General features: G+C 36.4%; 12 protein-coding genes, 1 long non-coding RNA gene, 1 other non-coding gene and 1 pseudogene across 14 annotated transcripts; 11 read left to right on the top strand and 4 right to left on the bottom strand.

Moving 5' to 3' along the window:
* On the top strand, positions 15,661 to 16,372 carry LOC104792789. The gene is made up of 2 exons (XR_769110.1): positions 15,661 to 15,878; positions 16,081 to 16,372. It is a non-coding gene; the product is annotated as an uncharacterized LOC104792789 (long non-coding RNA).
* Positions 19,287 to 21,306, top strand: LOC104792788. The gene is made up of 3 exons (XM_010519013.2): positions 19,287 to 19,751; positions 20,213 to 20,429; positions 20,526 to 21,306. The coding sequence occupies exons 1-3, from the start codon at positions 19,551 to 19,553 to the stop codon at positions 21,017 to 21,019; spliced, it is 912 nt and encodes a 303-aa protein (XP_010517315.1). The 5' UTR covers positions 19,287 to 19,550; the 3' UTR covers positions 21,020 to 21,306.
* Positions 21,947 to 24,055, top strand: LOC104699328 (glucan endo-1,3-beta-glucosidase-like). The gene is made up of 2 exons (XM_019246415.1): positions 21,947 to 22,411; positions 22,550 to 24,055. Exons 1-2 carry the CDS (start codon positions 21,947 to 21,949, stop codon positions 24,053 to 24,055), a joined length of 1,971 nt encoding a protein of 656 aa, XP_019101960.1.
* On the top strand, positions 24,449 to 27,419 carry LOC104792787 (dolichyl-phosphate beta-glucosyltransferase). Its single transcript, XM_010519012.1, has 10 exons — positions 24,449 to 24,699; positions 24,810 to 24,858; positions 25,382 to 25,488; positions 25,647 to 25,692; positions 25,981 to 26,115; positions 26,245 to 26,334; positions 26,416 to 26,547; positions 26,671 to 26,754; positions 26,851 to 26,915; positions 26,997 to 27,419. Exons 1-10 carry the CDS (start codon positions 24,587 to 24,589, stop codon positions 27,205 to 27,207), a joined length of 1,032 nt encoding a protein of 343 aa, XP_010517314.1. The 5' UTR covers positions 24,449 to 24,586; the 3' UTR covers positions 27,208 to 27,419.
* Positions 27,522 to 30,077, top strand: LOC104699327 (pentatricopeptide repeat-containing protein At2g39620-like). Its single transcript, XM_019246997.1, is given in 2 exon segments — positions 27,522 to 27,727; positions 27,729 to 30,077. Coding segments are annotated over 2 exon segments (2,508 nt in total). The 5' UTR covers positions 27,522 to 27,565; the 3' UTR covers positions 30,075 to 30,077.
* On the top strand, positions 30,207 to 30,278 carry TRNAC-GCA. The gene has a single exon. It is a non-coding gene; the product is annotated as a tRNA-Cys (tRNA).
* On the top strand, positions 30,392 to 31,503 carry LOC104792786 (40S ribosomal protein S15a-like). Its single transcript, XM_010519011.2, has 4 exons — positions 30,392 to 30,470; positions 30,636 to 30,780; positions 30,954 to 31,114; positions 31,272 to 31,503. Exons 2-4 carry the CDS (start codon positions 30,648 to 30,650, stop codon positions 31,368 to 31,370), a joined length of 393 nt encoding a protein of 130 aa, XP_010517313.1. The 5' UTR covers positions 30,392 to 30,470; positions 30,636 to 30,647; the 3' UTR covers positions 31,371 to 31,503.
* Positions 31,680 to 38,523, bottom strand: LOC104792785. The gene is made up of 11 exons (XM_019246996.1): positions 38,264 to 38,523; positions 37,912 to 38,002; positions 36,951 to 37,658; positions 36,728 to 36,849; positions 36,493 to 36,600; positions 35,522 to 36,395; positions 34,771 to 35,229; positions 34,397 to 34,704; positions 34,166 to 34,264; positions 33,964 to 34,086; positions 31,680 to 33,670 (listed from the first exon to the last, which is right to left on the bottom strand). Exons 1-11 carry the CDS (start codon positions 38,339 to 38,341, stop codon positions 31,895 to 31,897), a joined length of 4,746 nt encoding a protein of 1,581 aa, XP_019102541.1. The 5' UTR covers positions 38,342 to 38,523; the 3' UTR covers positions 31,680 to 31,894.
* LOC104792784 (ACT domain-containing protein ACR9) lies at positions 38,984 to 41,166 on the bottom strand. Its single transcript, XM_010519010.2, has 6 exons — positions 40,851 to 41,166; positions 40,488 to 40,718; positions 40,283 to 40,388; positions 39,840 to 40,164; positions 39,471 to 39,755; positions 38,984 to 39,373 (listed from the first exon to the last, which is right to left on the bottom strand). Exons 1-6 carry the CDS (start codon positions 41,002 to 41,004, stop codon positions 39,227 to 39,229), a joined length of 1,248 nt encoding a protein of 415 aa, XP_010517312.1. The 5' UTR covers positions 41,005 to 41,166; the 3' UTR covers positions 38,984 to 39,226.
* On the top strand, positions 44,551 to 45,831 carry LOC104792783. The gene has a single exon (XM_010519009.2). It carries the CDS (start codon positions 44,841 to 44,843, stop codon positions 45,561 to 45,563), a length of 723 nt encoding a protein of 240 aa, XP_010517311.1. The 5' UTR covers positions 44,551 to 44,840; the 3' UTR covers positions 45,564 to 45,831.
* LOC104792782 (geranylgeranyl transferase type-1 subunit beta-like) lies at positions 46,489 to 49,282 on the bottom strand. The gene is made up of 11 exons (XM_010519007.2): positions 48,866 to 49,282; positions 48,689 to 48,764; positions 48,536 to 48,594; positions 48,309 to 48,451; positions 48,029 to 48,084; positions 47,864 to 47,940; positions 47,715 to 47,760; positions 47,314 to 47,438; positions 47,147 to 47,214; positions 46,989 to 47,076; positions 46,489 to 46,784 (listed from the first exon to the last, which is right to left on the bottom strand). The coding sequence occupies exons 1-11, from the start codon at positions 49,139 to 49,141 to the stop codon at positions 46,635 to 46,637; spliced, it is 1,164 nt and encodes a 387-aa protein (XP_010517309.1). The 5' UTR covers positions 49,142 to 49,282; the 3' UTR covers positions 46,489 to 46,634.
* LOC104792781 lies at positions 51,172 to 53,753 on the bottom strand (annotated as a pseudogene).
* On the top strand, positions 57,883 to 58,935 carry LOC104792780 (CASP-like protein 4D1). The gene is made up of 3 exons (XM_010519005.1): positions 57,883 to 58,120; positions 58,281 to 58,407; positions 58,588 to 58,935. The coding sequence occupies exons 1-3, from the start codon at positions 57,942 to 57,944 to the stop codon at positions 58,816 to 58,818; spliced, it is 537 nt and encodes a 178-aa protein (XP_010517307.1). The 5' UTR covers positions 57,883 to 57,941; the 3' UTR covers positions 58,819 to 58,935.
* Positions 60,058 to 61,428, top strand: LOC109124843 (CASP-like protein 4D2). The gene is made up of 3 exons (XM_010519004.2): positions 60,058 to 60,596; positions 60,834 to 60,960; positions 61,058 to 61,428. The coding sequence occupies exons 1-3, from the start codon at positions 60,418 to 60,420 to the stop codon at positions 61,277 to 61,279; spliced, it is 528 nt and encodes a 175-aa protein (XP_010517306.1). The 5' UTR covers positions 60,058 to 60,417; the 3' UTR covers positions 61,280 to 61,428.
* Positions 64,829 to 66,849, top strand: LOC104792777 (WAT1-related protein At2g39510). Its single transcript, XM_010519003.2, has 7 exons — positions 64,829 to 65,078; positions 65,268 to 65,330; positions 65,454 to 65,570; positions 65,653 to 65,893; positions 65,982 to 66,143; positions 66,237 to 66,388; positions 66,471 to 66,849. Exons 1-7 carry the CDS (start codon positions 64,900 to 64,902, stop codon positions 66,682 to 66,684), a joined length of 1,128 nt encoding a protein of 375 aa, XP_010517305.1. The 5' UTR covers positions 64,829 to 64,899; the 3' UTR covers positions 66,685 to 66,849.

Raw genomic sequence — 67,671 nt, 5'->3', positions numbered from 1 at the left:
TTTTATACGTCGTTGTCTTGTTTGGTATGGCTTGGACTTTTGAATCCAAAAACTTTTCTTAAGAAAGATTATTTTCGAGATAATACGGGTTGGACAACTTTGACGTACGGAGGCACCCACTTGGACTTTGCCTTGTCTTCCAGACACAGCTACAAATTAAAACTCACCTTTTGTTCCGGTTATAAGAGTCACCTTTCTCTATACACTAAATTCAGAAAGTCTTTAGCTTTTCTTGTTCTCTCTTACATATAGTTTACATTAGATTTGATTTCTCTAGCTGAGATGTCGATATTTGTTTGTTTAACCGTTACAAAATTAAAATTTACATCTCGGTTGTTGAGTTGCAACATATGATTTCAAATAAAATTCTGATATCCATACATGTCTTTGTATCCATATACAGTATGTGGATGTATATGTAAATGCCTCCAGTTGAATCGTCAAGGCGATGTTATAGATAACTTTTTACACAATTTATGGAAAAGTAATAAATCCTAAAAGTAAATTATGAGCCCACAGGTTTAAAAATATTTAGTAAAAAAAAAAAAACGGTTTAATTATTTTGGCCTTGTCCCAAAATTGGGTTGTGGGTATATTGACAACTCAGTTTGGATATTAGTAAGTAAGAGCAAGTCCACTAGAGATTCTTTGTGGAATTTTCAGGCCCAAAAATAAAGAAAAAACCCAAAAAGAAATTAGAAATTAGGAGAATCGGTTCCACGAGAGGGATTTTGAGAATCGTATGAGAACCGATGCGTGATCAGTTCTGATTGGCTGGGGGGAAATATAAAGGAGGATAAACAATTTTTTTTTCTTTTTCTTCGCGACATATCTTTCTCTGTAAAAGAAACGGTGAAACCATCGGCGATTTGTCGTTTCACCCTGAAAATTCTCCGATTCACCTTGAATCGTTGGATTTTCTGGCTGAAACACGAAAGATCTTCATATATGAGAGAGATATGTCGAGGTTTCGGGTTCCAATCGAGATTCCACTCGATGTGACGATTCGTTGCTCAAGACCTTCTATCTCCCACAGCGATAACGATGGCGGAAGGTTCCTATGATGGGATTAAGGGAACAGCGAGGTCAACCGGCTGGCGGATCGCACACACAAAAGGTTCGTCATCTCATCTTTGATTAGGTTTTGTTACGAGAATTTGAATCTAGTGTGAGTGTGAGTCTGGGTTTACAATTCTGATCGATTGTTTACTGTTAGAATCAAATAAGATTTGAACAGGTAGTGGTTTAGGTGATGTATATATGTTTAGAGTCTTGCAGGTGTAATTTTGTGGTTCTGATTTATCCTATTGTCCATGAAGGTTCCTACTCTCCATTGGTTTTGCTTGTAGCTTCATGACTCCTTTAATGTATTTTAGAATTCAGGTGTTTGATAGTTTATTCTTTAAGTCTGTTTTGTTTCTTTAGAGTTGCATCTTATACGGTCCTATGATATGGGGAATTTGGGTGAAAAGGTCTTGTGATGCGGACATCGATCCTACAAACCAAACCGTTGAACCAGATCTTGTACTACATCCTGTACCAGAAGTACGAAAAGGCCCTATGACACGATCAAAGGCTAAACAGCTAAGGACAAGGTTTAACCTAGCCGTTCAAGACATTGTAAGCTCCCTAGAGCTGAAGGACGTCAACTGGTCTGTACCACCATCATGCCACCATAATGGACATGATCACATTACCGAGGAAGAGCTTGCTGAAGCCTTCACCCAAATGAGCCTTGATCAGACCAGTTCCCCAGGTATGAAACCTCTTTTGGCAGGTCAAGGAACCTCAAGAATCCAAGAGAAGACATTGGATCTGCATGAGACGTGTGATACAAGCTACACCTCCGATCAATATAGTGAAGATCAAGACCAAGACATAGAGGACATGAACGAGCATCAAGAGGCTGATCAAGATACTCTAGAGGAACTCCAGGAAGACCCCTACTTCAGTAAACAAACCAACAAGCCAATACAAGACAAGAACCGTGAAGTAGTTCATCGAGTAGTACAAGAAGTGGTTCAAGGAACGTCTATTGGACCTAGATCGCATCCAGGTAAGTCTTATTCAATATTTTCGATCCTTGCAGGTCCCACCAACCCCAACAACGGCTAGAAGACTTGCTCATCAAGAGAGATCAAGTCTACTTTAGCATTTTCTTTTATTAGTTTATTTACTTTCCAAAAACAATGGTTTTGTGTTTGATTTTATTTGCTTTCCTTTGTTGCATTATTTTGCATTTATTTTCGGCCTTAGGGCTAGCTGAAGGACTCTTATAAAGTCCCCCTGCAGCAGTTGTTAGATTTTTCACCTTTGATTATCAATGAAATACTGAATTTTCTTACTTTTTCTCTTTAAGTGTTCTTGAGAGAATAAGCTTGTTCTTTATCCTGTGTGTGAGATTCCACAAGGCTAAGTTCGTGTACTGTATCAGAGACCAATCACATCTCTATGGTGTACTTCAATCCGCTAGCACTTCCCCCTTACCGATCCCACACGAGAGAAGCGACCGCCAACGTGTTAGATCTACATCATTGACCATCTTTCCTTCACAAGAGAGAAGCGACCGCCAGCTTGTGAAGCCATCATCTCTATCCCGGTATAAGACTCACCACCGAGTCTTGTATCATCTGGTATCAGAGCACAGTTCACGCTGTTCCCTTGCCAGGTTTATCTTTTCCATTTACTTTCATTTGATTTGTAGCTTTTGTTTTATTTTATTAAAAAACAAAAAAAAAATCCTAGTTTCTTTTATTTAACAGCCTTATCTCTAGTTTGTTTAACCTTTTATTTACAAACTTTTAAAAAAAAATTATATTTTTAATTTGTTTCCTTAAGTCGTCTGTTTCACTCTCTGTATTAGTTGTCGTACTAGTTCATCTCGCATTTAAAAAAAAAAAAAAATTTTTTTCAGCTTTTGTTTCATTGCTTTTATTGTCTAATATTGCTTGTCATTCTTAAAATTTCAAAAAAAAAAAAAAGTTTCCTTTATTTTCTTTGACATTTCCCTTTTCAACTTCTGTGGTACGTTGATCCTTTGTTGTTTTTCTCTAAGCGCAGATCCGTTCTAGACACTCACTATGGGAGAAAACGCAGATATACCCCAAGACGCCATGATGCAAATGATGAGAACCCTCACAGAGCAGTTGAGAGGACTCGGCGATAGGATAGGCCGTTTGGAGCAACCTCAAGCGAGGGTTGACGTTGGACCAGATCCAGAACAAAGGAATGTCCGCGACGAGGAAGACGAATCCATTGACATGGATGATGATGATGATCCACCACCAGATCCATTAAGGCGTCAACATCAGCGGAGAGAAGATCCTTTGATGCGGAACCGTGCTAGAGAGGTAGAACCACGAGAACAAAATCGAGATGTTAAACTAATACCTCCTACTTTTGTAGGAAAGTCTAATCCGGAGGTTTACATGGACTGGGAGAGACGTATGGGATACATATTCCAATGTTATGGCTATGGAGAAGCCCGAAAGGTAGCCCTTGCATTGGCGTAGCTCACTAACAATGCCTTGTCATGGTGGGATAGGACGGTAGCCGATAGAAGGAGGCAGCGGTTTGCTACCATCAGCAGTTGGCTCGACATGAATTACCTCTTGAGGTTGAGGTATGTACCTGATCATTATCAACGAGACTTACAAAAACGTTTTAGAAAATTATCTCAGGGAACAAGGACTGTGGATGAGTATTTTGAGGAGTTTGAGAAGCTCATGAACTCATTGGAGCTGGAAGAATCGAGTGAGTCCCTAATGGCTCAATTCATTGACGGCTTGCAAGAGCGTATAACCCGAAAGGTGGAGACATCGAACTACAGCAGCCTACATGAACTATTTCACAAGGCTGTACAAGTAGAGCAGCAAATCCAGCGTAAGATGTCTTTAAGGAACCGTACTAGAAACAACACGCCTTGGAATTCAAGCAACAGCCGGAGCATGGACAAAAGCAAAACCGTGGGAAATGACTCTAGGTTTAAGAACAAGTCTAATGAGGCACCTAAAACCTCTAAACCCGAACCAGGTAAGTTCCCTAACACTAGTCAATCTTGTACCCGTGACATTACTTGTTTTAAATGTCAAGGCAGGGGACACATGGCGAGAGAATGTCCGAACCAAAGGTTGATGATTGTCACACCTAGTGGAGACTATGAGTCTCAAGACGAGCAAGATGAGTACCGTACTGATCCGGAGAATGACGTGGAGTATCCCGACACAGGAGAACTTCTTGTGATCCGACGTATGCTGAGTGTACTTGTCAACCCCGAGGAGAAAGTTCAAAGGGAAAATATTTTCCACACTCGATGCACAATCAAGAACAAGGTATGTAACTTGATTATTGATGGAGGTTCTTGTACTAATGTTGCTAGCAAGTATATGGTGGACAGGTTAGGTCTTCAGAAAACAAAGCACCCGAGGCCATACAAACTTAGGTGGCTGAACGATGACACCGAGCTGAAAATTGCTGAACAAGTTACTGTATCATTCAGCGTTGGGAAATACCAAGATCAAGTCATTTGCGATGTAGTTCCAATGAGAGCCGGACATCTTCTTCTTGGAAGACCATGGCAGTTTGACCGAGCTACAACTCACGACGGTCGAACAAACCATTACACTTTCACGCACAATGACCGTAAGTTCAACCTTGCCCCTTTAAGTCCTTCTGAAGTTCATGAGTTGCAAAAACACATGAACAAAGAGGTCGAGGTAAGGACTTCTAACCTTTATTTGAGATCCAATGAGGTTTGTAAAACCATGAGTGCCAAGGGCACCGTGCTACTAATGTTGTTCAAAGAATGTTTAAGTACAGGTACAAGTGAGCTTGAACTACCCGCTGAAGTACAAGCTGTACTAGATCAATACAAAGACGTGTTTCCGGAGGAGATACCACCAGGATTACCCCCTATTCGTGGCATTGAACATCAGATCGATCTTGTACCAGGTTCTGCTCTACCTAACAAACCAACTTACCGAATGAATCCAGAGGAGTCTAAGGAGTTAGAGAAGCAAGTGCGTGATCTCATGGATAAAGGGTACATCAGAGAGAGCCTCAGCCCGTGTGCAGTACCAGTTCTGTTAGTTCCAAAGAAGGATGGAACATGGAGGATGTGTGTAGACTGTCGAGCAATCAACAACATAACTATCAAGTATCGACATCCCATTCCAAGACTAGATGACATGTTGGACGAGTTAAGTGGTGCAATCGTCTTCTCCAAAATTGACTTGAGGAGCGGCTATCACCAGGTCCGAATGAGGGAAGGAGATGAGTGGAAGACCGCGTTCAAAACCAAGCAAGGTCTCTATGAGTGGCTTGTCATGCCATTTGGGTTAACCAACGCCCCAAGCACTTTCATGCGACTAATGAACCAGGTTCTAAGGTCATTTATTGGTAAATTTGTTGTTGTTTATTTTGATGACATACTTATTTACAGTAAGTGCCATTCTGATCACATTAAACATCTAGGGTTAATTTTGAAAACACTTCGGAAGGAAGGCCTTTATGCTAACCTAAAGAAGTGCTCCTTTTCTACTAATAAGTGTGTATTTTAGGTTTTGTAGTGAGTAAACACGGCCTACAGGTGGATGAGGAGAAGATTAAGGCAATAAGAGAATGGCCTACTCCAACTTCGATTGGACACGTTCGCAGCTTTCATGGTCTCGAAAGCTTTTACATGAGGTTTCTCAGGGATTTTAGTACAGTGGCTGCACCAATGACTGCCGTGATCAAGAAAAACGTGCCTTTCTCATGGGGAGAAGCTCAAGAAAAGTCCTTCAACACATTTAAAGAGAGGCTCACACAAGCACCGGTCTTAGCCCTCCCAGATTTTGAAGTTATGTCTGAAGTAGAGTGTGATGCATCAAGCTTGGGAATTGGAGCTGTACTACATCAGAGAAAAAGACCCGTGGCTTTCTTCAGTGAGAAGTTGAGTGGAGCTACGTTGAACTATCCGACCTATGACAAGGAGCTTTATGCCTTAGTTCGAGCACTAGAAACGTGGCAACATTACTTGTTATCCAAGGAATTCATCATTCACACCGATCATGAAACCCTCAAGCATCTCAAGGGTCAGACTTCACTTAAGAGGAGACATGAAAAGTGGTTGGAGTTCACTGAGACGTTCCCATATGTGATAAAGTATAAGAAGGGCAAAGAGAATGTGGTTGTTGATGCTTTGTCAAGAAGATATGCTCTCATAGCTACTAAGGAGGCTAAAGTAATGGGATTTGAGCATATCAAAGAGTTTTACAAAGATGACCCAGAATTTGGAGAGTGCTACAAGGAGTATGGCAAAGGAGCATACCAAGCATTCTACTTGCAGGATGGGTTTCTATTTAGAGACAAGCGGTTGTGTATTCCTCAAGGTTCCATGCGAGACTTGATACTCACTGAAGCACATGGTGGAGGTTTGATGGGTCACTTTGGTGTCGACAAAACCTTGGCCGTGGTAATGGAACACTTCTTTTGGCCCCATCTCAAGAAAGACGTTGAGAGATTTTGTGCTCGATGCATTGTTTGTCACAAAGCAAAATCCAGGTTACATCCTCATGGTCTTTACTTACCATTACCTATTCCTAACGCCCCTTGGGTAGATATTTCTATGGACTTTGTCTTAGGATTGCCAAAGATTAAACACAAGGATTCAATCTTTGTTGTTGTGGACCGGTTCTCCAAGATGGCACACTTCATCCCGTGTGACAAGACCAATGATGCGACTCAAACCGCAAATTTGTTCTTCAAGGAAGTGGTGCGCCTCCATGGAATTCCAAGGACAATAGTCTCTGATCGTGACACCAAGTTCTTGAGTCACTTTTGGAAGACACTTTGGAGAAAGTTAGGTACCAAGCTTCTATTCTCTACAACTTGTCATCCCCAAACGGATGGACAAACTGAAGTGGTAAACCGAACTCTCTCTACTTTACTTAGAGCCACTCTTGGTAAAAATATGGCAACATGGGTTGATTGCATTCCTTTTATTGAGTTTGCTTATAATCGTGCTGTCCATTCGGCTACAAAACTATCTCCTTTTGAGATAGTCTATGGAATTAACCCTTTGTCTCCATTAGATTTAGCACCCTTGCCTCAGATAGAACAGGTTTGCCAAGATGGGCTAAGAAGAGGAGAAATCATCAAGAAGTTGCATGACAAAGCCAAAGCAAATTTGGAAAAGAAGAATGCCGACAACAAACGCAAGGCTGATCGGGGAAGAAAGGAGATGTTGTTCAAACCAGGAGATTGGGTCTGGTTGCATATGAGGCCTGAGAGATTTCCAACACAACGAGCCTTTAAGTTATCACCAAGAGGCGATGGTCCATTTAAAGTTCTTGAAAAGATCAATGAAAACGCCTACCGTTTGGAGCTACCAAAGGAGGTAAAAATTTCTCACACTTTTAATGTAGCTGACTTGTCTGCTTATGACCCAGGAGATTCAGTTTTGAGGAAAAAACCTTCTGAAGAGGGAGGGAATGATGCGGACATCGATCCTACCAACCATACCATTGAACCAGATCCTGTACCACATCCTGTACCAGAAGTACGAGAAGGCCCTATGACACGATCAAAGGCTAAACAAAGGATGACGTTTAACCTAGCCGTTCAAGACATCGTAAGCTCCCTAGAGCTGAAGGACGTCCACTGGTCTGTACCACCATCATGCCGCCACAACATATATGATCATATTGTTGAGGAAGAGCTTGCTGAAGACTTCACCCAAATGAGCCTTGATCAAACCAGTTCCCCAGGTATGAAACCTCTTTTGGCAGGTCAAGGAACTTCAAGAAGCCAAGAGAAGACATTGGAGCTGCAAGAGACGTCTGATACAAGCTACACCTCCTAAAGCGATCAAGATAGTGAAGATCAAGACCAAGACATAGAGGACATGGATGAGCATCAAGAAACTGATCAAGATAATTTAGAGGAACTCCAGGAAGACCCCTACTTCAAGAAACAAGCCAACAAACAAATACAAGACAAGACTCCTGAAGTAGTTCATCGAGTAGTACAAGAAGTGGTTCAAGGAACATCTATTGGACCTAGATCGCATCCAGGTAAGTATTATTCAATATTTTCGATCCTTGCAGGTCCCACCAACCCCAACAACGGCTAGAAGACTTGCTCATCAAGAGAGATCAAGTCTACTTTAGCATTTTCTTTTATTAGTTTATTTACTTTCCAAAAACAATGGTTTTGTGTTTGATTTTATTTGATTTCCTTTGTTGCATTATTTTGCATTTATTTTCGGCCTTAGGGCTAGCTGAAGGACTCTTATAAAGTCCCCCTGCAGCAGTTGTTAGATTTTTCACCTTTGATTATCAATGAAATACTGAATTTTCTTACTTTTTCTCTTTAAGTGTTCTTGAGAGAATAAGCTTGTTCTTTATCCTGTGTGTGAGATTCCACAAGGCTAAGTTCGTGTACTGTATCAGAGACCAATCACATCTCTATGGTGTACTTCAATCCGCTAGCACTTCCCCCTTACCGATCCCACACGAGAGAAGCGACCGCCAACGTGTTAGATCTACATCATTGACCATCTTTCCTTCACAAGAGAGAAGCGACCGCCAGCTTGTGAAGCCATCATCTCTATCCCGGTATAAGACTCACCACCGAGTCTTGTATCATCTGGTATCAGAGCACAGTTCACGCTGTTCCCTTGCCAGGTTTATCTTTTCCATTTACTTTCATTTGATTTGTAGCTTTTGTTTTATTTTATTAAAAAACAAAAAAAAATCCTAGTTTCTTTTATTTAACAGCCTTATCTCTAGTTTGTTTAAGCTTTTATTTACAAACTTTTAAAAAAAAATTATATTTTTAATTTGTTTCCTTAAGTCGTCTGTTTCACTCTCTGTATTAGTTGTCGTACTAGTTCATCTCGCATTTAAAAAAAAAAAAATCTTTTCAGCTTTTGTTTCATTGCTTTTATTGTCTAATATTGCTTGTCATTCTTAAAATTTCAAAAAAAAAAAAAAGTTTCCTTTATTTTCTTTGACATTTCCCTTTTCAACTTCTGTGGTACGTTGATCCTTTGTTGTTTTTCTCTAAGCGCAGATCCGTTCTAGACACTCACTATGGGAGAAAACGCAGATATACCCCAAGACGCCATGATGCAAATGATGAGAACCCTCACAGAGCAGTTGAGAGGACTCGGCGATAGGATAGGCCGTTTGGAGCAACCTCAGGCGAGGGTTGACGTTGGACCAGATCCAGAACAAAGGAATGTCCGCGACGAGGAAGACGAATCCATTGACATGGATGATGATGATGATCCACCACCAGATCCATTAAGGCGTCAACATCAGCGGAGAGAAGATCCTTTGATGCGGAACCGTGCTAGAGAGGTAGAACCACGAGAACAAAATCGAGATGTTAAACTAATACCTCCTACTTTTGCAGGAAAGTCTAATCCGGAGGTTTACATGGACTGGGAGAGACGTATGGAATACATATTCCAATGTTATGGCTATGGAGAAGCCCGAAAGGTAGCCCTTGCATCGGCGCAGCTCACTGACAATGCCTTGTCATGGTGGGATAGGACGGTAGCCGATAGAAGGAGGCAGCGGTTTGCTACCATCAGCAGTTGGGGCGACATGAAGTACCTTTTGAGGTTGAGGTATGTACCTGATCATTATCAACGAGACTTACAAAAACGTTTTAGAAAATTATCTCAGGGAACAAGGACTGTGGATGAGTATTTTGAGGAGTTTGAGAAGCTCATGAACTCATTGGAGCTGGAAGAATCGAGTGAGTCCCTAATGGCTCAATTCATTGACGGCTTGCAAGAGCGTATAGCCCGAAAGGTGGAGACATCGAACTACAGCAGCCTACATGAACTACTTCACAAGGTTGTACAAGTAGAGCAGCAAATCCAGCGTAAGATGTATTTAAGGAACCGTACTAGAAACAACACGCCTTTGAATGCAAGCAACAGCCGGAGCATGGACAAAAGCAAAAGCGTGGAAAATGACTCTAGGTTTAAGAACAAGTCTAATGAGGCACCTAAAACCTCTAAACCCGAACCAGGTAAGTTCCCTAACACTAGTCAATCTCGTACCCGTGACATTACTTGTTTTAAATGTCAAGGCAGGGGACACATGGCGAGAGAATGTCCGAACCAAAGGGTGATGATTGTCACACCTAGTGGAGACTATGAGTCTCAAGACGAGCAAGATGAGTACCGTACTGATCCGGAGAATGACGTGGAGTATCCCGACACAGGAGAACTTCTTGTGATCCGACGTATGTTGACTGTACTTGTCAACCCCGAGGAGAAAGTTCAAAGGGAAAATATTTTCCACACTCGATGCACAATCAAGAACAAGGTATGTTACTTGATTATTGATGGAGGTTCTTGTACTAATGTTTCTAGCAAGTATACGGTGGACAGGTTAGGTCTTCAGAAAACAAAGCACCCGAGGCCATACAAACTTAGGTGGCTGAACGATGACACCGAGCTGAAAATTGCTGAACAAGTTACTGTATCATTCAGCGTTGGGAAATACCAAGATCAAGTCATTTGCGATGTAGTTCCAATGAGAGTCGGACATCTTCTTCTTGGAAGACCATGGCAGTTTGACCGAGCTACAACTCACGACGGTCAAACAAACCATTACACTTTCATGCACAATGACCGTAAGTTCAACCTTGCCCCTTTAAGTCCTTCTAAATTTCATGAGTTGCAAAAACACATGAACAAAGAGGTCGAGGTAAGGACTTCTAACCTTTATTTGAGATCCAATGAGGTTTGTAAAACCATGAGTGCCAAGGGCACCGTGCTACTAATGTTGTTCAAAGAATGTTTAAGTACAGGTACAAGTGAGCTTGAACTACCCGCTGAAGTACAAGTTGTACTAGATCAATACAAAGACGTGTTTCCAGAGGAGATACCACCAGGATTACCCCCTATTCGTGGCATTGAACATCAGATTAATCTTGTACCCGGTTCTCCTCTACCAAACAAACCAGCTTACCGAATGAATCCGGAGGAGTCTAAGGAGTTAGAGAAGCAAGTGCGTGACCTAATGGATAAAGGGTACATCAGAGAGAGCCTCAGCCCGTGTGCGGTACCAGTTCTCTTAGTTCCAAATTAGGATTGTACATGGAGGATGTGTGTAGACTGTCGAGCAATCAACAATATCACCATCAAGTATCGACACCCCATTCCAAGACTAGACGACATGTTGGACGAGTTAAGTGGTGCAACCGTCTTCTCAAGATTGACTTGAGGAGCGGCTATCACCAGGTCCGAATGAGGGAAGGAGACGAGTGGAAAACCGCGTTTAAAACCAAGCAAGGTCTCTATGAGTGGCTTGTCATGCCATTTGGGTTAACCAACGCCCCAAGCACCTTCATGCGACTAATGAACCAGGTTCTAAGGTCATTTATTGGTAAATTTGTTGTTGTTTATTTTGATGACATACTTATTTACAGTAAGTGCCATTCTGATCACATTAAACATCTAGGGTTAATTTTGAAAACACTTCGGAAGGAAGGCCTTTATGCTAACCTAAAGAAGTGCTCCTTTTCTACTAATAAGTGTGTATTTTAGGTTTTGTAGTGAGTAAACACGGCCTACAGGTGGATGAGGAGAAGATTAAGGCAATAAGAGAATGGCCTACTCCAACTTCGATTGGACACGTTCGCAGCTTTCATGGTCTCGAAAGCTTTTACATGAGGTTTCTCAGGGATTTTAGTACAGTGGCTGCACCAATGACTGCCGTGATCAAGAAAAACGTGCCTTTCTCATGGGGAGAAGCTCAAGAAAAGTCCTTCAACACATTTAAAGAGAGGCTCACACAAGCACCGGTCTTAGCCCTCCCAGATTTTGAAGTTATGTCTGAAGTAGAGTGTGATGCATCAAGCTTGGGAATTGGAGCTGTACTACATCAGAGAAAAAGACCCGTGGCTTTCTTCAGTGAGAAGTTGAGTGGAGCTACGTTGAACTATCCGACCTATGACAAGGAGCTTTATGCCTTAGTTCGAGCACTAGAAACGTGGCAACATTACTTGTTATCCAAGGAATTCATCATTCACACCGATCATGAAACCCTCAAGCATCTCAAGGGTCAGACTTCACTTAAGAGGAGACATGAAAAGTGGTTGGAGTTCACTGAGACGTTCCCATATGTGATAAAGTATAAGAAGGGCAAAGAGAATGTGGTTGTTGATGCTTTGTCAAGAAGATATGCTCTCATAGCTACTAAGGAGGCTAAAGTAATGGGATTTGAGCATATCAAAGAGTTTTACAAAGATGACCCAGAATTTGGAGAGTGCTACAAGGAGTATGGCAAAGGAGCATACCAAGCATTCTACTTGCAGGATGGGTTTCTATTTAGAGACAAGCGGTTGTGTATTCCTCAAGGTTCCATGCGAGAATTGATACTCACTGAAGCACATGGTGGAGGTTTGATGGGTCACTTTGGTGTCGACAAAACCTTGGCCGTGGTAATGGAATACTTCTTTTGGCCCCATCTCAAGAAAGACGTTGAGAGATTTTGTGCTCGATGCATTGTTTGTCACAAAGTAAAATCCAGGTTACATCCTCATGGTCTTTACTTACCATTACCTATTCCTAACGCTCCTTGGGTAGATATTTCTATGGACTTTGTCTTAGGATTGCCAAAGATTAAACACAAGGATTCAATCTTTGTTGTTGTGGACCGGTTCTCCAAGATGGCACACTTCATCCCGTGTGACAAGACCAATGATGCGACTCAAACCGCAAATTTGTTCTTCAAGGAAGTGGTGCGCCTCCATGGAATTCCAAGGACAATAGTCTCTGATCGTGACACCAAGTTCTTGAGTCACTTTTGGAAGACACTTTGGAGAAAGTTAGGTACCAAGCTTCTATTCTCTACAACTTGTCATCCCCAAACGGATGGACAAACTGAAGTGGTAAACCGAACTCTCTCTACTTTACTTAAAGCCACTCTTGGTAAAAATATGGCAACATGGGTTGATTGCATTCCTTTTATTGAGTTTGCTTATAATCGTGTTGTCCATTCGACTACAAAACTATCTCCTTTTGAGATAGTCTATGGAATTAACCCTTTGTCTCCATTAGATTTAACACCCTTGCCTCAGATAGTTCAGGTTTGCCAAGATGGGCTAAGAAGAGGAGAAATCATCAAGAAGTTGCATGACAAAGCCAAAACAAATTTGGAAAAGAAGAATGTCGACAACAAACGCAAGGCTGATCGGGGAAGAAAAGAGATGTTGTTCAAACCGGGAGATTGGGTCTGGTTGCATATGAGGCCTGAGAGATTTCCAACACAACGAGCTTCTAAGTTATCACCAAGAGGCGACGGTCCATTTAAAGGTCTTGAGAAGATCAATGAAAATGCCTACCGTTTGGAGCTACCAAATAAGGTAAAAATTTCTCACACTTTTAATGTAGCTGACTTGTCTGCTTATGATTCAGGATATTCAGTTTTGAGGACAAAACCTTCTGAAGAGGGAGGGAATGATGCGGACATCGATCCTACAAACCAAACCGTTAAACCAGATCTTGTACCACATCCTGTACCCGAAGTACGAAAAGGCCCTATGACACGATCAAAGGCTAAATAGCTAAGGACAAGGTTTAACTTAGCCGTTGAAGACATTGTAAGCTCCCTAGAGCTGAAGGACGTCAACTGGTTTGTACCACCATCATGCCACCATAATGGACATGATCACATTACCGAGGAAGAGCTTGCTGAAGCCTTCACCCAAATGAGCCTTGATCAGACCAGTTCCCCATGTATGAAACCTCTTTTGGCAGGTCAAGGAACCTCAAGAATCCAAGAGAAGACATTGGATCTGCAAGAGACGTGTGATACAAGCTACACCTCCGATCAATATAGTGAAGATCAAGACCAAGACATAGAGGACATGAACGAGAATCAAGAGGCTGATCAAGATACTCTAGAGGAACTCCAGGAAGACCCCTACTTCAGTAAACAAACCAACAAGCCAATACAAGACAAGAACCCTGAAGTAGTTCATCGAGTAGTACAAGAAGTGGTTCAAGGAACGTCTATTGGACCTAGATCGCATCCAGGTAAGTCTTATTCAATATTTTCGATCCTTGTAGGTCCCACCAACCCCAACAACGGCTAGAAGACTTGCTCATCAAGAGAGATCAAGTCTACTTTAGCATTTTCTTTTATTAGTTTATTTACTTTCCAAAAACAATGGTTTTGTGTTTGATTTTATTTGATTTCCTTTGTTGCATTATTTTCCATTTATTTTCGGCCTTAGGGCTAGCTGAAGGACTCTTATAAAGTCCCCCTGCAGCAGTTGTTCGATTTTTCACCTTTGATTATCAATGAAATACTGAATTTTCTTACTTTTTCTCTTTAAGTGTTCTTGAGAGAATAAGCTTGTTCTTTATCCTGTGTGTGAGATTCCACAAGGCTAAGTTCGTGTACTGTATCAGAGACCAATCACATCTCTATGGTGTACTTCAATCCGCTAGCACTTCCCCCTTACCGATCCCACACGAGAGAAGCGACCGCCAACGTGTTAGATCTACATCATTGACCATCTTTCCTTCACAAGAGAGAAGCGACCGCCAGCTTGTGAAGCCATCATCTCTATCCCGGTATAAGACTCACCACCGAGTCTTGTATCATCTGGTATCAGAGCACAGTTCACGCTGTTCCCTTGCCAGGTTTATCTTTTCCATTTACTTTCATTTGATTTGTAGCTTTTGTTTTATTTTATTAAAAAACAAAAAAAAATCCTAGTTTCTTTTATTTAACAGCCTTATCTCTAGTTTGTTTAAGCTTTTATTTACAAACTTTTAAAAAAAAATTATATTTTTAATTTGTTTCCTTAAGTCGTCTGTTTCACTCTCTGTATTAGTTGTCGTACTAGTTCATCTCGCATTTAAAAAAAAAAAAATCTTTTCAGCTTTTGTTTCATTGCTTTTATTGTCTAATATTGCTTGTCATTCTTAAAATTTCAAAAAAAAAAAAGTTTCCTTTATTTTCTTTGACATTTCCCTTTTCAACTTCTGTGGTACGTTGATCCTTTGTTGTTTTTCTCTAAGCGCAGATCCGTTCTAGACACTCACTATGGGAGAAAACGCAGATATACCTCAAGACGCCATGATGCAAATGATGAGATCCCTCACAGAGCAGTTGAGAGGACTCGGCGATAAGATAGGCCGTTTGGAGCAACCTCAAGCGAGGGTTGACATTGGACCAGATCGAGAACAAAGGAATGTCCGCGACGAGGAAGACGAATCCATTGACATGGATGATGATGATGATCCACCAACAGATCCATTAAGGCGTCAACATCAGCGGAGAGAAGATCCTTTGATGCGGAACCGTGCTAGAGAGGTAGAACCACGAGAACAAAATCGAGATGTTAAACTAATACCTCTTTACCGCTAGCACTTCCCCCTTTACCGATCCCACACGAGAGAAGCGACCGCCATCGTGTCAGATCTACATCATCGACCATCTTTCCTTCACAAAAGAGAAGCGACCGCCAGCTTGTGAAGCCATCATCTCTATCCCGATATAAGACTCACCACCGAGTCTTGTATCATCTTGTCCTCAATACAGTTTTTCTTTTCAGTTTTTTCGTTTCTTAAGATTGAAGAGTACACTGTTTTGAGAGTATATGGAATCCAATTTTTTTCTCAGCTACTAAAGTGTATTGATTTCTCCTTTGTCTTGTGAAGAATTTTTGTTGAAGAGAGAATCTTATCTGTGCTGGTTTTGAGTCATGACAGATGCTTTTCTCATTTAAGGCTATAAGTGGATGGTCGTGAGGGGCAAATTGAAAAGATTCTCACAGCTTGTCTTCAATAATTTCATTGTATATCTTGATTATTGTTGTCATTTGTCATGCGTGACCTTGTCCACCTTTATACTCTCTCGGTTTGTGAAGTTTTTGGTGTAAAGTTTTAGTCTTAAGCTTTTTGTTGCAACTGTGGGTTTAGCTCAAGACGAGTTTTTTTTGTCTTGGGTTCTTATTTTTTTGCTTACAAGCTTCAAATTTCGTAACTTTTTGCATCTTCTGTGATTTGGGTTGCAGTCAATTTCTCGTGGTTGAAAAGTTTTGGTTTTTATTTGTTTGCAGAGGTTAGAAGATGTCAGCGCCGAAATCGGGTGGTGATCCAGCGCCACATCCGTCGAAAGAACAGCTTCCGGATATCTCTTACTGCATCACAAGTCCTCCTCCATGGCGTTAGTTTTCTCTTCTTTGCCTCTATACCTAAAACGTTTGACTTCTAGTTATTGTTCTTAGCATATATCTACCTTTGGAGCCTTGTTGTGACTTCTATGTTTCATATTTCTGAATTATGTAAAATATTTTTGTTTTCTTTTCATGTAATATAAATAATTAAAATAATTTTTTCTTGTTTTGATTAGTTCATAATTTATTAAAATACGATAATTAATAAAAATTGTTAAATAATAATTATTTTAATGCTTAAGCAATCTTTGATAGAAATTCTTGAGTGGAAGAGTGTTTTAGTTTAAGTTGTTCATGGATTGATTTGATTAATTTAATATTAATAATATGATTAGTTTAATTAAGAGAATTTTGATCCAAATTGTTGAGTGGAGTTGGTCTAATATGCTACCAGGCCCAAAAACCCCACGAACAAAGAAAGTAAAAGGCTTAATATACTTTTTGGTTTTTCATGTTCCTCAATTTTTTTTTAGTAGTTTCTCATTTTTTTGAAATAAGTTGTTATTCATAATTTATTTTTATTTTTAATGTAAAGCAATACAAAAAAAAAGTGTAAAGAAAATTAAAGCAATTAAGAATCAGATACCAAAAAAACCAAAGTATGTATACCACTTTGAATTGAAACCAAATGATTTTGGGTAGTCGAGTTGTAGCCCCCTACAAAGTTCCAATTCTTGCTTCACCCCCATGAAACTTTAGCCTCTGTTTCTAGCCACACAACAAAATTTTGACAATGTATATCCTCACCTAATTTGCATTTCAAGTTATATCCCACGTCTCTTAAATCTAAACATTTTCTGTCTAATTTGTCATTAAACCAGATTCAATTCACAATTAAACCGAAAATTGGAACTTGATTTTACCCAGATTTTGAATCAGTTTCATTTATCAAACATTTCTTTCAAAACGATATAGCTTCCCACATGCCGTGAGTAACTAGATCATCTCATTAAAGCCATGAACTTTAGGAGATCTACAGGTCTTTTGGCTAGCTTTCACCAAGGCTAAGAGAAGCTTGTGCTCTACTTTTTTTTGTTGTTGTTCTTATCACTTACTTTTGTTTTTTGCTCTGTTTTACTAGTTTATTATGTAATAGATTCATAAAGTACTATAAATGTTTTTTTAGCATGAAAATGAATGAGTTTTAAATACGACAAAAGACAAAACCCAAAGAACTACTATACATTGCTAACTACAAAAATTCCTACGCTTGATCCACCTGAGACACTACATGTGTAGATTGACTGGAAGAAGCTTCACCATGACACTGAAAATGAAATCAACAGAAATAAACACAAATCATTATAAAAACAGAGATGAATAGCAGTTTTTCAAAGATGGATAACTAGCGCTTACCCTTTTGGCTCGTTTGGCACAAGACCGAGTATTGTGACCAGCTTGTCCACAGTTTTTACAATGCATTGTCCGTTTATTCTTCTGTGATGGAGTGGAAACTTCTTTTGCCTTGAACTGCTTCTTCTTCTTGTTTTTCTTTTTGGATGGAGACTCATTGATTCCTTTTATTCTTTTTTGCTTCTTACTCTTTTTTCTTCGTCCAGGTTGTGGTGTCTCAGGAGGTTCACCCACCAATGACACATCACCTCTGGCCCAATGACCTGCACCTCTAAGTGGAATGATGTTCTCACCATATAACTCTCGTAACCGTGAACTACGAAACGAATCAGATACGTATTCATCTGAATTAAGTTTCTTAGTCAATATTACTGCATATCCATGTTCACAAGGGATCCCACATATATCCCACTTAATGCAAGTGCATTTTCTGCTTCTCATATCTACCCTCTCTGAATGACCATCGATTTCATCGGATCCGCTATCGGAAGAACTTGAATCATTGTCGTCTTCATCAGAAATTCCAAAGCCTGGGTCACTTGGATCACTTTCATCTTCCAACATCTTAAGACGCCACTCTCTCTCAAATCATGTTCTTCGCCACTAATATTGGAGAAAAAATAAAGGATTTATCTCAAAATTACAAAACATGTAGTGCAGTCATGCTATTAGAGTTTAAATATCTTACCTCATTGTAACCTGAGAATCAAGGCACTTCTTTGAACCAAATGATATCCTCTTCCCTGAATCAATGTCTCAACTGCTGAAACCATATAAACCCTATTTTTTTCTCTGGATTTTGTATCTGGTACTTATAAAGGTATCGACTTATGTTTACATTTTGGGTTTTTGGTTTAAGTATAAATTATAATTTTAATTTGGTTAAATGATAGATTAGACAAAAAAATGTTTAGATTTAAAAAACGTGGGGATAGAACTTAAAATTCAAATTAGGTGGGGATATACATTGTCAAACTTTTTTTGTGTGGCTAGAAACATAGGCTAAAGTTTCATGGGGGTGAAGCAAGAATTGGAACTTTGCAAGGGGCTACAACTCGACTACTCAATATTTTTAAATCAATACTATAAACTTTTTTAAACAGTGAATGCATTTATATATATATATATATAAATCTATATATATATTTTATAAAAAAATGTTTACAAAGAGCAGTTTTATAAACCCATAATGTCTTTAGGTATCCATTAATCAATCAACAATGTGTTAATTAATAAATATATTGTATGACCACTTTGAATTGAAACCATATATATGTTTTGAGCTTATCAATAAACTATAAACTTTTTAAACAAGGAAATAAGAATGCATTTATATTTTGGTATTAATTAGATGGATATAGTCCGAGTCAGCTAATTTTTTTTTAAAAAACCATCTTTTAACTTCGTCCCCAAGCCAAACTTTTAATTTCAAGATTGTCCTCTACGCTCCACCTGCACACCTCAGTTTCAGTTTTACCTGTTTACCCCTCTACACCATCGCTCTGTTAAGAGATATTGAGATAAGTTAAAAAACTAATTCTAGTTTGTTCAGGTAAATGAATATTACCATATACTCTGTCTTGGTTCATTTTTTTTTTTTTTTTCTGTTATTATCTTTTTCGTTTTGTTTACAGCTTTGTTATCATTTAAGCTTATAAGGGTATTTTAGTCATTTGACGAGAGTATTATATTTACCTCTCCTTCGCTTCATTTCCCTTTTCGCCTATCTTTCTGGATTTTTCTCTCTTTTCTCGCCTAAAAGAACCTTCAAGCTCTCTCTCTCTCTCTCTCTCTCTCTCTCTCTCTCTCTCTCTCTCTCTCTTAATAAATCAATCCCACAAGACTCGTGGAAGAGGAACGAAACGCGTTTTTTTAGAATTGTACAGACTCATTTCTATTCCATTCAATTCAATTTGTTTGAATTTTCGCAATAAGTTTCTGGATTTGAATTTTTTTTGGGGTTACCTCGAGAAAGAGAAGAGAATCGAATTAGGGAAACGATGGGGATGGATTTGAGGGCGGAGGAATTATGGAATCAAGGGAGAGATTCTAGCCACGACGGCGAACGTGACCTAGGTCTCATGGTTACTGATTTTATCGAGACCGGAGGTGGTGGTAGCGGTGGTGCTGCTGATTCCTGGTGCAGCAGCGACAGCGATTCTGGATTTCCTGATCCTTCTTACCTTTCCGATAAGATTCAGGTATCATCAACTAACATCTCACGATTTTGATTTATCCTTAAAATTCAACGGTGTGTTCCTGTATATAATCTTGGGATCATTTGTATTGTATATGAATTTAGTATGATACTTTTAGAGGAGTTATACGTTTGTGTTTATCATGGATTTGGTTTTGGTTTTGGTGATCATTGAACTTGGAAATGGTAGCTTTGGCTCTGTATACAGTTGCTAGGAAGCGTACATTATGTCACATTGCTAGGTTTTCTAAGGAAGGTGGTGAGCACCTTTTTCATAAACTGTCTTGGCCACTCTCGTATAAAGTAATTATCATGGATTTGTTAGAATGGTAGCTTTTTCATGTTTATAGTGTTGATGTATGTGGTTCGTGTATGAAGGAAGCATGGTTTTAGTATTTTTTGGTTTCATGGGATAGGTGGAGAGCATTTGATTGAATTAGATTTGTCTGTTTGTACCTCTTGCAGTATCTTAAGTACTCTATGGCTCAACACGAAACTGAGGTTCTCTCTGCGGTTCGGTCTCTGATGCTTACTATTAAGGAGAAAGATCTTCACTCTGTGAAGTCGGGTACATGTAATGCCAGTTGCATCAGGTTTTACCTCGCAAAGCTTTTGAGACTCTCTGGATATGATGCTGCTGTTTGTTCTGCTAGATGGCAAGGCGGTGGCAAAGTTCCTGGTGGTAGGTTTTTTTTCGCTTCTATGGTTTTTCATTATTGGCATATAAGATACTTAGAGATTGATGATATGTTTCATGTGACTTGTATGAAATTTGCAGGAGATAATGAATACATAGATATCATATTGAGTGACACTGAAGTTGGCCAAGATGATCGTCTGATTGTTGACATTGACTTTAGAAGTCACTTTGAAATCGCTCGAGCAGTGGATTCTTACCAACGTATAATGGAAACACTCCCTGTGGTCTATGTAGGAACAGGGGCAAGACTAAACCAGTTCCTCCAAGTAATGGTCGATGCAGCCAAATTCTCTTTAAAGCAGAATTCAATGCCGTTGCCTCCATGGAGATCTCTGAACTACCTGCGATCCAAATGGCATTCTCCCCACAAAAGGCATCTCGGTCCTATCGATCAACAAGGTCCTGGAATGTTCTTACCAGGAATGCACCGCCAGTGTGCTGAGAACTTAAAGAGGCTTCAGTTTGCTCTCCAAGTCGAACAAGAGTCTGAGAGATATATGAAGAAGAAGAGCGGTTTTAGACGCAGGAACAATCCCGACAAGATAAGAATTCAAGGGGCTCATGCTCCTTAAAAGAGATTTGTACAGATGTGTTTTTGGGGCATCAAGAGGCCAAAGAATTTTGCTCTGTTGAGTCGTCGTTTTTGAGTTTAATATTTTTTGCGGCTGAAATGTTTTTTTTTTTATATGGATTCATTTGGGGGTTACACAATAATAGCCAAAGTTAGGCTTTATACGAAAGAAAGATAGTATACGAAGTAATACGTCAGGTAAACCATATTATTTTTTCCTCAGTTGTACGATTCGCCATTGGGAGAGATTGTTCTAAAAGCATGATTCTGTTTCGTTTTTTTTTTCCCCTTGTTGTTGTGTCTTTGATTACCAAGAAATCACTGTTATGATCAATGTTTCTTTTTAGTATTCACATTTCACACCCAATATGATATACATACGTATGTTAGGATAACTTCACAACTTTTTTAACAAATGATAATTATCTTCTAAATTCTACTATATTACAATCATATCCAATCACTCACAATTTGTACTTTATCCATAAATAAATTAAGACAGATATGTTAAAGAGAATCCAGTTATATTTTTCTTATTTTCAATAAATTCATGAAATGGTAACAGATGTTTACATAAGATGCATAAGATCTACATATGATACAAGTTATCCAAATTATAATCCATTTAACTCTTGTTTCCTTAAGTGACCATGAAAGAATAATAGATGCACACATATATGATTATCCTCTTATAATATTGTCAACTTAAATTAATTTGATACAATTTCTTTCCGTCCGGTTATAAATAAAGGCCACCTTCATGATCATCTTCATCTATGTTCTATTGATAAAATGATATCCTAAACAATTTAAATTCACTAGATTTCATAGAAATTGAGAATCAACATTAGTATAAATACGCATGCATATAGCCTAATCTTCACCATCCAAACGAATCATTGTTATCGTTTTTCCAAACAATAAAGCAATGGCCAAAACGACACGGTGTTCTAGTCTCCCTTTCCTCCTCATAGTCGCTCCCGTCATCTTTCAACTCTTAGCCGTGACTTCGGCCATTGGTATCAACTACGGAACGCTAGGGAAACTTCAACCGCCGCAACAAGTGGTTGACTTCATCAGGACAAAGACAAATTTTGACAGTGTCAAGATCTATGATGCGAATCCCAACATTCTCCGACCCCTAGCGGGCAGTAAAATCAACGTCACCATTATGGTCCCCAATGGGTTAATTCCTGCGATGGTCAACGTTGCAAATGCTCGTCAATGGGTCGCTGCCAATGTCTTGCCGTTTCATCAGCAGATAAAGTTCAAATACCTTTGTGTCGGAAACGAGATTCTTGCTAGTAATGACAATAACTTGATATCAAATCTTGTGCCAGCCATGCAAAGTCTTCACAAAGCTTTGAAAGCTTCCGGTCTCGAGTATATTAAGGTTAGTGTCAACTGAAGTCACGATGATCAGAAAAACAACGACAGCAAAATTCATATTTTTCATATATATACTTCGAAGTTACATTGTTATTTGTTATTACTATCAACAAAATGTAAATCCTCCATTATCTGACTGCAGGTGACAACTCCACATGCATATAATATATCTCTTAACCATAATGCACCAAGCGAGAGCAGATTGCGTGAAGATGTAAAAGATTTTTTTACAAAGATCTTGGAGTTCCATCGTCAAGCTAAGTCCCCGTTCATGTTCAACCCCTACCCTTTTTTCACAATGGACCCGAACAATGTCAATTACGCAATATTTGGTCCAGCAAATGCAGTAACGGATACCAATACGAAACACACATACAACAACTTGTTTGACGCAATGATGGATGCAATGTATTCTGCTATGAATGCTCTTGGTTATGGGGACGTAGATATGGCTATAGGAGAGACCGGTTGGCCTACCGCATGTGACGCTCCATGGTGCTCACCTCAAAACGCTGCACAGTACAACCACAATATCATCAAACGTGCAAATGTTATAGGGACACCGCTTATGCCCAACCGCCACGTCGATATCTTCATATTCGCATTGTTCAAAGAAGATGGGAAACCTGGTCCAACCTGCGAGAGAAATTGGGGGATATTCAAACCGGATTTTACTCCGGTTTATGATGTTGGAGTCCTAAAAGGCGGTCGAAGCTCACGGAGCTCACCGAGCCCATGGAGCTCACCGAGCCCACGGAGCTCACCGAGCCCACGGAGCTCACCGAGCCACAATGGAAAATGGTGTGTGGCAAAACAAGAAGCGACAGACAAACAACTACAAGCAAATATTGATTGGGTGTGCAGCCAAGGTATTGATTGTAATCCAATCTCACTAGATGGCGTATGTTTTGATAATAACAACATGAAGAGTCGAGCCTCGTACGTTATGAACGCATATTACCAAAGCAATAAAGGCACTGATGATGCTTGTAACTTTAGTGGTACCGGCATGGTCACTACTTCCAACCCAAGCACTAGCACATGCAATATTCCAACAGAGGACACACCAAGCACTAGCGGAAAATGGTGTATGGCTAAAGAAGAAGCGACAGATGAACAACTACAAGCGAATATAGATTGGGTGTGCAGCCAAGGTTATGATTGTCATCCAATATCACCTGGTGGCATATGTTTTGATAACAACAACATGAAGACTCGATCCACTTTCGTAATGAACGCTTATTACAAGAGCAAAGGATACACAGAAGACGCTTGTGATTTCAAGGGTAGTGGTATCGTCACTACTACAAACCCAAGCACTAGCACATGCACTATAACAGCAGGAAACGCACAAAGCAAGAGCGGGAAATGGTGTATGGCTAAAGAAGAAGCGACAGACGAACAACTACAAGCGAATATAGATTGGGTGTGCAGCCAAGGTATTGATTGTAATCCAATCTCACCTGGTGGCATGTGTTTTGATAACAACAACATGAAGTCTCGATCCTCGTACGTTATGAACGCTTATTACGAGAGCAAAGGATACACAGAAGACGCTTGTGATTTCAAGGGTAGTGGTATCGTCACTACTACCAACCCGAGCACTAGCACATGCTCTTTAGATCCGGTGCACCAGCTACATGAGTAACGCTCTGAAGAAAAATCAAGAAAACAATATCCTTTGATTTCGAAATAAGAACAATCAATTTTTCTTTGTTCTTCTAATTATGTGTATATATATATATGTACTCAGTTGTATTTTATTTGTCGACATATCTTAATTTAATTTTCAATATATTTGTAATAACTATAAGACGTATGGTAAATATAAAATTGTTTTAAACTCGAAAATCAAAACAGATTGTGCAAAGAGTCAAAACAGATTGTGCAAAAAGTCAAAACGTAAAATACAGACGCATACTCGGTTAAGTATCCGGTTTGTTGAAATAAGACATTGATCAAACCGGTACCTAAACCGAATTGGGTAATCTCAAAATCAAATAGAGAGCTCTGATGAAATTTTAGGGATTGAACCATTTTTTTTTTCACGGATTAATCATTAGAGAGACTTTAAGCTTTTCTTCTTTGCTTAATCTTCACGGATTGGTTTCGATCTCTTCTTCTTCTTCACTCTCTTTGAAGCAAAACGGATCTGAAATCTTTGGGGGAGCAAACAACAATGGGATTTCTGGTAACAGTTGCGGAGTTCGGGTTCTCGTTGCTGCTGATCGTCTTCTTTGGATTTCTCTCCGTCGTCGTTTTTGAAGCTTGGAGAAGGAGACTCAGTAACGTGTACGTCGGTGTTTCTCTTTCTTCGCCTCTATTACTGTATCTTTTCTTGACTCCGAGTTCTGGGAATAGAACATTTGGATTTATTTGTGTTGTTTTTGGATTTTTCCCAGGTCTGTGGAGACGGTGACTACACTCGAGGATCCGAAATCTTTAAAACCGGTATCGTCTGATTTCCTTAATCGTTTCTGATTTGATTAATCATAGCAAAAGAACGATGTCACTTGAAAATTCAGTTAGTTATATTAGTTAGTGGAACTGAGATTTTCTCTAGAGAGGTCTTGGGTTGTTGATTCGTGTTGCGCTATAGAGTTTAAAGACGAATGTTGAAGCTTCACATTCATCGTTTTTTGTAGAGTGAAATGGCGTCTGCACAGGTTGTACATGTAGACTTTAAGGGTGAACTGTTTCTGTATCAAATGTTGCATTTTGGTTTGGTAAAGAAGCTTGACAAGTTCAATGTTATAGTGCTAGATTAGCTCTTAGGTTATAGATAGTCTCTTCCAGATTCAGACTTTGGATACTCTTAGGCTAGTGGCTTTGCGAGAACGATCAGCGTTTTGTTTTGTTAATCATGACGAGTTGACACGCTTGATCACATTGGCTGGTGGCATTGTTGCTGAGATTGAGGAATCCGAGTTCTCTTTTTCTGACTCTGTTTTTTTTTTTCAAAATTTATCATTAGATTCCTTGTCCTCATATTACCGAGCCTGCTGAGAAGTATTTGTCATTAATAGTTCCAGCATATAACGAAGAACAGAGACTTCCTGCAGCTCTCGAAGAAACTATGGAGTAAGATAAAAAACACTTTCACTTTTGATTTAATTGCTACTTTTGAAGATTGCGTCCCTGCTTACACTCGTTAAAAGTTTGCTTCTTGAAAAACAGTAGCACAAGCCTTATTTATGCATTATACAGAGGCATAATTGTAATTCACCTGTGTGTTTCAGCTACCTTCAAGATCGTGCATCACGGGACAAGAGTTTTTCTTTTGAGGTAAATAGTTTTCCATTCTTCTGTTTTATCTCCTTACAACTCACTAAGGTTGATTCCTAACCTTTGTTATGGCCTTTATTATGGCGAATATGTATGAGCTTTTCAAGGTTTTTTCTCTATAATTAATTCACCTAACTCTATGAGAAAATAGTAATATGCTCACAATTTATTAGTCTATCAAATAGACTACCCACTTATGCTAAATTGCTCAATAATTCTTGGTGCATTCCTTAAAACCCTATATGCATCAGTGGAGTAACCGAGTAAGTTTATCCTTTTTGCTTCTAGATAGTGATTGTTGATGATGGAAGTGTGGATGGAACAAAAAGAGTAGCTTTTGATTTTGTTAGAAAGCACACAGTTGACAACATAAGGGTTATACCCCTTGGGAAGAATCAAGGCAAAGGAGAAGCTATAAGAAAGGTGAGTTCAACTCGTAGCACATTCAACTCTAGTTATGTCTTATATGTGACTGAGTAATATTGGATACTTGCTATATCATTCTAAAAGAAAATTAATTGAAGCTTTCTACTTTCTGAAAGCATTAAATAGGGAATGATGCATTCGCGGGGTCAGCTACTTCTCATGTTGGATGCTGATGGAGCAACTAAAGTAACCGACCTAGAAAAACTTGAAAATCAGGTTTGCCTCAAGTTACGGCTATTTAAATTTCAAACAAACTGGAAACTATGCTAGAAATATCCTGACCTCCTAGCCTCATAGATTCTTGCAGTAGCCAGAGAAGAATATTCAATCAGAAATCCAGCATCGAAGGAAATGGATTTCAGAATAGGTGATGTTCAAGTATCCGCATTTGGTTCTCGTGCTCATCTCGAGGAGAAAGCCCTTGCTACAGTTAAGTTTTGCTATCGTCTGTTCTAGATGCAACATCATTCTTTGTCTATGTACACACACAGATGCATATCAGCATATACATATACGCGTCTTAGATAATTGACTATAGTGTGTCAATTTCAGAGGAAATGGTATCGCAACTTTCTGATGAAGGGTTTCCATCTTGTGGTTCTATTAGCTGCTGGTCCTGGTATTCGGGATACACAGGTGGCTTTTTTAATCTCATTTCCTTCGGCACTCTTTGTTTCACCAAGACATATTCTTGAGTAATAAATAACTAAACATCAATTTTTCTTTTGTCAGTGTGGCTTCAAGATGTTTACTAGAGCTGCTGCTAGGAAGCTTTTCACAAACGTCCATCTGAAAAGGTATGTGTAAATGATTCGATCATGATAAACTAACAGGAGAAACATCAATAAGAGTATCTCATTTGACTCGTCTCTTCTCAGGTGGTGCTTTGATGTTGAACTGGTGTACTTGTGCAAGCGATTTAACATTCCAATGGTTGAGATCTCTGTGAAATGGTCTGAAATTCCCGGGTCTAAAGTCAATATGCTGAGCATTCCAAACATGCTTTGGGAGCTTGCTTTAATGTCTGTGGGATACAGAACTGGCTTGTGGAAGATCCATCAAGCATGTGACACAGAGCGTTCCTCATGACCAAAAAAAACTCTGACCACGCTGGTTTACAGCAGAGAGAGGATATTGTTTTGATGTCTCTGATCAAGCAAAAGGAGAGCCAAGACGATAGAGAATATGCTGGGTCCTTCTTTCAATAGATGTAATAAACAATCTTAACGAGATTAGAAATTTATGTAATGAAACTACTACAGCTCTATATTTTGTTTGTTTTAATCATGACTCAGTTTTTACATCTTCATGGCAATGCATGTATTAAAGGTCGAAGTCCATATCTTTTAAGAGTTTAAACAGTTGCAACCGTCCCGAGAGTCTCTGCAACGATTTTTTACCTATAAACCGCCAAAAAATCTGTAATTACATCCTTGTCGCCGGTGAAATGGCAAACACCTGCACTGCGCTCCTCCTTAAGCTCCGGGAATGTAAGAACTTCCGGTTACTTCTACAAATTCACAGCAGCTTGATCGTCTCAGGTCTTAAACCCCATAACCCGCTCATAAATGCTTATTCTCTCTTTCAAAGACCCGACCTTTCTCGCATCAATCTTTAATTCAGTTCAAGACCCAGGTGTTGTCTTGTGGAATTCAATGATCAGAGGTTACACGAGAGCCGGTTTACACAGAGAAGCTCTCGAATTCTTCGGATACATGTCAGAGAAGAAAGGTATTGATCCAGACAAGTACACTTTCACTTTTGCTTTGAAGGCTTGCAGATCTATGGACTTAGAGGAAGGTTTACGAGTACATGATTTGGTTGCTGAGATGGGTTTCGAGTCTGATGTTTATATAGGAACTGGGTTAGTTGAAATGTATTGTAAAGCTGGCGACTTGGTTTCTGCAAGACAAGTGTTTGATAAAATGCCTGTGAAGGATATTGTTACTTGGAACACTATGGTTTCTGGGTTGGCTCAAAATGGATGTCCAGGTGAAGCCTTGCGGTTGTTTCGTGATTTGCATTTGAGTTGTGTTGGGATTGATCATGTTAGTCTATATAATCTGATCCCTGCGGTTTCAAAGCTAGGTAAGAATGATGTGTGCAGATGTCTTCATGGACTTGTGGTTAAAAAAGGTTTTACCTCTGCTTTCTCTAGTGGCCTGATTGACATGTATTGCAAATGTGGGGAGTTATATGCTTCTGAATCCGTTTTTGAAGAAGTGTGGAGCAAGGATGACTCTTCTGGGGGAACAATGATGGCAGCTTATGCACATAACGGGTCTTTCGAGGAGGTATTGAAGTTGTTTGAGTATATGAGGAGATATGATGTTAGAATGAATAAGGTAGCTGTGGCAAGTGCTCTTCAAGCTGCTGCTTATGTAGGGGACTTAGTGAAAGGGATTTCAATTCATGAATATGCAGTGCAACAAGGAATGATGAGTGATGTCTTGGTGGCAACTTCTCTTATGAACATGTATTCCAAATGTCGTGAGTTGGAGATAGCGGAACAACTGTTTACAAATATGAAAGATAGAGATGTCGTTTCTTGGTCTGCCATGATTGCTTCGTTTGAGCAAGCAGGTCATCACGATGCAACTCTCTCTTTGTTTAGGGATATGGTGAAGATACATGTCAAGCCTAATGCTGTAACTTTGACAAGTGTGCTTCCAGCTTGTGCAGGAATAGCCGCATGTAGATTGGGTAAGAGCATACATTGTCATGCTATAAAGGCTGATATTGAGTCTGAGTTGGAAATTGCCACAGCTATTATTTCAATGTACGCCAAAAGTGGTTGCTTTTCCCCCGCGCTGAAAGCTTTTGAAAGACTGCCAATTAAAGATGCTGTAGCATTCAACGCTCTAGCACAAGGGTATACACAGATTGGTGATGCCAGTAAAGCATTTGATGTGTACAACAACATGAAGCTACATGGCGTATGCCCAGACTCGGGAACTATGGTTGGTATGCTTCAAACTTGTGCACTCTGTAGTGACTATGCTCGAGGTTCTTGTGTCTATGGGAAAATTATTAAGCACGGGCTCGATTCAGAATGTCATGTGGCAAATGCTCTTATCGATCTGTTCACCAAATGTGATGCCCTCACTGCAGCAAAATCCTTGTTTGACAAGTGTGGATTCGAGAAAAGTACTTTATCTTGGAATATAATGATGAACGGGTACTTACTACATGGCCAACCTGTAGAAGCTATTGCCACTTTCAGTCAGATGAAGGTTGAGAACTTTCAGCCTAATACAGTCACATTTGTTAACATCTTACGCGCAATAGCAGAATTAACAGCACTGAGAGTAGGAATGTCGGTTCATGCCAGTCTCATCAGGTTTGGAGTTTGTTCCCACACTTCCGTAGGAAACAGCCTAGTTGATATGTATGCGAAATGTGGAATGATAGATTCATCCGAGAGATGCTTTATCGAGATAAGAAACAAAGTAATGGTGTCATGGAACACTCTGCTATCCGCTTATGCAGCTCATGGTCTAGCAAGCTCTGCAGTCTCACTCTTCTTGTCTATGCAAGAAAACGAACTCAAACCAGACTCTGTTTCCTTCCTCAGTGTTCTTTCAGCTTGTAGACACGCAGGGTTAGTTGAAGAAGGAAAACAAATGTTCAAGGAAATTGAAGAAAGGCACAAGATGAAAGCAGAAGTTGAACATTACGCGTGTATGGTTGATCTATTAGGGAAGGCTGGTTTGTTTGGTGAAGCTGTGGATATGGTGAGAAGAATGAGAGTGAAAGCAAGTGTAGGAGTATGGGGAGCTTTATTAAATTCTTCAAGAATGCATTGTAATTTGTGGTTAAGTAATGCGGCATTGTGTCAGCTTGTAAAGCTTGAGCCACTAAATCCATCTCATTATTGTCAAGATGGGAGATTAGGAGAGGCTAATAATGTATCAAGAATTAAGATGGCTCCTGCTTGTAGTTGGATACAAGTTTGAGAATACCCAATTCATTGATTATTCTCTCTCTTTCACAGTACAAAGATATCTCTGATTCTTCTTCTCTGTATGAAGAAGTACAATTCTAGTTTTTGAGAGTTATATTAGTTAGTATACAGTTAAAGTCAACAAGGGCTTATAGCTCAGTGGTAGAGCAATTGACTGCAGATCAATAGGTCACCGGTTCGAATCCGGTTGGGCCCTTTCTTTTTTCCGTTTTTTATTTTTCCGGAAAACTCGTAAAAATATGGAAATGTAAAAAATAAGGGAGAGATTAGGGTTTTGCACTGTGCTTTATATATATACTTACTCTCCGTCGAAAACTCTAGTCTTAAAACCTTCGAAACTACCTGAAAGCTAAAATCTGCTCTGCTATATTCGTTGTACTACTCTTCCGTAAGTTTTTTGTTCTAACGTTTGAATATTCTGTAAGTACTAGAGTTGAAATTGAAATCGGCAGGTCCAGTGTCTGTATTTTATTATTCAACACCTGACTTCTATGATTCTTATATGTCAAATGTCATGGCTCTTATGTGGAAATCGTTATATTTATGTGTGTAGAGGCTATCGATAATGGTGAGGGCTAGCGTCTTAAATGATTCTCTGAAGAGCATGTGTAATGCAGAGAAACGAGGAAAACGCCAAGTGATGATAAGACCCTCTTCTAAAGTGATCATTAAGTTTCTCACTGTGATGCAAAAGCATGGTACATTTATTGTCTGAATGACCTTATTTGATCTTTTTGTTGTTTGATTTTTCCGAATAAAATAAAAATGTCAGGCTTGATTGAGATCGGGAGAAGCACATGGTTTTGATGGCTTCATATGTTTAGTTTTGACTTCAAAACATGAAAAAAAATTCCTTTGTGTTTGTTTATAGGTTACATTGCAGAGTTTGAATATGTGGGTGATCACCGATCCGGTAAGATTGTGGTTGAGCTTAATGGAAGGCTTAACAAGTGTGGTGTTATTAGTCCTCGTTTTGATGTTGGCGTCAAGGAAATCGAAGGTTGGACTGCCAAATTACTTCCTTCAAGACAGGTCAACAGTTAACCAATTCTTTCTTTTAATGTTAAAGGGAACTAACCATTCTTCTTAATTATTTGTGTTTCTTGAATAATCACTGATACCAATGTTTTATTGTGTTTGATCATTATGGACTCTGACATAGTATGTGCGTACAACCAAAATTATGCAGTTTGGGTACATTGTCTTGACAACATCAGCTGGAATCATGGACCATGAAGAGGCTAGGAGGAAAAATGTTGGAGGCAAAGTGCTTGGTTTTTTCTACTAGAGTGACTTTAATGAATTTGTTTTTTACTCTTTTGTTGATCTTTTTAATTGGTTATTGAGAACCTTATTTTGGCCGGTCCCAAGTTTGTTTCATTGCTTGCTGAATGAATTATATAACCTTTCATTATCATGATCGAGACAAAACCTTTATTAGACTTTGTCCAATCTTCTGGCTGATATAGCAGCCTAGGACAGAGTTCCATTATTGTCAATAAGTTTGAAATGCGTTGTTTTCTTGGATTAGAGAGTCACATGAAATGAACTTCCATATTAAAAATCTACAATATTCAAACGAAGAAGAAACACAAACTTTCAACACCAGTTTTATATTAAAGAGACTGAAAAAAAAACATCAATCAGAAGACATGTTAAACGTAGAATTCGTATTCGCTTACCCATTTGAAACTGTATATATTCCCATCTTTTTACCAAAAATATCCCCTTTACTTAATAGTCTAATACTAACTCTTACTTTAGCTATATAGGGGAGGGGACAAACCAAAAGACTTTGATACTGTCAAACTATCAATCAAGAGTGATTCCTTTCTTTCGCGCTGCTTCTTCGATCTCAGTACCTCTTCTCTCTTCTATACTTTTGCATAAACTCCTGTAACATCTCCATAACTTCACAGACATTGGATATACAGACAAAGCTTTCTTCAAGAATCTCTCAGCTCTTGTCTTGAAACCATTGATACTGCTCACTATTTCTCCAGCTTCCACCCATATATACTCCGGAGCTACTGGGATGGCACAAGATATTGTACTCACCAAATTCAGACCTGCCCAGAAATTAATACCCGAGGAGGAACCAGAATCTGAATGTTTCTCTTCTTTCCTTAACAGCTTACTTACAGACAAAGCCAGCGGGTAATTGCATGGAACCAACTGTAATATTGCTTCCACAAAATCCACCAGTTCCTTTTGTTTATTTAGCTTCTCGGGTACAAGAGATGGTCCGTGCCATGCTTCAAGAACAACATTCACCACTAAGTGTTCAGATGAAACTGGACCCAGCAGGTTAGTAACTAGCTTCCTGACTCTCGGTTTCACCCCGCTGTTGCTGATGAATTTCCAAGATAGTGGCTCTCTTCCAGGTAAAGAACTTGCTCTATCCAAGTAAGAGTTGAGTAATCTCAATTGTAGGTTGATTGAAAATTCACCAGTTGCTTGCAACTCGTTGATTAGCTGAAAGAGAGCATGCTCTCTGAGACAGTGCATAAAATGCTCGGGAGCTGTAGCTTTTAGTGCTTGGTCAATGGCCGAGTGAGCCTCGGTCCAGTTACGCTGCAGTAGATTATGGAGAGATAGATTAAGATATCCAAACATCACATCCACCTGACCCGATGCAACATTTAGATCTGATAAAGCTGATTCCAGCAAACTATTATCACCTTCTTCTTCATTAGCCAGTACTGTCTTATTCTTACGGGGCAATACATCCCACGCTGACACGTACCAACGGGACATGAGTTCTCTTGCCATGTCGTAGTTTCCTCTTTGCAAAGCATATTCAGCATACTGATTCCAAATACATTGTATGCATGATTCCTCTTTTGCTTCCTGCTTGAGAAACTCTTCATACCCAGACGACAACATATCCTTTAACTCATTTGATTGCATCCTAAGTGCTAACAATTTCAGCTCCAAGCAAGTTGGGTAGAGTTCAATAGATTCCTTCAAAATGTCCCTACAGCTTTCCAACCCATCTACTGCAATCATAAACAGGGCGTTGTTCAGAGCAAATACCCCAGCAAGTCGCTTTTGTATTCCATTTTTCGACAACCCATCATTGGTACAAGATTCTATGGAAAGCATCCCTTTATCAAATAGTCTGAGCGCCGTTTGCTTCAGCTCACCATCCAAATTAACAGAAGGCCATTCTATTTCAAGTAGTTCCTTCTCCATTTCAAGTCGTTGGACAATAGAGTCAGGCAGCTTCCTGTAAATAACTAAGTACACACAACAAACCCAGAACACACATTTGTCAGAATATGTTAAGCATGTGAGAATGTGAGACATCAGTGAAAATTCAGGGTCATCAGAATCTGCTGCTGGAGCCTGAAGCTTGGATATTCTCTGTATTGCCTTAGCAACATTCCCAGAAATGCACAAAAGGTTGAACATCTGCAACAAAACATCTAATATGCAAGCGCTGGCATGATTCTTGTTAATAGACCCAGATGCATGGTTGCAAAGTGCCGAGAGGGCAGCCTCATATGCAATTATTTGATCATTAAGTTGTCCTCGACTGTTGATGTACAAAAGCCAAATTACGTATGAACTGCTACTGTGTTTGACCTGAAGAGTTGAAAAGTTATCCCATATAAACTAAAGAATCAAAGCATTCTATAGTAAAGAACTAAGATACAAAATTAACTAGTAACTGGACAATGAACTGAAAAAGATAATAATATGCCAAGAATATATAAGTACGAAAACTGTAAAACACTATGAGCAACACCAAGTTGGATTAGATTTATGAATATATGCAAATATACTCAAACAATTAATAATATGCAGGCAATATCGTGGCAGAGGATAACCTACCCCANTAATAATATGCAGGCAATATCGTGGCAGGGATAACCTACCCCATAAGGAAACATATGTTCCCCATCTGATCCTTCATATGCATGGTAAATCAGGAGATAAACAGTCCAAAGAATCTCAGAAGTTGGGTCACTTTCAAGACCTTTTGAAAGCACAGAAAGGGCCTGAAATATATGCCACCAGAATTAGAACGAGAGCTAAATTTGATACAACAGAATATTGATAGGAAACAAACAACATTGCCTGGATCAAGCCTTCTGTCTGATCAACTGCCCGACAGAAAATAGTAAGAGCCTTTTCCACGGGTTCAACAGCAGCATCTGAACCTTGTTTAAGGATATTCTACGAATGCACCACGCAAGTCAGTGCAAGATGATAGTAAGAACATCAACAAAAGAATAAAATAGTGGTCAGATCTGCAGCTAGATATTAGCAAAATGAAAGATCAAAACTTAAAAGAAAGAGAAAACAAACCATCAAGCTATGCTTAATCGTGAAGTATGATGAGTATGTTCTTGAATTTCCTAGGACCTCAATTCGACCTTCATATTCCTTTCCAGGTACATTTCTGTAAAGCGAGTTCGATGAGACTAGGCAGGTACTAAAGTGCTTCCACCACATTTGTCCATGTCTTTGAGCCAGAACGGACTCATAAGACCACGAGTCAACCTTCATCGTATCCAAGGAGACAAAGTAAGTTGGTGAAAACACCGTGTCCAAAATCTGGGATCCTTTGGAAGAATTATGTTTCTTCGGATGTGAGTTTGACCTAACTCTACCACCTGCAATACCGATAAATTAGCAAAGAATTATAATTCTAGAACACTTTAAACACATTTTCTGCGTACCAGTAGGATCATGCAGACTTTGATGCAAACTGTTATCAGAGAAATCCTTGAAATGTTGCCAAACACATTCATCGTTATTGCACCTTCCACGTAACTCGTACATGCAGAGAGGCCAAGAAGGGTCCACATTCATATTACAGGTGTAGAAGCCAATGTTTTTCTCATATACTGCAGTATCAGTCAAGCTCCTATATTGTCTTTTATCACTGTATAGGCTATATGACTTGTTTTGTTCTGGCCCCAGAGATGTAATTGAAGACCCTGGGACTTTCAGATGATAGATTGTGCTCCGAAACAAAGGACATGACAAAGCTACAGACGATAAAAGGTCATTCTCTGGTGAAATCTTATGGGAGTCCATATCTACAGATGACTGAAAATTTAGCGAATGTTCCTCGATCGAGCGCCATTCAACTGGTGCTTTGGAGGGACTTCCTTGCAGTTTATTGGCACCTGGCTCTGAAATTGAAAACAAGAAGGCGTCTTACTGAAAAGAAAAAGGAAAGTGAAGCACATGGGGGCCACACGTTGGTTCAGCCATCTCGGACAATGCCTATGGGAACTCAATCACGAGTCAGCGAATTTGGCGCCAGTACATGTATTTGCTATCTGCAGTGTAGCTATAAATCATCTTCAAGAGTAGCCACTTGAATGCAAAAATTCATAAAATAACTATGCTATTTTTTCCCCTTTTTGCACAATTCATTAAATAACTAAGCAAAATGCCCATCTTTTACGATAAACTCCTTACCTCGAGAATCATTATGCTGATATTTTTCGGAGAAAGGACTACTGTCATCTCTGTGGGCTTGTTCACTTGCAACATCGCTTTCATCCCCTCTATCTATCACAGTCTCTCCATTGAAACATGTGCCACTTTTAGATTCTGCCCTCATGCCTAGACGCTCAAACAATTTCGATCTTAATGATGCTTCGAGAAGCAAAGCTTTCTGATTGCCTAGTGTTTGATCAAGATTTTCCGTTTGATGTCCAAGGTTGCCCTCGGTAGATTCATGGTCAACTGGAAATGACTCGTCCTCCGGTAAAATGTTTGCATCACTTGACGGAGAGCATAGTCTACTTGCAATTTGCTTGTTACTGCAAGGCAGTCCATCAGAGGTACTAGCACCAAGATCACTGCATGGTTCTGAACCCAAATTTTGTCCACTACGGGAATGTGGTGGAGGATGACTGCCACCATATTCACTGTCATATCTGCGGTTGCTTTCTAGTTGAGTATGCTGAACGATGTCTGTTTTGGTTGCCAAATCAATGTTACCACTAAAGTGAAACCCAGTTTCAGGATTCTCACTATGTATAGAAGGCCACAACAATCTGGAGTCGTTGACAATGAGAGATCCATAACGAGCAGATAAAACTTCTCTCTTACTGTAAAGTTCTGCACATCTGGCATTTGCCTCGATCAAAGATCTCTGTGCCTTTCTATAAATCTTAAGAGCATTTCTTTCCTCAATTTCACAAAGGTGCTTACGTTCTTGTGCTTCTTCCAACTCTTTGTCAAGCGATTCCTCTAGGTTCGTCAAAGATAGCATATCCAGATGATTATTTCCACGAGCTGTTGTATTTACCGGGATGTTCCAGAGGCCAGAACTATTCAAACAAGGCTAAATTGCAAGCAGAAAAGAAAAAAAGGAAAAAAAAAGTAAGGATCACAAAATTCTACCAGCCGCCTCCAAGTGTTTATAAGGATCTAGAAAAAACCTGATGGCTTCCATTGACTATTTTAAGTAACTGATCACTTGACACGCTCCTATCAACAGTTTTCATTCTTTCCAGTTCTCTTCCACCTTCGTAGTGATTTGCTTGACCCTGCAATAAATATAAATACACTTGAGTAAAGATAAAATTCTGGCCTGAAGTAGCATAGTAAATAATCTTAGAGTCGAATTCTCCAATTCTAGTAAAGGATAAAACACAAAACCATGGTGACACGTACAGCACTTTTTTGAAAGGCACTTGAGCTTGTATTTCCTTCTACAGTATGCTGAGAAATTAGAGGTGGAACTATCTCATCACTGTTACTTCCTAGGTGTTTGCAACTAGGATTTACATTGACAACTGCAATAAACATCAGAGTGTGATATCAGATATAGGAAAAATCAAAACACTGAATTACTTAACCAAGATAGAGTATATTCAATGTTTGCCTTTAGACTCACCTGGCAGTTGACTTTTACGAACGTCTGGCGCATTCATTGGTGCAGCAGCAGATGCTGGCACTCGATAATCAATAACAGGCTGACTTGTGTCAATTCCACCAACTTTTAACCGCTTCTTGGGAGGTTCGTTTGGTTCTGGCTGTCTAGTATCATCAGAAACAGTATTGACTCTCCTTGCTGGACTGCTTTTTGGGTTAACAGGATCCTTCTTCGGCTGCGCAGCCTTAAGCTTCAGCTCACTTTCCCGAAGCGCAATCTGCTGCTTCAAATCCTGAAGTTTATTGCGATTGGGCTCCAAAACCTGTTCAGGACGCCCTGTATTTTTGCTAACCGTCCTTTCGTAGGTATGAATATTTTTAGTGGATCTCATATCCTTAGCAAATGAAAGGTTGGAAACATTGGAAGTCGCAGCATGACTAAAGGCGCTAGTGGACAATGCCTTCTTTGTTATAGCTCTGCTATCAGTTTGTCTTGGTCCTTTCAGTTTTGTTTGTGAAAATGTAGACGGGTTTCTATTCCCAGACATGGTTCCCTTTGGTTGAATCTTTGATGTCTGTGCCCGTCCTTTACCATCAGATTCACTACCACTATCATCATTAGAGAAGTTTATCACGAGGTTGCTGTTGTTGCCCCTTGCAGGAAATTGCTTCCCATGAATGGAAGCAATAGCTTGCTTCGACGGTGGTTTAATTATATATCCACCGTTTCCTGTTAATTCACACGATAAAAAGGAGTTTGTTTCATAGGCAACTTCCAATAAGAAGAGTTTCAAACGACTTCAAATCATCTATATTGAAAAATTCAAAGACTCAAGAGAATCATGCTTCACACGCAACAAATTCACAACAGAAAACACACATTGGTAGTTTTGTACATTCATTTACAATGTTCACTAAGTATTTGCTCTAATAGTTTGATACCGATCCTAAACTCACGTGAAGGTCAGAGCTAATATGTTTACCAGGTTGACGCCTTTGGATATTTGTGTTAGCTGAAGGAACTGATACATGTTCAGTAAGAGGAGCTCTCGTGCTTGTTTCCATTGCTTGTACCTGAGAATAAAAAAATAAACATTCAGGAACAGTTGATTTGCCTCAATAAATGCAACACGAAAGCTAAGCTCTAGTCTATGAACATACGCTAAATCCATAAACCCATACAATTTTGAAACCAAGCGAACACAGAGTCAGATCTCAAATAAACACAAATCAAGAGAATACAAAAACCAGATTCAATAGCAGAATATATAAATTATTGAGTTGAAAAAAAAGAGGTATAATAGAGTTTTTGTTTAGGGAGAGAACAATACGTACGTCTTCGTCGGAGGCGGATAGCTCGCCTTCTTCTTTTCCGGTAACCGGAGAGTGTTTCCCGGTGGTTAATGTCGTCATCTTCGTCGGCTCTCGCGCCTGAATTTTACAAAAACCTAAAGATATCGAAGGAAGGAGGAAGGAGGAGAGTCACACACACACAGCTTTTCGTAGTGATTGGGACCTCTGTACTACTGGATTACTTAGCCGCCGATGGTGCACGAATAGCCACGAGCAACACAACGGAGGAGGATTACGAAACGACCAAACTAACCCTACCGCTTCGATTTTTAACTATCCTAATTAACGCGTTTTCCTGTTTTTTTGTTTTTTTACTTTCTTTTTAACCGTTAATTGTTAATCCGTTAAATCTCAGTTACCAAAAGGTAAATTAATTATAATTTTGTCATCAATTCTCTAATAAATTAATGAATAAATTACTTAACCATTCATTTTCCTTTTTTATTCAGTCATAATTCAAATCGGATTAGTAAGTACTTATTAGATTAGATGTATACATTGATGCAACCCATATAAAACAAACAAATTTTAGTATCTTTAAAATAACGTAGAGACATAAATTGTTGGTACTTCTCATTATTGATGGCAACTAGAGAAGACCTTACAAATTTTGTGGCATAGCCTCCACGAAATTGATCTATAATTAGATACGAATTGTCTAAATTACCATATTATTCCTAATGTGCATGTTTACTATTCAGATTTACCTTTGCAAACTGAGTTTACAAGCATTCATTCATTCATTGCAATTGCGCTATTGTCCTTTTACAATTTTCCAAATCTTTACAACAAGATTAGCTCCACACAAAGCAATCAAACCCCGAATCACAACCTCTTCATCTGACCCTGAAGCCACAGGCGAAGACTCGATTTCTTTGGCCCCTCGAGCAGAATAATGTTCATTAAAGCTCTCTCTCTCTCTCCCTCTCTCACTGAGATTCACTTTCACCAACCCATAAGTGTCTTTGTGACTCTATCCACTATCTGATTTCTCGCACGGAGACTAGCCAACGGTAATTCACGACTCTCATCCAAAAGAAATCTATAAACTTCCCATTGTCTGTCTAAAGTCGAATGCCTCCCTATCTCAGCCTACAAGAAAAACACAACAATTCCAAAATTAAAACAAACAGCTAAAAAGCTTACAAAAAAAGGTATCCAGTATTATTGTTATTATTATTATACTTACGGAGAAAATGCAGATTCCTAGTGATTTTAAAGCGAGTGTGACATCGTAGAAAACTCGTGGTCTTCCTTTTCCAGATAGCTCCACAGGGTTAGCTACTAATAGCTCAGAATCTGGTCCTCGGTTCACGATGATCACTCGCAAAGGACACACCATTTCCTCCTTAAGCCGAGCACAGAAGTTGGCTTGATGTTTTGAGTCCGATATCTTCTTCCCGTCTGTACCTCTAACAAACAAGTCCAAATTCCGGTAGCCTTTAACCTTTGAGGAGAATCTACCGTATGCAATCTGGATCAAGAAGAAACAAGTGCTACTCAAGTTCTCTACAAATCTTTCAACAAAATCCAAGGTAAGGTTGAGAGTTTTACGTACGTGGACATCGCAGTCTTTGGAAGTCCTGAGGATATCATAGAAAAGACCCTTTTGATCAACACAACGAATCTGAAGCAAGGTATGCGCGGGGCTCAAGTGATCATCAACAGTAAGAACCGCTTTGTTGGAGCTAGAGCTGCTAATATCAGACCCATCTGGGCCAAAGAGCTCATCAGCAGCCAAAGGTGGAAGTGAAGAGAAGCGTTGCAAACTTTCTAACTCGGGTCCAGCTAGTTCAAGCTCACAGCTCACACCATGCTCACCAAGCACAGCCGTTAGATGATCACACGTTTCAGTTTGCCTCTGTTTCGTATGCAGCAGATCCCTGTTATATATATATATATATATATATATATATATATATAAACAACAAGAATTATATCATAAAACCACAATGCTAAAAATCATTGAAACATGAGAATCAGATATAAAAGAAAACTAACATTGCGTCGGTGATGAAAAACATATCAAGAACTCTTCCATCAGGTGTAGTCATGACTTTAACTCTTTGAATCGTAAACTCTAACTCTGTCAGAACTTTAGTAACATCTACAACCACCAAAATTCTTCTAATCAACAATCTTTAAAAAAAAGAAAAAAAAAACAGACAAAAAGGATAATACTTTCATAGAGGAAAAAATAACAAACCATGAAGCAAGCCTTTACGGTCACGGCAAAAGAACTTGAGAAGATAAAGGGAAGGAGGAGGAGGGATAGAGACATTGGATTGAAGAGAGAAGTAGAAAGAGCCTAAGCAAGAAGGACAAGCAGATAAAAGGCGATTCTTTAAGCTTTCCCAATCAATCTTAGGAGAGCTGTTATTATTATCTGGAGTAACCCAAAACACTATATAACACCATCTCCCATCTGTTGAAAAATCTGCAATTTTTTTACAACAATCGAATTAGAATTTGATGAATCTTAAAAGAAGAATATTCGTAAAGGTAAACGACAAACAGAGTATATTCTTATTTAACAAGAAAGGGATAACGAAGTAAAAAAAATACAGACCTGCACGGGTAATGGAGAGACCAAATTCGAGGATGATTCTACAGAGAGTAGAACCTAAACCGGATTCATCAGGACAATTGACGGTAACGATGGTGGGATCGCCGGAGATTTTTCCAGGTTCGATTAAAACGGCGTCGTCGTTGAGAATTCCCATTTTTTTTTTCTTTCGGCTAAATTCCACCGTTCCGGATTCAACAACAACAATGAATGAATGGGGGGGGGGCGATGTTGTAAACCCCGACCGAACAGAGGAAAAGCAACAATGTCGGGGGAGAAAAGAAAAGCAAAAAAAAAAAAGGAAAGAAGTAACGAGAAGATTTTTTTTTATATATNAATTTAATTTGTTTTTGTTTTTTTAGGTTTTAATTTTAAATGAGTTGTTGTCGTGGTGCAGTGTGGGACCTACGTGTCTAGTCATACACACGTAAGAAGAAAAATAAAAAGGCTGGGTTGGCTAATGAACACGTATCCGTCGTCGTTTATCTTTTGAATCTGAGGGTATTATCGAGATTTCACGAACTGTATTATTAGTATTTGTTAAGACGCCGCGGTCCGTAGATTTTAAGGTAGATGGATAATTAAGATCTTTTTCTTATTATTATTATTATTATTATTATTATTATGTGTGGGCTCGTTTTAATACAAATAATTAACAACAAATCATTCACGATTTATTGTAATAAGATATTCGTATGATGATAATTGTAATAATACCTGTGGTGGGAAATAAGTGGTTCTACTTTTTTAATTTAATAAACCTGTGTATTTTTTTAAAATTAAGTTTGGGAGAAGGAAAGATTAGGTTTGCTATTTTTATTTTGTGCCGTGTTTTAAAGGAAATCCATAAGTAGTATGACATCATGTGAGATGCATGGATTGTATAATAATGGTTTTGTTGATTACATAATGTGGGATATAATGACGAAAACTAAAACTTATAATTTGTGAGATTAATGTGAAGTCAAACTTTTTTGTGATTTGATATGACTTTAGTCATTCGTTTTTCTCTATGATCATATTTTGAATATATAGGGTATTTTTTTACATAAGAGACACACAAAAGAGAACTTTTGAATTTTTGGATAAAAATATCTAAGGTCTGCCTTAGATTTTTTATTTTTATTTTTTTATCATTCATGTGCTTGTCTTCTCCATGTTAGTCCTAATTTGAGACTCTTACCAGCACATTTTCACACTCTTTTCTTAAAAAACTATTGGATTTCAAACCCACGTGTACATTCTCATTTATAAAATTTAAACTTATACCTTCATTCTTAAACAAAAAGTTGACATTAAGGAAATCTTTTTTCAAAAATGCTAATGTGAAAAATATGTATGAGGTGTTGCAAAGTGGCTGGTCATACTCGACCTGATGAACCATTGATTGACCGGTCCATGTTCTCATCTACTCACAATCAAAAATCATATGTGAATTCCCAAAAGAAAAAGTGATGAAGGCCAGTTTTTTGATGATGTGGAACACAAGAAAATCGAATGTAGTTGTGAGTCTAATTAGACTTAACTAGTCTCAGTCTTTTTTTTTTGTTTTTTTTGTGTTTGCAATTGGTCAGAAGGAAGAGCTATAGATTGCCTCCTTAGAAATATGAACATAGTTTCCAATTTCCCAACTTTACTGTTATTTAGGAATCCATGATTCCACTTTGCTGGCAAAATTTTTGAATAGAAGCAAAACTAAGTAAATATGACGATTTTGATGCATTAGGGCAACTCCAACAGGGACGGCAAAACACCAATTATAGCGTTAATGTTCTCCAACCAAACACCAAAACAAACACTATCTCCATTTTTTTAGTGTTTTGTGAATAGTAACACTATTCACAAAACACTAAAAATATATTTATTATTTTATTCATGTTTTTGATTTAAAAATATATTAAAATTATTGTTAATCAACTAAAAACTAGATATATCATTAATATTGTTAAAACTATCTTATTACATTTAATATAAACTAGTAACTATAATTAATATAGCATAAAATAATAATTACGATAAAATTTCAAAATAAATATCAAATTTAATAAGATTAAAAGTTCATACTAAACTTCAATAAAATAGTGAAAACATAATATTACAAAATTAAAACTAAACAAACATAAAAACTAAATGCAATAAGATACATAATATAATTTTTAATAACAATCTAATTTCCTTGAACATGTTCTCCTTGAACTAAATCTTCTTGATTTTGGGATGCTCGATATTGGGATCCAAAATACTGGCTTTGAGAACCTTCTCCGTGTTCTTCATTTTGGTTTGTTGCTGCTCTTCTTCTCAAAATTATTGCTCTTTCGTTTTCATTGTATGTACGTCATGCTGGATCAGTTACAATACTCAAATATGTGAATAGTATTTTATTCTCTTGTTTCATTTGTTGTACCTCGACCTTCTGTCTTTGAATTTCATTTCTTTCAGAAATACCTTTAGTAATAGCTTTGATAAGCTTATCATTTTGTTCCATGAGTTGTTCGAAATGCATTAATTGAGCACTTGTGGTCCGAATTTACTAATTGTGAAAATTAGTAAAATATAATTTATTTCTTAATTTAAAGTATTTTTCGTTATTTTAAGTTATTGATTGTAATTTTATATTAAGTATTGAATTGAAATAAATCGTTTAGATAAATATTGATGTTTATTAAACTATTAAAAATAGTATTTTAAATTTAATAATATAATAATCAAAATTTTTGTTTTAGTGTGAATTTTGGTGTTGTGGTTGGAGATGAAAATTTTTTTGGAACACCAAAACACATAATTTAGTGTCAAAATTTGGTGTTTTGGTGTTTTATGGTTGGAGTTGCTCTTAGAAATACTAAGAATAAAATTTTCCGTCCACAAATTCGAGGAAATAAAGTGATTTCAAGAAATATTCAAGTGGTATGACGAAAGGAACCACGTATAAAATGAAAATGGGATATCAGTATTGATGCTACTAGCCTACTAGCTACATAAAACGTATGATTGGTTGATGGAAGAGGCTAGATAGTTGCTGATGCATGACAACACGAAATTATATAATTGAGGCGGAGTCACTGACACTTTGATTTGGTGGACTAATCTGACTCTGACTTTGATATCAATAGGCATGAACAACCGCAAAACAAACAAATCTCACTCTATTTCATTTATGTTTCTCTTTATTGCTACTTGTGTTAGTCAGTCTCAAGTTCATCACTGCATAAAATATGCGTCACATCACATGGGTTGCGGCCTTAAAGGTGTCCTATCCATGTTTGATGCTTTGAAACGGAAATTATTTGAAGAGAAAAAAGTAAAGTAAAGATTAGAGAAACTGAAATTTTCAAAAGTGAACGTCTCTCCCTCGTCCCTCGTCCATTCAAGAGTCGTTCTTCGTAATTCATTGTATTAAGAGTAAATATATTCATCTTGAGATATAGTGCATATGTAAATGCAGTATCGATAGTGAGTCGTCTTTAGTATAATTTATTTACGGTACGAATAGAATTGTTCGTTATAGAGTTGTCGGTAGAACCATTCGTTATCCAAAATAATGCTTGTACAATAGTTTGATTCATTCACCATCAATGGTACAAATCATAATAGAATTCAAAATAAGATATATATATATATATATATATATATATATATATATATATATTTTTATTAAAGTGGTAACTAGGGCCTTTCATTAAGGCTAAAACTTCGTATTCACTTATGCTTTTTTTATTGATTCTAAAATACAAACGAGTTTCACTTCCACACTTCGCTATATAACCCCACACCTATTTTAGGAAATTATTTATTTTCACATTTCTCTACTCTTCTTTCATCGATATCCCCAACCTTAAATCTAAGTTTTTCGTTTCAGCAAAAACCCTTTCTCTTTTCTTTTCTAAGAATCATAGACAGCCTCCATATATAGTTTCTGTTTCTTCTGCATCTCACATTTGGTCGAATCGAGATGAATAATAAGAGATGTGAATCTTATCTGGAAAAAGAAGAAAGATGAGATCTCTGAGTAGTGTTGGACTTGCTCTAAGCATAGTCTTTGGTTGTTTACTATTAGCTCTTCTCGCTGAGCTCTATTACTTGCTTTGGTGCAAGAAGAGGTCGTCGGCGACGAGGCCTGACTTTCGAAATGACTATTCTACCCCTGGAACCAGAGAGCTTCTCTTCATCTTCTGTTGCAGTAGTACCACAAACCCTTCTTCTTCTTCATCTCCTTCTTCTTTCTCAAACCCTAAGCCCATTGGAACTGAGCAAGTACAGTCTCTTCCTCCTGATGATGGGTTTGGGAATGTGTGTGGTACAGGGCATGTGCCGAGTTTTCTGTTCACAATCATGGAGGAAACAGTAGAGGAGATGGAATCTCAAGATGGGGTGGTTTCCACAAAAGGAAAGAGTTTGAATGATTTGTTTCTTAATATGGAAAGTGGTGCCATCACTCCTCCGTATCTTACTCCTCGTGCTTCTCCTTCGTTGTTCACGCCTCCTTTAACTCCATTACTAATGGAGTCTTGTAATGGTAGTAGAAAAGAAGGGATCTCGAGTTTCTTCGAGTCATCGTCTGATGCTGAGTTTAATAGGCTAGTGAGATCATCGCCATTGTCATCATCAAATTCACCATCATCATCGTCATCTTCGCCATTGTCGAGATTCAAGTTCTTAAGAGACGCAGAGGAGAAGCTTTACAAGAAGAGAGTGATGGAGATTGCAGAAACCGAGTGAATTCAAGGGCCAGAATTGGTGAAAAACACAGTTCAAGAATCGGAATCAAGAAGATAAGAGAGGATATTGGAGAAAGCCAAATAGAATTAAACCGGCTTTTCGGTCTGATTTAATCATCAACATTTGTTTTTGGTCTGAATGTTTTTGGCTTGTCACTGGATTTAAACCGGTTGTACATTTTTTCGATGGATAGAGAGAATTTGTTTTAGCCAAATTTGTGTATTTTTCAATCAAATCATGCGAATAAAAAGATTGGCTTTGGATTCTATTTTCTTTTATAGCATATATAGTTTAACTACTGTTGTGGTTGACATTTAAAGATGCAGGAACTCAGCACTCCCTTATCCTAAACCGACTTTTCACTTTAAAAAAGGGATTAGTTCTGAACAAGCTTTAATATTTGTATCGAATATGGAGTTAGAAAGGTAAACATAACACGTGAAGATCAAAAAAGTAAAGGGATTAAATATACTAATCTAGTTGATTTATTCGAGATCATATGCTTCGAAAACGCTACTACTACAGTAAGAATAATTCTTTTTACGGCATTGAAACTTTGAACATCGACCGGTAAATTGGAATAAGACGATTGTATATAGAGACAAGACTCATGAAAGACCAAGTTGGAGGGAATCTCTTTCCCCCTTTAGGATTTTTGTCCCAATTTTTTCAGTTTATGTCTGATACTTTTCATCCAAGTGGCGTCAACAACACCACTCACTTGTTCACAAGAGTTGAAAACTGCAAAAACTTATGTCTTTTGTTTCTTTGCCAAATCACACAATTCTACAGATTTTATGATTTTAAAATGTTGATTCTTTGTTTCTATGTCTATTTCTAAGAATTAAAATAAATCCATACTCAACTATTAAATTTGGTTTTTCTTCATAATTTTTCAATTTTTTTTTAGTTTGCAATGTTACCATACTGAGAGCCTAATGAATAATTGAATATACCAAAAAGAATTTAACTGCTGAAACAGAGCGACTCTGCCTCGTGGAATGTTTGAATAAAAACGTTACAAGTGTGGTGATAGAAGAATGTGGCTTTGAGTTTGAGGAAATCTAAACATCAAATTCCCGTCGCTGCAAGAAGAGGTAACCCTAGCTCAGGACATAGAGGACTTAAGCTCGGTTCCTCCAAGAGGCTAAAAGCCGTGTAACCGTAGTATGAATGATACAGGTCCGGTAACTGTCCTGGGAATTTACTGAATCCACCATACTGCACACAAAAAAGCATGAGCCGTGGCAGCGTTAATCACATTGTTATTACCAGTCCTCGATCGTGAATAAAAAAAATGTAAACACATGAGTTGGGACAGTGTACCAAACTATCCTATTGGCTCCATAAGCTGCTATCAGCTTTAATGCTAAATAACTATAAGCTTGGTATCAACTGAGATATGAGACGTAGAAGAAGAGTTACCTTGGACTGACAATTCAGTAAAAATTTGCGTAGAGCAATTTTGTCGATCAATGCATCGCCTCCTACGAGTTTAAGGACAGCTCCAATCCTACAAAATATGCATTATAAGTGGATGAGAACAGTTAAAGCCGGTGACAGTAAAGGTTGAGTGGACTAACCAAAATGCATAGCATGTGTCACTCGGCTTGTTAGTCCTACCTTGAAACCCACCATCATTGGCTTGTCGCTATAGGAAAGGTTAGGAAAACCATCAGATCACTCAGGATCATTACGAAACTAAGGTAATATTTATCAGGTAAACAAACAAGATTCTATGAAGCAGTACCTGTAGGCACCAGTTTAGAAGCAATGAAGGGTTTATGACTGAACTGGATGAATCATTTGATAATAAATCAACTCCAATAAATCCCATCAACCGAAGGGACGCAATAGCACAGTAAGTAGCACCACCTGCATAACTAAGTTGCAGAACGTAGGTAAGCATCATACACGAGTGGAGTCAAGTAAACCCAATGCCTCATAACATAAGACTATACTAAAGCTTTTTTTCTAATGTGTAGCCATTGAAATAGAAACCTATATGAAACAGCTTAGTTATCTATAGTGTCCTCGATAACCAATTCAGTAACAGTTTCTTGCCCATTCACGTAACATATGTGCTACGTAGTTGGACTGCTCATGGAAAAAATCAACTGTAAGGTTGTATAAGAATTGTCTTCAACTCACCATGAGACTCAGAACCAGGGATCAGCCCAAAGCCACCATCATATGACTGCAAAAAGAATGTTTCACAAGAATGTCTTCTTAACAAACAGAAATTAACAAATAACAATGGAAGACAAAATGACAAAGCAACTACAAGAACAGAAGTAAACCTGACAGTTTAATATGTAGTTCTTAGCCTTCTCTTTGTCCATTCCACTCCAACTATCTAGCATGTAACAAATTGCAGCTGATCCACAAATAAAAAAACTAGAATGATACTCTTCCCTAAGTATAAAGACATGATCTGTAAATCCTGTAAGGTAGCTACTCCTTACCAGCACAATATACAAATCGAAGATCAGTTTCACCTCCAATATGGATAGGCATGAAGCTGCAGCAAAACGAACAAAGTATCATAACCCAATTTAGACCCCATTACACAATACCAGCCAAACTTGTTGCACCATGTAAATGAGAATATTGCACAAATTCCCGGAGTTCGTCAGATGCAAGTTAGGAAACTTTTCCAGCTCCAAAAAGAACAAAGCAAATGAGTTACACACTTGTGACATTACAAACGCATTATGCTTTTAAAGCTCCAAAAACTAATAATACCTTCCATCATCCTGTTGGAGGTTTTTCATGGACAACAATAACAACTCAGAGTCAATGGTCGAGAGGTCATGTCCAGTAACCTTCAGAATGGCCAATGCACAGTAAGTGCTTGCCAAGTGACTACTGTTATGAGTTAAAAAATCCTGTCCCACAGATACAAAACAAAGATAATCAAAAACTAAATCTTGTAATGTAGAAAGCATAAAGAACAGACTTAGTATTATTACCCCATTCTCATCTACGGGAAACTGAGAACTCCTTGAACCAAAGAACCCATAAAACTCTCCTGCAAGAAGGAACATCTCATTCACTGATCACATGCTAAATTTAGAACTTGCTCATAAACATATGCTTGTAGATAATAAACTCGAGAATAATACCATCTTTCAGTGAAACTCTGTTACTAGGCAGGGCCTGGAATGACAAAACCCACTTTGCAACAACATCTTTGTCAACCTTCACCAACGATTTCAATAAAGTCAACAAAATCACAAAACTTTACAGATGAAATTCACAAAATTAAAATTTTTGATAATGAAGAGTGAAGAGAGACTAACACGATCTTTTGCGTTGAGAAAGTGAAGACCGGAGATAATGAAGTGAGCGAGGGTGAGACGATTGATCTCCTGAGATTGGTAATGGTACGGAAGCAACTCGTACATCATCTCCAAATACACCAAGTGTCGATCTTTCTCGAAATTTGCCGACGGCGGTGGCGGTGGCCCCGGAAAAGATTGCATCGGCGACGAATACTCTTCTTCTTCTTCTTCATCATCGTCTTCTTCCTCCGACTTAGATCGATCCCAATCGATTGACACGGCGGTCTCTGACATAGCTTCGTTCTTCTGGTCTTGTGAGTCAACGGATCACGAGACTCACACTTTTAACAGTTTTGGATCTGTAGCTGCTAAAAGTCTAAACGACACGATGTTACGTTGTATGAATTTCGAACAGAGTGTTGTTTTTCTGAGAAAACCTTCTCGTGTGGCAGTTTTCAGTTATAAAATATACTCCTCGGTTTCATAATATAAATATAACTTTTATAATATAATATATTATAATTTTTAATGTAACTTTTTGATTAATTTTATGTTTTATATTTTGCAGTCTTGTTTATGTAGGTCTGGGACTTTGGTTATTTCGGTGAATTCGGTTCGGTTATTTCGGTTTTTCGGTTTTTTTTAAGTTTTGAAAATCTTACCGAATTGAACCAAAATATATTTCGGTTCGGTTATTTCGGTTTCTCGGTTAATTCGGTTTTAAAATTTCAAAACCGAAATTAACCGAAATTTGATTAAAAACATGAAAAATTGGATTTTCGGTTATTTAGAGATAATTTCGGGTTTTCGGTTTTATTTCAAATATTTCGATTATTTCGGTTATTTTAGGGTAAATTCGGTTATTTTAGGGTAAATTTCGGTTTTATTAGTTTTTTCCTAAAAAAATTCAAAAAAAATTCAAAAAAAAATCAAAAAAAATCGGTTAACCGAAAACCGAACCGAAATAACCGAAATATTTCGGTTTTTTTGGAAAAAAAAATTGTACCGATCGGTTCAGCCGCCATAACCGAAACCGAACCAAACACCAAAAATATCGGTTCGGTTTATGATTGGTTAAATTTTATAAAAGTAACTATTTTTTAATATGCATGTTTTAACTAAAACATCCTATATTTTGAAACGGAGGGAGTATATTTTAATTTTTTGTTAAAAAGTTAAAAATATATCTTTTTTTTCACATTCACTGATAAAAGAAAAAGAAAAAAAAATCATATTTCCGGGCATACGGGAAAATAATAATTTGTCATATGAATCAAATTTTTTTAGTGATATACTCCCTCTAGTTTTTATTACTTGTCATTCTAGAAAGATTTTTTTGTTTGAGATTACTTGCCATTCTCATTTACCAATGTAAATTTTACAATAAAGTTCCAAATATAACCCTATTAAACTAACACAATAAATAAAATAATAAATTATTTGTGAGATTAAACTTGTTAATTTACATAGTTTTTTAATTTACGTGAAATTATTCTAGAATGACAAGTAAATAAAACCGGAGATAGTAATAGTTTAGCATTATAGTCAAAACAGAAAGCATTGAGAGCTCAAAGCTTGCATTATCCACATTTTTGTTTCAATTTGTCTCATATCACAAACAATTAAGGCTATTATAATGAGATTGAAATTACCCTGGCACCCATTTGTGTTTGGTCCACTGCTTGCGTACAACAATAGAATGATGAGAGCCATAATATTAGCAACCAAAGTCGTGAGTATTAAATAAAATTCAATCCTACATAACGAAAATCTCGAGGTGAACTGATTCAATAAATTGACACACATCCACTACCATCATTCTGCAGATTTTGTAACATATATGTATTAGGTATCAAACAAGGAGAGATACAGAAACGAAACCAAGAACACAAACACGAGAGATAAAAGACAGCGCCAGCTGAGAATCATCATAAGTAATCAAAGAAGTGAGGAATTATATGAAACAAAGGGTACACTGATGACCCTGTGAAACTGACATTCTAAGTAACTGAGAGGCTTTCCATAATTCATGAATCGTCATCATATACGACAATATCCACATGATCCTCCAAATGAGATGGGCTACTCTCATACTCTATTCGTTTTGCTTTAACACTACTTACTTTCTTAGTTTTTTTTTCCCACTCTCGTCTAAAACACATAGAATCTGCATAACTTTTTATTCTCCGACCTTAAATTTTGTTAAAAGAAAAAAAAAATACTTTTTCTGCACAATAATATGGATATAGATATAGCGAACTTTATTTCTTTTGAAAATTGATATAGTTTTGGTCGATACTCGATACATATACATAATTCATTAATCATAAACCACAATTTCCACCTGGTCCTCCAAAGGAGAAGGCTACTCTAGTTTGCTTGCGATATCCCCAATACTTTATTTTAAAACACTGATAAGAATCTACGTATGTTCTTGTTTCCTTATCTCCGAGATCAATGCTTTGGTAGTTCAAATTCTAAACCTTAATAAACGAAAAATGTGAACTCTTCTGAAAGTCGTTACTTGGAAAATGACCATTTCCCATTGGAGGACTAATTCCATCAGGAGATGTAAACGTATTTCCTCCGAAACGTATCAAAGAAGCTCCATTGTTTAAATGTGTATATAACTCTTTGGCCAGTATCCAATTAATTGATCAAATATTTTTAGTACCCAATTTCCGCTGAAGCCATCCTATTATATATTAAAACATAAAAACAAACTATTAAACAAAATCTCTGAAATTTATAAATAAATATATTTATCTATATATATATGTATGTATATGTGATTTAAATAAGAAATATAAAAAGAAATTATATTAAAAAAATCAAGAAATTTTTAAAAGGATGTATTCGAGTATTTTGAAACATAAAATCCACAAACATTTGAGATTAGATGTTATAATAATGATAATAAAAAAATTCCAACATTATATTCTTGTCAAATATTGATTTATATTATACATATAGTGGAGAAATTTACCTGAAAAATTTGCGGTTGAACAATAGCACTTGTTTTACCACCATAAATAGAGGTCTCATTGAATGCTATTCCGATCCAAGGTTCTTGACCAACAATAACAAAGCCATGACATTTTGTATTATAGCATCCAGTTTTTCTATAGACATCTGCCTAATATATTGAAATGTAAAATAGAAGGTAAACAATTATGCAAGAAAAAGGGTAAAATCAAACCAATGGTCTGGCTTTATTTATTATTTTTATAATCACAAAATATTTATTTCTTTGCAATGTATAAAGAAACATTGTTAACAAAATAATTTAATTTACTTACAGTCCAATATATTGTAAATCGCGTCAAACTATCACCACATAATCTTGGATGCATCCTGTATAAAATTTGAAATTCATGAATAATATTTGTTAAAGAAAAATGTATTTAAACTCTGGTTCTCCAATATCTCATTAGATCATTAGATTACAATAAGTGAGTTATTTTCTTGTATTTGTGGATAATTATTCCACATCTAAAGGGATTTTTACTTAATATATGCTCATAAGTATAATTAAAATAGGAATATATACTTTTATTACATAAGTCTATATTTTAAGTTTTAGTTCCTAGTGTAAAATCACATGAATTTGTATGAAGTACATATTTTGTTTTATACGTTTAACAAAAACTTACCGCCCAACTAACTTGTATGCTATTGAGTTGATTGCGAGGTTCATTCTCTAACCAAATTTGACTTTTGCTGTACTGGTTATTTTGTACAGTTAAACTGTGAAGACTTATTCTAGCTTCCGCTCCTCGATAGATGGTCCCATCCAAAACAGTCTCAAGTGTTGCAAACTGTATAAACAATTGAAGTTGCCACTTTTAATAACTTCTGCATGTATTATAACCACAACACTAGAAAGAAGGGAAAAATGTGATTGCCTATAATCAAATTTTGTGCTATAAATAAGATAAATTGATGAGAATATTTCAATAAAGCCATGATAAGAGAAGAAGATTTACATGTTGGCCAGGATACTCGACCGTGTCGAGATGAACGCTCTCAGTTCCATTTGTTTGCCTTAAAATTGGTACCATTCCTTTTGGACAACTTTGATAATTTATTTTATTTTTATTTTTGCTTTTATGGCTTTCATTTGAAATGAATTTTTTCTATAAAATAACAAAAGAATAGCAAGATTAAGAAGCAAAATGTTGTTAATAAAAAAAAAAAAATCATATATTTATGAATGATTAACTAAAACATTATTTGCCACATTTCATATATGATTGAAAAAGTTTAACAATCAAACCTGAATCTTATGGTGTTTCAACATTGGATGTTGGAAAGCCGGTTGTTTGTATATACATCCACACAATCGAAATCCTGAAAAAAATCGATTAAACTTTCTTTTATAAACTAAAAATGACAAATATAAAGAATAAACAAATAAAAGTAGAAGTTGTCGAATCTCGCATTCATAATTCCGTCGACTCCTAAAATTAAAAGCATATAAGAAGAAAGAACGAGCACCACTACATGTCAACCCATTTTGAAGTTTTACTTGTATTTCACATGGTTAATTTATCGTTATATATATACTAATTTGAGTCAACGACTACTAAATTTATCGCTATCTTCATAGCACACTTGAGTCTTGACCTCGTATTAACTTTTATTTTGTTGTCTTATTTTATTTTTATTTTTTTTTGGTCAAAGACTTTTATTTTGTTGTCAAAGATAACATTTATGTAAGTCAACGACCAATAAATCTACCAAAAGTGTCAAAAACGAAAATCTAGTTTGTTAAACTAAAAATGTTAAGGTCTAATACTCTTTCAAATAAAGTGATTTTTTTTTTAAACGAAATACAGATTTTGAACTGTTTACTTTACGGGCGAGACTGAGTACAGACCAGACTTTCAACTGTTATAAGTACCATTTTACTCCGAACAAAAGAATATGGGAGAAAAACTAGATTGACCCAAATTAACATATTAATTATTAAAGTAACTCATAAAATATGAGGGTTAGATGAGTTATTTTTTGCCGAAAATACTTTTTTTTACTTTGTTAGGAAAACAAATAAAGTCAAATTTACCATCCCAAATTTTTTTTAAGAAAATCAAAATATTTTCAAAAGTCTGCCAGACTATTTGTGACAGATTTATTTGTGTATGACGGATTTATTTTTGCACAACCGATTTATTTTTGTATGACAGATTTTTTATGACAGACTTATTTTGGATGACAAAATTTTTAATTATAGTTATGACATATTTATAATTGATGACAAATTTATTTTTTACGACAAACTTATTTATAAAGACATCACATACTTTCATAATATATGACAGATTTGATATAATATCTCGCTGATTTATTTTTCACAGTTATTTCAGATTTATTTTATTGATTAAAAATCTGTAGTAACATGAAGAAATAATTACTAGGTTGACCTCTAGTGATAACAGATTTTTTAAAGTTACAACAGATTTTTTAATTTAACCAAAAATTTGTCGTTTAATAACAGATTTATATCGTTTAAAAAAATTGCTAAAATGACCTATGTCAACACCATACGTTATGGCAGATTTGTTTACGTTATGACAGTTTTTTTGTTTGCTTCCAAAAATCTGGTGTTTGATAACAAATTTATTAGATGTAAAATGTAAATATAGTAAAAACAGATTTGTTTTAAGTTATATTTTTTTCAGTCATATTGTTATTAATTATATTTTTTTATAAATCATATTATGAATCATATTTTTAAACTCATATATTTAAAGCATATTTTATACATTTAATTTTCCTACATCATATTAAAAAATTTAGCATCATATTTTAAAATCATATTTTTATATGTTATATTATATTTTCATAAATCTTATTTTAATATTTTTTATATACATTATTTTTTAGTTATAATTTCATATATTATATTTTTTATAAAACGTTTATAAACTATATAATCTTAAACTTCATATTTTTAAATCATATATTTTTAATAATATTATTTTAATACATTATATTTTAAATTATATTTTATTTTTGAAATTATATTAAAAATAAACATCATATTTTTTAATCATTTATATTTTTCATTAATCATGTTTTTAAATTAAAATATTAAATACTATAATTTTTGATTTTTCGTTTTTCAAAAAAAAAAGGTTAAAAAAAAAAGTTTTTGGGTTTTTTGTCTTTTTACTTAAAAATTGTGTCATTCTAGTTATTGGATAAAATGAAGTGTTAATCTAGCAATTAATTGCTAAATTTGTGTCAAATTGGTATATTTTTACAAAGAGAATATTGGTTTTTTTTACTATTTAGTTTTTCCTATTGTATGAAGAAGAGACTACTGCATTGTCGGAGCAACATTACCCAATTCAATAGTGTTGTTTGTGTTTCCTCGGTCATCTCATTCCGTTGGTGCAATTGTTGAATCCCTCCAGTCTGATTGTTGTATTAATAAGGAACTTCGTTCATACAGTCCAATTCCATTAGAGATTCTACACTCGTAAACCAATTAAGCTACTGCAGAGATGGAGCTGGAGATAATTTTCAAACCAGAATAACAAATTAATTGAAAGAAGCACATAGCACCATATAAAATCACTTGAAAATGCACTTCCTTTGGATAGAAAGCAACAAGGATTCGCTGTCTAAAAAAGGAAAAAAAGTTCTTACTACAAATTTGAAGAAAGTATTAAAGAAAAGTTTCAACTAGTAGTATTAATTAGAAATGAGAATTTGATGTAAGACATAAGCAAAAAAAGTTAATCACAAGCAAAACATAAGCAAAGAAAGCTAATTAGAAGCAAAACATTTATTTGTTCCTGTTAAATTTGGGCTTATCTTGGGATTCTAACTAAAAACCAATTGGCAATTAGTAAATTGGCCCTAACCCTTTATATATTAATGATAGTTTTATCAAACTTCAGATGTGAGACTTGGATTGTATTCTAACAATCTCCCCTTTAAACCAAGGATCACATATGGGATTTTGAACACGCCTCCTGGAGATGATAATTCCATCTCGAACCGATCCCACTTGGACCGATAATATACCCCTTCTTGGACCCCCATTACTCGGGTTAACAAGAGGCATGTCCGTATCCACTTTTCTAGGTCCACCAGAATTTTAATCTTGAGCTCTGATACCATGTTAAATTTGGGCTTATCTTGGGCTTCTAACTAAAAAACCAATTGTCAATTAATAATTTGGCTCTAACCCTTTATATATTAATGATAGTTTTACCAAACTTCAAATGCCAGACTTGAATTGTATTTCAACAGTTCGGTCAGCTAAGGTTAACGTCTTGGCCGAACTTTGAAATCAGATTCCAGGTGTTTAATTAGATTTTTTTCCGAAAAAACAAAACTTAAAGAAACGTTTATAACGAAATTGATTGATCACAACACAAGATGAGTTGATATTAAAACCTCTGAAGATATGATGATGATGATATAAAAAAAGAAGAAAAGAGTAAGGAACCTCTTAAAGCAGTTCTTGAAAGGCAATAAGATGAATGGGATCTGAATCACAGAGTGTTCCATTAACATCAAACGAAAATGGCTTCTAATGGAGCAAGATGTGACAGAGAAGGTTTGCTGTTTTCCCACACAACAAAATCAGAAAAAGTTGAGATGAGATTCCATCAAAAAGGATCAAACTTTTTGATACCATAATCGAACCCAATTAGAAAAACACTTGATAGCTACAAATTCCATTGATCTTGGAGACACAATCACTAACACTAAATCGCAGTTTTGTAAACAAAACTAACAAGAATCGTAGGAAACGTAGCGAAAGATGAAAATGGAAAGCTTATAGTATAGATTCGTGCTTTGCCGTTTTGGTTTTTTCTTCGTAAAGGGTATATTACAGTACGTCTTGGAGTTCAGCTCTCTGGTTTATTTGCACTTGGTGCCGGACAAGGCTTCATTGGTTGGTGGGTGGTTAAAAGTGGTTTAGAGGTAAGCATTTAGGGCAATCAGAGATTATCTTATTGGATGACAAGTCCAGAATAAAAAAATTAACAAAGTAAACAAATCTTTAACTTTTGACAAAAAAAAAAAAAAAAAAAAAAAAAAAAAANAAAAAAAAAAAAGTAAACAAATTTTTAACTAATAGAAATTCCATATATAAATTAGGTAGTAATAAGCAAGAAGTCTGTTGTGAGTCACAATTTGTGACTTGTGAGAGCCTTCACGTAATTGTGAGGAAGTAGGCGCTGGAAACGGCGACGCATGTGGCTATGATTCTTATATATGAGTTGACTTATATATTTTCGGTCTTCGTTGACTTTATATGAATCTATTGAAATATAGTGAAAGAATCGATATCAATATATTGTAACTTGTAAGACTTTGATTGCTAATTTGTACACATTAATGTTACAGGAAACATTTCTTTTGGACGTAATTAAATCAGTGGGCTGGCATGTTACATGTACATATGTAGCCGACTTATAGTCAACTCTTGTTACATTGTTTGTTTTGTTTTTGTTTTTTGTATTATGGTAAAAAGTCTATATTTTCTTTTTGATACCATTGATTGCACCAAAATGATTGGAGACCATATTGTTCAATTAGATGGAAAAACACGCTTTCAATTATCACTACTAGGTGTCCAACTCGAACTTGCAACTAGGACTACTCTAATGATTTTCAGATGCATATAACATATGTATAATGTATTGTAGAGCAAATTTGGTTGACAAAAAAAAAAGAATAGATAGTGTATTGTGTATATCAGCGGCTGCTAGTCTCGGAGGCTAGTGGAACGACAAGCCTCGACGTGAAACTTGGTTGACAAAAAAACAATCGGGTTTATACCATGTCAATAACTAAGTCAGAAGTGCTCATTGAGTTCCAGCAAGTTACAGCACGACTTGAAAAATACGATTTATGCGTGTATTTATTTAGAATTTTTAAGATTGTAATTCATATTATTTGTTTTGGCATTGACTTTAACAAAATTCAACTCTTCAATCTCGAGTCAACGTAAACTTTGGCTATATATAAGTCAACAATCCATGTCTTGTAATTCGAACATATAGCTCAGCCTTAATCATCTTCACCTTTACTCTTTAAAGTGAAACTAGTTAGTAACAAGAAAATTAATATGGCTCCACCACCTCCTGCACCGCCGTCGGTTACGTTGAGGACAGTACTCCTCCTCTTTAGGGTTTTGACAACGGCTTTCTTGGTTATAACGGTAGTACTCATCAGCACCAACACCGTCACCCTGGAAATTTCAAGAACGTCTATAAAATTGCGTTTTAACGATGTGTATGCTTTTAGGTGCGTTTAAATTCAGTAAAGTCCAATTTCTTTCTTTACATATGTGTTTTCTATATTCGGAGTCAGTTTTAAGTCTTGTGGCAATTCATTTTTCTTAAACATATAAAAAGGAATATTACTAACTCTTGTTCTTTTGTTTTTGTACATTTCCTATGTAAAGATACATGCTGTCTGCTGCCGTCATCGGGCTACTTTACGCCCTCGTACAACTGTTCTTGACAATCACCCAATTCGCCACCGGAGCTACACATCCTCTTAATGATCAGTTCAACTTCTATGGCGATAAGGTATTTACTTTATAATTATTTTTGTAAATAAGTCATATATAACAGCTCATTTTTGTAGATAAGATCTCAACTTGGTCCATAGTATATCTCTAGTTCAAGTATACACAATGAGAGCGGTCATACACATTGATTTGAATCACAAAATGAAAATCTTGTTAATGTTTGTTAAAATTTGGACAGATAATATCATATTTACTTGCAACGGGTTCTGCGGCTGGATTTGGAGTGAGCAAAGATTTGAAAGACACATACCTAGCATTTATAGTGTTTGATTCAACTGATCCTGTGGATGAGTTCTTCAGTAAAGGATACGCAGCGGCCAGTCTTCTCCTCTTGGCTTTCGTCTCTCTTGCTGTTTTATCCGTTTTCTCATCCCTTGCTCTTTCCAAGCGACCAATTCAAGTCTCATAAACACATATATATATATATATATATATATATATATCATTGTATCCCCTACAATTTCCTTCATTCTAATTCATGGTTCTCCCACCAAACGTGGAATTTAATAAATTATATTATATGCTCTTTAAGAATTTTTGGTCACGTTCGAAACTAATTTTGTTTGGTTACATAACTCGCAAGGTTATGTTTTGTATTACTATTTCTGTAAACATGTGTAGCCAACCTCTGGTCAACTTTTTAATACTGTTCCCTAAGGCTAAACACATCATGAAAAACTTATTGATTGTTTGTAATATATTGGTGGCGAAGGGAGATCATGTTAGCGTATCAAAATTATAACCTTAGTTTAGTCATAAACAATCTCACATGTAAATAGGCCTAAAAAAAACACATTAGTTGAATTTGCAGTTTGTATAGAAATTATCCTACAACGTTTTAATGCATCGCCTAAAATTATCCATTTTATGATTTTTGTAAAATAATACTAAAAAAAAAAAAAATTGATGTTGACATTAACAAATTATCAACTCCTATCTTTCTAGTCGACGAGATATATTTGCTTATTGATTGGTATTGTCTTTGTTTTTTTTTACATATACTGTAATCGATGTCTTCTTCTACATTAACAACTAGTATTATCTTTAATATTCCTCTTATATTACCCCATTTTAAAAGGTGTTTTTAGTTTTCGATATATTTTAAAAAGCTACTTGTTTCATCGAAGATAATAATCCTTTATCCTTAATGTTATTATAATTGTGTCATCCTCCTCACTATCTAATAGCGTCACCATCGAATCTCAGGGAAACTCTTTGATAGCTTAGGAGCTGCGTCAGCTGTGACTCAACGTTTCAGTCTTCGTTGACCAAACCTTCCGTGAGCAATTCTCAATGAAATCATTGAGAAGTTAACATATATAACTCCACTCCAAACTCTTTAAAACCAACAATGTAAACTAAATGTGAACGTTGATCGCTAAATTGGACGCCGTGTTATAAGAAGCCCTTCGTCCCGTAGTCAAACTCTTATCTTTTTTTTTTTTCTTAAATAAATATTGCAGATAGAGAAATGATAAAACGGCTTCGAATTTTCGACGCTAGAGATATCCATGAATCAATTAACAGCCTAGCAGCAGTTACACCAATATATGAGCTCGTAGCTTATTCAGGCTATATATATCCTCACAAGCTTCTTTCTTAAGAGTCTTTACCTTAATTTCAACTTACTAATTAGTTTAAGGTCGGGTGATGTTTTCTCTGACGTCAAGGTTGGTATGTTTATAAATTTTGAGACATAAAAACTATTTTAAGATTTTTTTTTTTATATATCACATTTCTATGGTAAGCAAGACGTGGTGATCCAGTTTCAGCACGACTTGAACAATAAACTTTGGTATATTTTGTTTGTTTGACATTTACCGTCATTACTTGGTCCCATGCCATAGAGCAAAAGTCAACTCTTATCTCTCTAGCAAGTTTTAGTGTTATAAAATTAATTGGAAATATTCCATGAATTGTATTTGAACATCTCAGGCTTTTTATCATCATCTTACTCTTTGAAACCCAATTTTAAGAAGATCATTAAAAAACGTACTTATCAATTTATATGGCACCCCCGCCTCCGTCGCCACCACCTGTTTCATTGAAGGTATTACTCCTTCTTCTTAGGGTTTTAACAGGGGGTTTCCTTGTTATAGCGCTCATCATCCTCAGCACCAACAGTGTCACCATTGTATCTCAAGGAAGCGCATTTAAATTTCATTTCAAAGATGTTTATGCCTATAGGTAATTCTAACTGAGCTCTTCATTTTGATTTGTTCATCGGTTGGGGAAAGCATATGCCATATATAATCTTACGTAATTTTTTTTTGTTTTTTTTTATATATGAAAGCAAGTTGCTTAATTTGCCTCTTGTAATAACTCTTAAACTAGGAATCTATTTTACATTTGGGCATTTTTTTTGGTTATTAAAAACCGAAGTGTATGTTGATTCTTTCACTAATTTTTGTTTTTTTCTTGAAGATACATGCTTTCAGCTGCCGCCATCGGACTAGTTTACGCTGTCGTACAACTGTTCTTCACAATCTCCCTATTTGCCACCGGAATCAAAGACCCTTTTAATTATCAACTCGATTTTTACGGTGACAAGGTATGTAATTAATTAATAACCATTTGATCCTTGGATAAAATATTAAAATATATATGTTTTTTTTTTCCTAATTTATGATAGTTAAAAATGTTGACAGGTTATATCATATCTAGTGGCGACGGGTTCAGCAGCTGGATTTGGAGTGAGCAAAGATTTGAAAGACACATTTCTAGCATTGGTCGCATTGGATTCGACTGATCCTGTGGACACGTTCTTTAGCAGAGGCTACGCATCGGCCAGTCTTCTTCTCTTTGCTTTCATTTGCCTCGCTGCTTTATCTGTTTTCTCATCCCTCGCCGTTGCCAAACAAATTTCTTAATTTAATTCTTATCACTCTAGAACTAGTAATGATTTATTGATTTTCAATATTAATTATTTGATCAGGTATAGCTTTGTCGCCGTGATATGTGTTGGTGTAATTATGTATACAAATTAAATTATTGTTTGTGCATGTTACGAATTAGATGAATATGTTGATATAAGAAAAATATAGTTGACTACTGTAGATTTTATACATTTTCAAAATTACTGTAAGGTTTGCTCACCATCATCTGGAACTTTGAAAAGTCATAATTCTGGAGCTAACTTTTTAATGAGAGAGATACTCTTAAATATATATATATATATATATATATATATATATCTTAATTTGGTTTTAAAATTGTGTAAGTTTGACCGTAAGTATACAAGGTGTTATACGTTGACGTTAACGAACGTGCACCAAAGAACAGAGTGAATCATTTTCATAAAAATAAACCATATGCACTGTTTTAATTAGACACCCAAGAAAAGATCATTTAAAACAAATATGCAATTTTCTTTCTCTTATATACAGAAAAAAAAATTATAGCTGGTAAACGTAATAAAAAAAAAAAAAAAAAAAAAAAAAAAAAAAAAAAAAAANAAAAAATTGAAGTATTAGACATACACATAAGAATTATTAATATGAATATTTTACAAACATCTTTCAACGAAAAACATCAAATTTTTAAATACAAAGCTTTACAAATATTTTTCGAAATTATCATAAATTTGTAAAAACTAATTATATACTATATAGTAATTCATAATATATGATTCAGGCAGGTACGTCTATTCAAGTTTAAATTACGATACCTACACCTACAAATATTTGTATATATGTAACTTTAACCATATCCAAATCTCTGATCCGAGAATTTCAAAACATATCGGATCATTTATCATATCGAACATAATACAACATAAAATATGCAGATTTGAGTGGAGCAAAGAGTGATATTATAATGGCAAAGCCTAAACCACCAAACCAACCCCAAAAAGCACACCAACATAATGTTGGCAACGTATATCTGAGATGTGTCTCGACACTATCTTATCTACCATTTTCTTGTATATTATATCAAATTTTTGTTTTTTCACACTCTATGTTAAAGCTTTTCTTAGACAACAGAAGTCATCCTTTCCTTTTGCTGATGTGGTTTCATAGGCAGCCACAAATCAATTGCCGTTAGTTCAAGAGATATATTATTATACGATGATACTTATCATGATTAGTTAATCAGCATGGTTAACACCGATCATAATCAAAATGAACTTTGTTTGGACAGCTGGTGGTGGTGGCATGATGAATTATTTTAAGCCGCGCGCACTTATACCACTTGTTTTTGGCGGAAATGCTTGTATTTTAAAGATCATTATCCTTTACACATCTCCTGAAAGCTATTCTGGTTTAAACATGATGGCTTCAGTTATTAAAATTTTCTAAAAATTTGAAGAAAATAACTATATATGTTAATGTACTTGGGATATATAAACTTCAAGTTGCCGACGTTGGCACGTTGGTAGTGAAACGTTTAGACAAGGAAAGGAGTCAGGGAAGGTTCTTATTAGGGATAATTTCGTGCAATTGGATGCTAATAGAAATACAACTCGAAAATAGTCACATTGACGACTAACCATGACTCGAACTGCTGTAAAATAATTTGAACCATGAAGTAAACTATTCAAACCAATGAAACCATTGGTTCTTTGAGATTTTAATATCCTTATAAGTTATAAGGAATGAATATATATGCAATCTAATATCCGGATTTCAGAGCTGTATTGTTTCTGACTAATAAATTAGAGATATTTTTTTGGGTCGATGTTCTCTTATCTGTATTCTTATAATATCGAATAACAATAGTAAAGAAAACAAAATATAGAATATGATATTTAATTTTATCACGAATCAGCTATCAAATCAGTTTAGATGCATCCGCTACTTAAAATAAAAATCCAGCTAAGTTAAATTCGATCGGTGTCAACTCAGCTTGCCAAATTTGTCCAATATAGTGGGGGGAGGAAAACATTAATAACTCCATCTTTTACAGTTTTGTGTGTAAGTTCATGTTGTGCCTTTTGTCCTGTTCATGATGTGTCGTTATCAACGGGGAAAAAAATGAAAAAGAGTTCATGATGTATGTCTATACACGCACGATATATTACAATTAAGGAAAATTTTTATCTGGTCGTAGATAAAGTATTAGCACATATCTATATTTGAATTTCACTAACCATTATAATCGACATGATAACAAATCGCATATTCTGAACAGATACGTAGCTTTGAACTGCATAACATTTTAATTATCTAATTTTTATTTTTAACAAATCACACTGAAGACGATGAGAATATATATATCGTAAGGGATGGTTTGCATAACATGCCTACGATACACAATTAGGCTGTCGGGAATTAAAACTCTGTGGCTTTCGTCAGACAACGTATAAATTCCCTTATATTTGTGAATTGTGATCAAACTATTATTACTATTTTTGTTCTAAGTAGAGATAGAGGTTCCAGGTGGAGAGAATCATAAAGTGCCAAAAATTTCAACCACGACCTTGGCCAAAAAGTTATTTGTTTTATTTCTTCCACATATGATCCGATTCGGATGCATAATGCGTTTTTCCAAATTATTAAATGAGTTATGTGGACGCATTCACATTTTCTAATTGTTTTTTCTAGCTCCATTGAAGTAATATATAATTTCGTGGATTCAATTATTCGTGATATATATAATCTAGCTCTTCTTATCCTTTTTTATAAAACTACAAAAACATAATCGACACGGATCCACTTGTGTTCCTCTAGTGAATTTCACTATCCCCATGTGTTGGCTAAAAATATATATTCGATTTCTAATTCTTATGATAACCNTTTTTTTTTGGACAAAATTCTTATGATAACCTCTTTAACCTTCTCGACATTTTTTTCTCATTCTTTATACGGAAACAAAATTCAGAATGGTTGTTAAATAGAAAATTTTCTTAAGTATAGTGATATTTTTATTCATATGACAATAATATTTCTTTATATAATTTGGAAAGTAAAATTAGTTAGTGTAAATTATAAAATGACATGCGAAGTTGGGATAATATAGAGAAGGTGAATAATTTTGACATGTCTTCTCTTAATGTAGCCATGCTAATTTTGTTTGTAGAAAACAACGTGAAATCTATGGGATATCCGATGATATTGAAAATTGCTGAATCAGGTGAGAAGTGCTCAGTTTCCTTGGTTAAAACTTAAAAGGCACCAAGGATCAAACTGGAAGTTTTAAAATTTAATAATTAACAATTGTAGTTGATGTTTTCATCATCATCACGACCACCAATTACTTTAAAAATTATGGATGCTCCTATTATAAATCAAGGATAATATCAAAAAACCATGTTATATTCTACAAAACAGGAATGGCATATATACTCACTATCAAACTTGCATTACTTAGTGGAATCCCTATAATTCCTCCTAACTTAAAAGACATATTTTAATCTTTTAAATTCCCACAAAAAATAATACAAAACCCTCCTATAAAACCAACCTCATCCTCTCCCACATTTCTCCATCAGCTCTTTCTTACATCATATTGCAATCTCTCACTTTATACCAAATTTAAAGTACGTTGAGATATGGCTTTAAAAACATGGAAGCCATTCCTAACTGTTGTTTCTCTACAATTCGGATATGCCGGACTGTCGATCATAGCCAAATTTGCTTTGAACCAAGGCATGAGCCCTCACGTTCTAGCTGCTTATCGCCATATCGTCGCGACAATTTTCATTGCTCCGTTTGCCTATTTCTTGGATAGGTATAATATTTCATTTGACGTACATAAAATTGTATTTTGGTCATGCATGCCTGTATGCTTTTACGTATACGTACGTAAATGTAAGTTTGTACTTGTATAGACTCGTGTCTGTGTGTATTCTTCACGTAGAAAGTATTAATATTATTTTCTGATTATTTTACTTCAATTTGCTTTTTGAATCATGAACAGAAAAATACGGCCGAAGATGACACTACCCATCTTCTTCAAGATATTGTTGCTTGGGTTATTGGAGTAAGATTGATTTACTAGCTATATTTTTACTTTTCAATATATATATATTTTAGTTGTTACGTTTTTTTTTTCATACGTTTTGAAAACGAATAATTAATTGAACGTTTGTTTATATGATTATAGACCAACAATTGATCAGAACTTATACTACACTGGCATGAAGTACACTTCGGCGACTTTCACAGCTGCAATGACCAATGTTCTGCCTGCCTTTGCCTTTATTATGGCGTGGATCTTCAGGTATTACGAACTTAATTTTGTTTCGTATGATGTGGTTTGTTTTGGTTTATCGTCTAAAGACATCATTATTTTTTATGCGTAGACTTGAGAAGGTTAACGTCAGGAAAATACACAGCCAAGCCAAGATTCTAGGGACAATTGTGACAGTTGGTGGAGCAATGCTTATGACTGTTGTGAAAGGACCTTTAATTCCTTTGCCTTGGGCTAATCCTAACGACATTCATCAAGACGCATCCAATCCCGGAGTCAAACAAGATCTTACTAAAGGCGCACTCCTCATCGCTGTCGGTTGCATCTGCTGGGCCGGTTTTATCAATCTCCAAGTAATTTTAAAAACCAAAATTTTCATATATGATTCGATATATCAGAAACGGGTATAGTACTAAACCACTTAAATGATTGATTATGCAGGCGATCACGCTTAAGTCGTACCCGGTAGAGCTATCCTTGACAGCTTACATATGCTTCATGGGGTCTCTTGAAAGCACTATTGTGGCACTTTATATTGAAAGGGGAAATCCTTCTGCGTGGGCCATCCAATTGGATTCCAAATTACTAGCTGCTGTTTATGGTGTAAGATTAATTATACTAATACACACAATATAAGGTTTGGTTTTGGTTATACATACAAATCAAATTAAATGATCTTACTGTTTTTGTATGCAGGGGATAATATGTTCAGGGATTGGTTATTACGTTCAAGGAGTAATAATGAAAACTCGAGGACCGGTGTTTGTGACTGCCTTCAATCCATTGAGCATGGTCATTGTTGCCATCTTGGGGTCTATAATCCTTGCTGAGGTTATGTTCCTTGGAAGGTACGCAAACTTTTCTCTTGAAAATAAATAATGGTTTAGTTGGTTTAATCTCATTGATTAATTGTGTATATCATATTTGTAGGATTCTTGGAGCAATAGTGATAGTTCTTGGACTCTATTCAGTTTTGTGGGGCAAAAGCAAAGACGAACCACCTTCATCATTTCCCGACATGGACACGGAACTCCCACTTAGTACTCCACAAATTGTGACATTCTCGTCGAAAGCAAATACAGAAATGGACACAAATGATGCAACTGTTGTTTTCTCGAGGCCTAACACCAATGAATCAGTCTAAAATAATGAACAGCACCACCGGCGATTATAAAGTTATAATAAGAGAAAACAATGAGTCCGATTTCTAAACACATGATCGTTGCTTATTGGTAGAGTGCATGTTATTGTAATGCTAATTTTGGCTTTTGTTAAATTTTGTATCCGGCTATAATATATGAAATGTTTTGCACAATTAAAAGTATCTTTTTACTTAAAGTCATACTAGTGTTTAGAGTTCTTAATTTATCACACTTCTAATCAATTAGGGGCTTCCGACGTATATTTCCAACAGCTGTCCAAGAAATTTGCAACAAAAATAATTAGTATGTAATATGAACAATTTTTTTATTTTGGTAAAAATATGAACAATTAATTTACTCTATGTTACTTTCTTTGCATACGTAATCTGCCAAAACAAAAAAAAAGAAGTTAATTAAAAAGTAATACTTTAGAGCACGAGTATGATGTAATGCGGTGGTGGGTAATGGAGCATAATGGACCAAATCAGCATCTTTTTTTCTTTTTTTTCTTTTTTGGAATTGGGAAATGTTTTAGAGATTCTGTATGTTGCGGTGTCTGGTCGCCACATAAGAAAGCATCTCTGTTGAGAGATAGTTTTGTACTTGATGTGACAGCTTTTGTACTTTAGTTGTAGGAAAGCTTCATGCTGAAGAGCATTGAGTGTGTGTATGTGGTGCGGTTTTGTTCGAATATTCTACGTTAGTCATTTCAAGATCCTTTCAATTCACCATTCCTACTACTTTCCTTTTTCTTTTTTTCTTTTTGTGTTAAAAGAATTCACCATCCTACTCACATCGTGAAGTAGAAAAATACAAGCTTTGAGTTGAGAGAACAATAGAAAATCGAATGAAATAAAGGAAATAATGAATATTTGTATGATATTTATATTTTTCTGATATGATGATTTATCTGAGAAAACAACTAATGTCTAATGTTAACTCAAAGTCTCAAACATACCAAAGATCTATGAAATATAATCGGATTTTTT

Source organism: Camelina sativa, chromosome 6, assembly GCF_000633955.1.
Source record: "Camelina sativa cultivar DH55 chromosome 6, Cs, whole genome shotgun sequence".
NCBI classification, from domain to species: Eukaryota; Viridiplantae; Streptophyta; class Magnoliopsida; order Brassicales; family Brassicaceae; genus Camelina; species Camelina sativa.
This window is presented reverse-complemented; position numbering and strand designations above follow the sequence as displayed.

Bases quoted from the DNA above. Each gene is read 5' to 3' on its own strand.
- LOC104792788 (XM_010519013.2), top strand. From the start codon at position 19,551: ATGGGGATGGATTTGAGGGCGGAGGAATTATGGAATCAAGGGAGAGAT. The intron at 19,752-20,212 runs GTATCATCAACT...TACCTCTTGCAG, and splicing joins ACCTTTCCGATAAGATTCAG to TATCTTAAGTACTCTATGGC. The intron at 20,430-20,525 runs GTAGGTTTTTTT...TGAAATTTGCAG, and splicing joins CGGTGGCAAAGTTCCTGGTG to GAGATAATGAATACATAGAT.
- LOC104699328 (XM_019246415.1), top strand. From the start codon at position 21,947: ATGGCCAAAACGACACGGTGTTCTAGTCTCCCTTTCCTCCTCATAGTC. The intron at 22,412-22,549 runs GTTAGTGTCAAC...ATCTGACTGCAG, and splicing joins CCGGTCTCGAGTATATTAAG to GTGACAACTCCACATGCATA.
- LOC104792787 (XM_010519012.1), top strand. From the start codon at position 24,587: ATGGGATTTCTGGTAACAGTTGCGGAGTTCGGGTTCTCGTTGCTGCTG. The intron at 24,859-25,381 runs GTATCGTCTGAT...ATTTATCATTAG, and splicing joins ATCCGAAATCTTTAAAACCG to ATTCCTTGTCCTCATATTAC. The intron at 25,693-25,980 runs GTAAATAGTTTT...TTTTGCTTCTAG, and splicing joins ACAAGAGTTTTTCTTTTGAG to ATAGTGATTGTTGATGATGG.
- LOC104792786 (XM_010519011.2), top strand. From the start codon at position 30,648: ATGGTGAGGGCTAGCGTCTTAAATGATTCTCTGAAGAGCATGTGTAAT. The intron at 30,781-30,953 runs GTACATTTATTG...GTTTGTTTATAG, and splicing joins CACTGTGATGCAAAAGCATG to GTTACATTGCAGAGTTTGAA. The intron at 31,115-31,271 runs GTCAACAGTTAA...AAAATTATGCAG, and splicing joins AATTACTTCCTTCAAGACAG to TTTGGGTACATTGTCTTGAC.
- LOC104792785 (XM_019246996.1), bottom strand. From the start codon at position 38,341: ATGACGACATTAACCACCGGGAAACACTCTCCGGTTACCGGAAAAGAA. The intron at 36,601-36,727 runs GTACGTGTCACC...TATTTATTGCAG, and splicing joins GTGCCTTTCAAAAAAGTGCT to GGTCAAGCAAATCACTACGA. The intron at 35,230-35,521 runs GTAAGGAGTTTA...TTTCAATTTCAG, and splicing joins TCAGCATAATGATTCTCGAG to AGCCAGGTGCCAATAAACTG.
- LOC104792784 (XM_010519010.2), bottom strand. From the start codon at position 41,004: ATGGGAATTCTCAACGACGACGCCGTTTTAATCGAACCTGGAAAAATC. The intron at 40,389-40,487 runs GTTTGTTATTTT...TGGTGGTTGTAG, and splicing joins CCGTAAAGGCTTGCTTCATG to ATGTTACTAAAGTTCTGACA. The intron at 40,165-40,282 runs GTTAGTTTTCTT...TATATATAACAG, and splicing joins TTTTTCATCACCGACGCAAT to GGATCTGCTGCATACGAAAC.
- LOC104792783 (XM_010519009.2), top strand. From the start codon at position 44,841: ATGAGATCTCTGAGTAGTGTTGGACTTGCTCTAAGCATAGTCTTTGGT.
- LOC104792782 (XM_010519007.2), bottom strand. From the start codon at position 49,141: ATGTCAGAGACCGCCGTGTCAATCGATTGGGATCGATCTAAGTCGGAG. The intron at 48,595-48,688 runs GTATTATTCTCG...TCCTTCTTGCAG, and splicing joins CAGAGTTTCACTGAAAGATG to GAGAGTTTTATGGGTTCTTT. The intron at 47,761-47,863 runs GTTTACTTCTGT...TTCTTTTTGCAG, and splicing joins ACTACATATTAAACTGTCAG to TCATATGATGGTGGCTTTGG.
- LOC104792780 (XM_010519005.1), top strand. From the start codon at position 57,942: ATGGCTCCACCACCTCCTGCACCGCCGTCGGTTACGTTGAGGACAGTA. The intron at 58,121-58,280 runs GTGCGTTTAAAT...TCCTATGTAAAG, and splicing joins AACGATGTGTATGCTTTTAG to ATACATGCTGTCTGCTGCCG. The intron at 58,408-58,587 runs GTATTTACTTTA...AAATTTGGACAG, and splicing joins TCAACTTCTATGGCGATAAG to ATAATATCATATTTACTTGC.
- LOC109124843 (XM_010519004.2), top strand. From the start codon at position 60,418: ATGGCACCCCCGCCTCCGTCGCCACCACCTGTTTCATTGAAGGTATTA. The intron at 60,597-60,833 runs GTAATTCTAACT...TTTTTCTTGAAG, and splicing joins AAAGATGTTTATGCCTATAG to ATACATGCTTTCAGCTGCCG. The intron at 60,961-61,057 runs GTATGTAATTAA...AAATGTTGACAG, and splicing joins TCGATTTTTACGGTGACAAG to GTTATATCATATCTAGTGGC.
- LOC104792777 (XM_010519003.2), top strand. From the start codon at position 64,900: ATGGCTTTAAAAACATGGAAGCCATTCCTAACTGTTGTTTCTCTACAA. The intron at 65,079-65,267 runs GTATAATATTTC...AATCATGAACAG, and splicing joins TTTGCCTATTTCTTGGATAG to AAAAATACGGCCGAAGATGA. The intron at 65,894-65,981 runs GTAATTTTAAAA...TTGATTATGCAG, and splicing joins CCGGTTTTATCAATCTCCAA to GCGATCACGCTTAAGTCGTA.